This window comes from Euleptes europaea, chromosome 1 (genome assembly GCF_029931775.1).
Source record: "Euleptes europaea isolate rEulEur1 chromosome 1, rEulEur1.hap1, whole genome shotgun sequence".
Taxonomy (NCBI): domain Eukaryota; kingdom Metazoa; phylum Chordata; class Lepidosauria; order Squamata; family Sphaerodactylidae; genus Euleptes; species Euleptes europaea.
The window spans coordinates 21,362,702-21,419,410 of record NC_079312.1 but is presented as its reverse complement, the minus strand read 5'-3'; the positions used below and the strand labels follow the sequence as shown (position 1 = coordinate 21,419,410).

At 45.0% G+C, this 56,709-nt stretch overlaps 3 protein-coding genes across 3 annotated transcripts; all 3 read right to left on the bottom strand.

Moving 5' to 3' along the window:
* Window positions 1-3,281: 3,281 nt before the first annotated feature.
* Window positions 3,282-8,784, bottom strand: LOC130473406 (zinc finger protein 883-like). The gene is made up of 8 exons (XM_056844929.1): window positions 8,726-8,784; window positions 8,293-8,326; window positions 7,383-7,509; window positions 6,327-6,437; window positions 6,082-6,183; window positions 4,680-5,119; window positions 4,150-4,598; window positions 3,282-3,729 (listed from the first exon to the last, which is right to left on the bottom strand). The coding sequence occupies exons 1-8, from the start codon at window positions 8,782-8,784 to the stop codon at window positions 3,282-3,284; spliced, it is 1,770 nt and encodes a 589-aa protein (XP_056700907.1).
* Window positions 8,785-13,822: 5,038 nt separating this feature from the next.
* LOC130473395 (zinc finger protein 260-like) lies at window positions 13,823-23,125 on the bottom strand. Its single transcript, XM_056844918.1, has 7 exons — window positions 23,060-23,125; window positions 22,501-22,627; window positions 19,806-19,910; window positions 18,722-18,823; window positions 17,329-17,915; window positions 15,864-17,079; window positions 13,823-13,875 (listed from the first exon to the last, which is right to left on the bottom strand). The coding sequence occupies exons 1-7, from the start codon at window positions 23,123-23,125 to the stop codon at window positions 13,823-13,825; spliced, it is 2,256 nt and encodes a 751-aa protein (XP_056700896.1).
* A 6,940-nt stretch (window positions 23,126-30,065) lies between these two features.
* LOC130473384 (zinc finger protein 420-like) lies at window positions 30,066-31,989 on the bottom strand. Its single transcript, XM_056844907.1, has 3 exons — window positions 31,979-31,989; window positions 31,804-31,932; window positions 30,066-31,560 (listed from the first exon to the last, which is right to left on the bottom strand). The coding sequence occupies exons 1-3, from the start codon at window positions 31,987-31,989 to the stop codon at window positions 30,066-30,068; spliced, it is 1,635 nt and encodes a 544-aa protein (XP_056700885.1).
* Between the last annotated feature and the right edge of the window lie 24,720 nt (window positions 31,990-56,709).

Below are 56,709 nucleotides of genomic sequence, written 5' to 3'. Positions count from 1 at the left end.
CCCAAGGTCACCCAGCTGGCTTCGTGTGTAGGAGTGGGGTCATTTTGCTTACCTTTCACACAAATATATCTACCCTGTTTATCTATTAGAACATTCAGAACCTGAAAACCAAAATTTCTGGAGATCAAGATTGCAACCCCCCTTTTGAGCTAACTGCAGCACATATTGGAAGGGGAAAACAAGACGTCAGGTTTTTTTCTTTGACCAACACATCTGTAATTCTTCTTCTTTTTATAGGATTGTTATATCCTTCCAAGTATTAGCCACTTGATTTATAGGGCATGTATTTATTCCATTTGTTGTAATTACTCCCAGTAGGGTTGCAATGGTAATCTCCAGCTGGGAAACATACATATGTCATTGCGTCTTTTTCTTTAAACAAGATCTGTACTAAGAATAACCTGAAAAACATTAACTCGTTTTAACACACAACTTATAGGATAATTCACTTCCCTAGAGGTAAGAAGCACCAGACATGGAAATAATTTATTTCCCAAGAGGCTACAAATGGCCCCTTATCTGGAGTGGTGTACTTAATAAAGGGGGGGGGGGGAGGAGGAAATTACCAACATACTTATTATACCATACTTATCAGAAGTTTCCAGTTCTTCCTATCAAATTTGTATCTTGTACTGAAGGCTCTCTCTGAACGAATCTTCTGCTGTCTCCACTGAGCTATCATCCAGAGGCAGATTCCTGACGACTAGGACCTGTCAGGCACAATCTACCCCCCACAAGTGAGTCATTCATGTGGTTTTCTTTCCTGAGTGGATTTTCTGATGATTTCCATTCTTGGGGGAAGAGTGTTCAACCTTTGAATGATCCACTGGGCTTAAAAACAAACAAACAAGAGAAAATTAATGATGTATGTAAACCCTCCTCCTTTCCTCTGCTGCCCACGTTCAAAAGTGCAGCGTGGTGGTGGAGGTAGTGGTCAGCCTCCCTCATGGACCGACTCCCGCCACCCTTGCCTTTCCCTGGTCTTGCTGTAATGCCAAAGGACAGCTCAGCTTGGAATAAAAAAATTCTTTACAGCAGGGATACTCTCAGTTTGTGCCTCGCAAAGAGCTACATTCACAATTACCTTCAACCAAAAGTCACATGAGTACTGTAGGGCACACCAAACACACACTTACAATAATATCGTTATTACTAGTAAATATACAACTATAATTATTTAAATTCCCAGAGCAAGCTAGTATTTGGAGAAAGGGGAGTAAAACCACTACCACCACCTAACTGGGGCCAGATTGCTTTTTTCCTGGGTGGCTGCTGTGGTGGTGTTGGTGATTGCACTCTCTCTTCTCTGCAGGCAGCTTGGTCTCCTCCCAGGAGGCATCTGGTGATGGGAATGCAGAGGCCATAGAAACTGTGTGTGTGTGTGTGTAGGATACTGTCGGAGATAGGAGGCTTCTTACTTCCATCCCTGGCATGAGGCTCGCAGTTTAGTAATCCTCCATGGCTTTACCCACTTCCCTGGAACATTGGGTGGGTGCCACACTGGGGAACGATGCTCACGAGAGACACAAGCGGCATGTCAAAGCAAGCTGAAAGGAGAGGGAGAACCTTCCTCCTCGCTGTGACAATTTTCCACTTGAAAGGTTTATTTGCCTTAAAAAAATGCAAAAGAACATTCAAGGATGGAATTCCTCGCCTGCATACTGAAGTGGTGCAGTCCCATTCTATCACCTCTGGGCTCTGCCACCTTCTTCTGTATGTGTGGACCAGGCCTCAGTTGCCTAATAAGGGGGGGAGGGCCAAGCAAAAGCCTTGCTTCACTGTTCCCTGTGGGAAAAGGAGTTAGAGATCTCTTTACCTGTGTCTCACCTTGTAAGAAAATGGCTGAGGTGCACAACAGAATGTGTTTGTGGGCATCTTGGGAATCAGAAGCTATGCTTAAAGAGACAAAGGAAAGCCTTTGGGGACTTTTATTAGGCCCTGCACCTCCAGCAGATTATTCCTGACGCTTGAAAGACTGCCTCGACCTGCCCACTGGTCTCCCACAGGAACCAGCCATAATGGAAGTAAGGTTGGCTGGGACCTGGGAGTTGCTGCATCCAGAGGGTTTTCCCTCCCTCAGGAGGTGAGGTTGGCACTCTTCCTACTGACTTTTTGAGCTCAACTGAAAATGTTTCTTTTCTAGAAGCCCTTGATGGGATTTATTTATGTAGTGTTTTTTACCTTGTCTGAACTCAGGGCAGGGAATATGGTTCTTCCTCCACCATTTTATCTTCGCACTAACCCTGTGAAGTAGGTGAGAGGCAAGGACTGGCAGGTTCTATGCTCAGAACTAAATCTATGCTCAGAACTAAATCCCCAGGTGCATGGAGACTGTAACATGTGCAGAGCGAGCTTCAGCTTCCCCTGCTATTTTCCTGACTTCAAACACTCCTGGAAAGCTGCTATTTGCTTCATTGGGAAAACTTATGAGTACTGATAGCTGAATTTTGTGAATAAAACCTGTAGCACATGTCTGGTCAAAATTCTTTGTGGTGGCCACGTAGGGGTCATCAGTCAGAAAATCTTTGTAACGTGTGAACAAGTCCTGAGGTCACCAAGAAAGTTTCATGGCAAGTGAGAATTAGAATCCAGATCACCCTGATCCTACTACAGTCCTTACCACTACACTACACTGGCTCTCAAAACAAACAAACAAACAAACAAACAGGGACTGCAGGGCTGTTTACTGTAGTGCATACTGCATTTGTGTTAGATGTTTTTAATAAACCTTAATGAAATTGTTTAATTTGAATTTTCATCATAAAGTGCCTTGACCATGGGGAAAGCTGATTGAGAAATATGCTAAAGCAAGAAATAAGAAACGGAACGCCTGAGGACTCAGTGATGGAAGGTGTGGCTACATAAATAGGAGCTGGCTCAGTTCCCAAGGTTCTTTTTGGATTCTATAAACAAAGGAAATGAGCTGTAAATGAAAATGAGCTGTTTGGTCTCAACCCCCAAACACTTCAGTCACTAGAAGTAGTTAAGCCTCCACGCTTAATGTTTTCTGCAACACCTCCCTTTTATATTCACCCATGTAAATGAGTGCCTTCATGCACTGCAATGGAGGAAAATAAAACATTGTGCATGATGCCAGTACTGCATTGGTGGCAAACCTTGTTCTCCACCAACAGGGGTCAGGGTCATGGGGCGCAATGTGTTCCTGCATGCTAAGCATGTAGACATACTACCCCACCCCCTAGACTCTGTAACAAGCACACATATCTCACCTGAACGGGATCTTCGCTTTTGTTTGCCTTCCATGTGGACCTTCTGGTGAATCACAAGATGTGGGAGCTGAGAAAAACACTTTCCACACTTTCTCCTGAGTGAACCTTCTGATGTTTTACACATGCTGAACGGTAAGCATAACATTTCCCACATTCAGAGCATTCATAAGGTTTCTCCCCAGTGTGGACTTTCTTGTGTTGCTGAAGGTCTGACTGGTGAGCAAAACATTTCCCACACTCCAAGCACTTGTAAGATTTCTCTCCTGTGTGGGATCTTTGGTGTTTCACAAAATCTGAACTACGAGAATAAGATTTCCCACACTTGATGCACTCATAGGGCTTTTCCCCTGTGTGAACCCTCTGGTGTATCACTAAGTTGGATTGTTGCGTGAAACATTTGCCACACTGTGAACATTCATATGGTTTCTCCCTTGTGTGGATCCTTTGGTGTGTCACAAAGTTGGATTGCTGAGCAAATCTTTTCCCACAGTCTAAGCATGTATAAGGTTTCTCCCCTGTGTGGAGCCTGTGATGAGCCACAAGATAGGATTTGTAACCAAAACATTTCCCACATTCCAAGCATTTGTATGGTTTCTCTCCGGTGTGGACTCTTTGATGGATCATAAGATCTGGCCGGTGAGAAAAACACTTCCCACACTCGGAACATTTATAAGGTTTCTCTCCAGTGTGACTCCTCTGGTGTTTTATACAAGATGAATTATAACCAAAACATTTCCCACACACTGTGCAGGTATATGGTTTCTCTCCTGTGTGAACTCTTTGGTGAAGCACAAGGGTGGACTTGTCAGCAAAACATTTCCCACAAACTCTGCACTTATAGTTTCTCTCTCCTGTGTGAATTTTCTGATGTTTTGCAAGGTAACAATGGCGACCAAAACACTTTCCACACGCCAAACATTTATAGGGTTTCTCTCCAGTGTGGATTCTCTTATGATCCGTCAAGGCTGAGTTGTATGCAAAACATTTTCCACACTCCATGCATTTGTAGGGTTTCTCCCCAGTGTGAACTCTCTGATGCGTTGCAAAGGATGAGGAGTCAGTATAACACTTTCCACACTCCATGCATTTGTAAGGTTTCTCTCCTGTGTGAAGTCTCTGATGGTTGTTAAGATGAGCCGATTGGGAAAAACACTTTCCACACTCCAGACATTTGTAAGGTTTCTCTCCTGTGTGAACTCTCTCATGCGTCACAAGTTGATTGTGTTGGGAAAAACACTTTCCACACTCTGAGCATGTATAAGGTTTTTTCCCCGTGTGGATTCTGCGGTGACTTCGAAGTCCTGCGTCATGTGCAAAACATTTCCCACACTCCAGACATTTATAAGGTTTCTCTCCTGTGTGGATTCTCTTGTGGCTCAAAAGGTGTGATTTGCGAGCAAACTGTTTCCGACACCACAAGCACTTATATGGTTTATATCCCAGGTGGACTTGGCGGTGTCTGGTGAGATGCAGTTTCTGACAGAAACATTTTCCACACTCCAGACATTTATAGGGTTTCTCTCCAGTGTGGGTTCTCTTATGTACCAAGAGGCTTGAGCTGTATGCAAAACATCTTCCACAATCCATGCATTGGTAAGGTTTCTCTCCAGTGTGAACACTCTGATGTTGTGCAAAGGCTGAAGAGTCAGCAAAACACTTGTTACACCTCATACATTTGTAAGGTTTATCTCCTGTGTGACATCTCAGATGTCTCATAAGGTGAGCCGATTGGGAAAAGCACTTTCCACATTCCATACATTTGTAAGGTTTCTCTCCTGAGTGAACTCTCTGATGCCTCACAACTTGAATGTGTGTGGAAAAACACTTTCCACACTCTGAGCATGTATAAGGTTTTTCTCCCGTGTGGACTCTCTGGTGACTCAGACGTCCTGAGTAATGTGCAAAACATTTCCCACACTCCAGGCATTTATAGGGTTTTTCTCCTGTGTGGATTCTCTTGTGGCTCAAAAGGTGTGCTTTGTGAGCAAACCGTTTCTGACACCACAAGCACTTATATGGTTTATCTCCCAGGTGTACTCGGTGGTGTCTGGTGAGATTCAGTTTCTGACAAAAACATTTTCCACACACACGGCACTTGTTTTTCCTTTCCAAGTCATTTCCTATATAAAAGGCAAACAAATTACAGACTCTAATCCACAAAAAGGAGATTGGTGGAGGAGAAACATCTGCACAGGTGTAGATATTTATTAATTTTTCACACTTCACCCAGCTAGGACATAAAAACAGCAGAAAGCAAACACTGAGCACCCCCAAATAGTATTGCTAAAACAGTCCACAGGCCATTAGGTGACTAAAAACAGCTAAAAGTGATTCAAAATCCCTTACATAAACATACTGAGACTAAGGAGGAGAACGTCACCTCCGAAATCACTGGTTGAGTGGTGAGGGATAATTTTTAAGAAATTAGTCAATCAATTTCTCAAAAGCTTAGCATCCTACATGAAAACCTGTAAAAATGTCAAATGGAGGAACACCACCATCTAGGCAGGGGAAGACAAAGAGAGATTACTGGAGAGCCTCTGGGATGTTGCCTAGCAACAGGGGAGTGAGTGGCCTAGCGGGTTCCCTCCTGGGAGATGTGAAGGCCGGTAAGGCAGACCTTGGAAACTGTCCTGTGTGTGTGTGGGAGGGGAGGCAATAGACAGCTAGGGGGTGTAAGGGCTGCCTTTATGGAAATTACCAGTGCCAGGAGGAAAGGCTGATGGTGACATCGTCTTTGTGATGACTAGTAATGGCCCATTTTGATGACAGGGGCTGTATTACAGTTTATATTATAACAATGGCCCATAGATTTGTCATCTGCTCCCCCCCAAACCCCTGGTTCTCTCACCCGAGTTGGTGGCCACAATCATCGTTTCTTCCTGACAAACTGGCATCCACAAGGCTTCTGTTTTCAGCTGGGTAATATCCTCAGATTCTGGGACCAGGAATCCTTGGGAAAGAAGACACCATCATGAAAAAATCAGGTTTTTCAGTAGGGTTGCCCACCTCCAGGTGACACCTGGAGATCTCCAGACTACAGAGATCAGTCCCCCTGGAGAAAACCAGGATAGATCCACTTCACTACCCCTTTACCCGAGTTGGTGTGGGAACCCTTCACTTCTTCTGAACCTTCAAAGTCTGGCATCCACGGGTCATCTCCATGTTCCAGCTGGTTAATGAGCTCTGGCTTTGGTGCCAGAAATCCTGCTCAGAAAAGAAATGAACAAGGGGCTTTAGCATAAGAACATAAGAAAGGCCATGCTGGATGAGACAGAGGCCCATCAAGTCCAGCAGTCTGTTCATACATTGGCTAACCAGGTGCCTCTAGGAAGACCCCAAACAAGACAGCTGTAGCAGCACCATCTATACACTGCTATACACTGCATGGGTCTGTCTGGGCCTGGAGTATTATGTGCAGTTCTGGAGGCCTTACTTCAAAAAGGATGTGGGCAGAATTGAGTGGATGAAGAGGGCCTGGAGACCAAGGCCTATGAGGAAAGGCTGAGGGAGCTGGGAATGTTTAGTCTGGACAAGAGGCAGTTGAGAGGGGCAATGATTGCTCTCTTTAAGTAGGTGAAGGGCTGTCACTTAGAGGAGGCCAGGGAGGTGTTTCTCTTGACAGCAGAGCATAGCACTCACAATAATGGGTTTAAATTGAAGGGAAAGGTACCAGCTGGATATCAGGAACGAAATTTTTACAGTAAGAGTTGTTCAACAGTGGAATCAGCTACCTAGGTAGGTCTTTAAATGAAGGCTGGACAAACACTTGTTAGGGATGCTCTAGGTTGATCCCGCATTAAGCAGGGGGATGGACTAGAGGGCCTGTATGGCCCCTTCCAACTCTATGATTCTATATATCATGTACCCATTTCAGGTACTCAGTGATAGTACACATGGCTAGCATACAGGAAGTCCCAAGTTCAACCCCTGGCACTTTCAGGTAAAAAATCTCAGCAGGATTGGGGAATGACTTCTTAGCCTCAGATCCTGGACAGTTGCCAGTCAGAGTGGACAATACCAAGCAATATGGACTAACAGCCTCATCCAGGTCAGTGCAGCTTCATATGTTTATATCTGTAGACCACTAGATAAAGCAACGAAGAAACCTCAATAAATTTCAACTATCAAATGAAGAAGCAAGATCCTTACCCACTGAGACCACATTCTCATAATTTTCCACCATAACATCCCTATACAGGGCCCGTTGGCTCGGATCCAGCAGAGCTGCTTGCCCAGCTGTGAAATACACAGCCACATCTTCAAAGGTCACTGGGCTCTGCAAAGATAAAGAGCGCTCACTCAGTACCCGTCATCCCCAAAAACTCTCTCAATAGCTCAGCGTTGATCTAAACGTTCTTTAAAATATGGATGCACTGGACTTCTGTACCTGGCCTGTGTCACCTCATGCTGCAGGTGGGCTTACTTTTTTATTTTTATAAAGGTTTATAGTTTGAAAATTGCACAGTTTTCATTTTAAAATACATGTACAGAGAGAACCAGATGTATTTGTTCTGAAAGGTACTGTGACCCCTTTCAAATAAAGAGTTATAGAAGCACAAGCCTAATTGTAAAGACCACCAGAAATGCTGATCTCAGAGACTCAGGAAGAAGCAACTGAGATCAAAACAATGGGCTCAGGTAAGTAAAGAATGTCTTTGAATTGTACAATTTGACAAGCGGTTTTGGGAGATCTCTGCTGGAATTCTAGCACTCTATCAAGGCAGGCAACAGATGGGAGGGTCATATTTTAATGCCCCCCCCACAAAAAACCACCTGCATGTAGTTAGCTAGCCTATCAGGATGAGAATGTTTCTGTGTGCTAGATTACAATCTGCAGGGAACACTAAAAACACCCTTCCCCTGCGCTCTGAAATAGTACAGCCATAGAACGTTGCTATTCTGTCTACCTGATCATCTAGTTCTTCCCTTTGACAGATACTTTTTAAAGGGTTCAGCAAAGAGAACCAGTTGCACAGCCCTTTTGTGTTCGGTTCCTCTTCCTCACAGGTTGGACCAACACCCCCACCCTAGCCCAAAATCACCACCAGCCATCTCCTACCTGCATGGCCTCTGATACAACCGTCTCACTTCCCCTGAGAAGAGGGGGCAATCCAGATTGACAGACAGACATCATTCTGCACTCTGTGATGACCAGAAAAGCAAAAGGAGAAATCAATCGGGAGTAAAAATGCATTGTCCAGTATTGCATGGGCGTCTCAAGTACTGATCTTCGGAAGGAAAGGCCTATGGAGGAGCACAAGAGGCAATGCTGCAGAAGTATCAAACCTCTGCCAAATTCCCTGCCCCTGTTTTCTAGTCTGCCCAGATCTTAACATTTGGGAATTTCTGCAGAGTTCAAGTTTACCTGAAACCCTTGGAAGTGCCTTGCTTTTCCCTTCAGCTCAGCCACTTGAAGCCACCTGTTCTGCAGACCGTTTCCTGCTCTCTGCAGTGGGTTGTAATGTGAATTCCTTAACTGGCCCCAAGCGTACCTGGAAAACAGCAGGGTGTCGGACTGGATTGTTTTGGGACGCATTTCCACAACGCTCATCTCCCACACCGTTCTGAAGCCTACCAGGTGACACACAAGAGGAATCCAGTGCAGACTAACGTCAATCTAAGCCCATTGCAATCAGCAGGTTTAGACTGGAATAACTCTGCATTGGGTCGCATCGACAAACAAGGCTAAAATGACAACATTGCTCCTCCGGGCCAGTTTTAGCTAGTTGTACATACCATCACGAGAAACGTGGCAGCCACCCACCCCCTTTCCGACCGGGATTCCTTCCCCACTCGTGACCCCCCCCCCGCTTAGCTGTGAGTGTGCTACCCCCACCCCCACCCCAAGAAGGACAAAGGAAGCTGCAAAGCGCATCCTCCGCCTCTCCCTTCTGCAAACGGGCCGAACCAATGCAGACTCCACTAAGGCGGGACCCAGAGGCAGAAACCTCCCTCCGCCCCGCTTACCCGCGTGTGCAAGGTGGGCTTCGGCTGCTGCCCCCTCCGCGGATGCAGCCCCGCCAGCCAGCCAGCCCACTTGCAAGGGAGGGGGTCTTTGTCCCCTCTGGTCACCTACGGGCGCGCGTCACCAGGCCGAAGTAGCCAATCAGCCGCCCGGGAGACTCCCACGCCGGCCCATTCACAAGAACGGCAGGGGCGGATTTGCGCGCGCGCTGGGAAGAGGCGCGCCTGGGAACCGCAGTCCTTTGCTGGGAAAACCCACCGAGGAGCCTGGGCGTGGAGGGCCATTCACCCAGGGGAGGTTTTGCCTTGGAGCTGCCGCCCTCCAGAGGCGCATTTCCCCCACCCCAATACTCCAAGCACGAAAAACAAGCCCCCCCCTCTTTCCCCCATGCAGAGTTTTGACCGTCCGGGCGGGGAGGGCGGCCAATCCCCGGCCAAACCTCCCGTGCAGAAATGGCCGAAGTGCCCCCTTTCGCCCGCCCCCTGGTCGTCCGGACTGTCTGCGACGGAGCTTGCGGAGAAGGGGTCTCCACGCTGCACGGGCAGGATGGGCGTTGGGGAGGGTCGGGCTGTGCAGCGTCGCCTTATCTCCTCCTTCTACATTAAACGACACCAGCAAAATAAAACAGCCGTCTACTTAGTACCAGGGTTGCCAGGTCCCTCTTCGCCACCGGCGGGAGGTTTTGAGGGCGGGGTTTGGGGAGGGACTTCAATGCCATAGAGTCCAATGGCCAAAGGGGCCCTTGTCTCCAGGGGGACTGATCTCTGTTGGCTGCAGATCAGTTGTAATAGCAGGAGAGCTCCAGCTAGTACCTGGAGGCTGGTAAACTGTTTTTCTTGATAACGATCTCGGGTCTCTCTCTCCCCCCACGAACCCCCGTTTACCACATCACTAAGCAGCACGTTAGAGCTGTAACAAAATTCATTTTCTTGAGTGAGAGCTCTGGTGAAATACATTTTTAGTCTCTGAAGTACCAATGAACTCCTGTTTTCATCTACTTGAAGTTTTAATGCAGATAAGCAATTTTTTTCTGACAAAATGTTTTAATTTTTGGCCTATTTCCACCCACATGTGAAATGTAAACATGTACAAGAAATACTATTTAAGGTGTGTGTGTGTGTTAAAGTCTAGTTTGGTACCCAGGGCTGAATCTACCTTTTTTTTAATGGGTCTTCCTCTCGGTTTTAAAGAATGCATTAACTGTTGATTACATTTCTAATCCATTAAAATTGGTGGAGCTGTTAACCATTCATTCTTCTTCCAATCATTCAAATCTCCCAGATCACTTGCTTTTTGCAATAGTAAGTGACAGAAGAGGAGAAATCCTTATAAATAGATGAACAGCTCCACCTAATGGATACAATTGGTGAGATTGTTGCCACAACTAGGGGCTGGAGGGGTGATCGACAACATGAAAAACATTCCACTATCAAGGTGATGCTATCTGATGATGGAGATTAGTAAGAAAGATACCAGAATGTAATGAATTATATTTATGCTTTTCATTGCATGCTGGGCTCATCAACCACTCTTTAAAACTTGTGGCGGTGTGGCTAACTACCTTTCCGAGGGATCCATGCCTCCTGTCTGGTGGTGGGAGCTTTGATCAACTGCTGTGCCTTTCATTTTCAAAAGCCATTTGACACCAACACCCTTAGAATTCTGGAAAACTGATAACTTTGTACACTGTTTTATTGTAGATTTTAACTTTATACCACTATTTAGGATGCTTACACAGCAATCCTGAAAGTTTGCATTTAGGTTTTTGTGTAACCATGCAAGCATGCATTTTTTTCACTGTTCCAACTTAGTGTTTAGCCTTGAAGGACAACTTATGATGAAAATTGCCAGAATAAATCCCAGAACAAGCAGAACAGAGTTTGCAACACCTATTCTTTGGGATGCTCAGAAGTGTTACATAATGCCTTTAGAGGTCACAGATCAGAAGGTTTAGTAAAGTCACATTTGGCTTATGTAATTGCTTCTATATAAGCGGGACACACATCCTGTAACCCCTAAATCTGATTATGAATTCAGTGAAATCTGCGTCTCCCTTTCCTGGCAAAGCTCTGAAACTTACCTTTTATTCTTTTAAAAAACACATGATATAACTCTTTATTTTAAGTTTAGTTTATAACAACAACAACAACAAAAATAAAAATACAACAACAATGGGTTAAACATCCTTGTACAGTTGAGATATGTTCCAATACTTGGTTTCAATATATGTTCCAGTATTATACATCGGTGCTTTTCAGAAATCATACATTTTGTTGTATTCATTTAGCAGAACTTAATAAATTCAAATCATATGACAGTTCCATGGGCATTGTTTACTCCATGATGCCCCCTTCTCCACATATTCTAGAAAAGGCAGCCATCTATTTAAAAAGTTTGTAGAGTAAGATAAGTTATTTGCTACTCTGAGTTTTGAAGATATCTTATCTAAAATTAAAAGGTTCTACACCTTTTCACACAGTCCAGTAGGAGACATCTTTTTTTCCAATATGAGGCAATCAGAAATTTTGCTGCCAGTAGCAGTATTGAAATCAGTTCCCTTTTTTGGGGAGAAAATTGTTGTATATCAAATTTTTCTAGTAAGACAATTAAGGCATCATGAGGGACTTTGTATTGTGTGAATAATCTCTCGCAAGATCTTGTCCCAAAATAAACTAACTTTTGGGCATGTCCAGTGGCGTAGCGTGGGGGGTGCAGGGGGGGCCGGCCGCACCGGGCGCAACATCTGGGGGGGCGCACTCGCAGCTCTCTGCCCCTGCCTGGCTCACTCACTCACTCTCTCTCACTGCAGTGAAGACGTCTTCCAACCATTCATAAGCCGCGGTATCCAAAAAACCCTTTCAAAGCGGTGTTTTTTGTATAACATTTTCAAACTCTTGATCCAGCGCTGGGAATGCCAAGCGCGGCCACCCTTTCTCAGCAGGCCTCCAGGGGGCGGGAAAGCCGCGGCCCCGCTCCCCAACTCACGGCAGGGCCGCCTCAGGCATTAATCTCCCTCCCCCTCGCCGCTGAGGCAGGGCCGCACGGCGGAGCCCACAGCGTCGGCCTCACCCGGCCCAGCCCACCTTGGGGGTGGGACTCAGCAGCTCCTCCCTGCCGGGCCAGCGGAAGGGGGGGGGGGAGTTTCAGAGGAGGCTGGAGGGCGGCGGCCGTCTTGTTTGTGGCGAGCAGAGGCGGCGGGGAAGGAGGGGTGGGGGGCGAAGGCGAGACAAAGCTGAAGGGCGCGGGGCGGCGCTGGGCCCTGAGAGAGGCGCCGGTCCCGCGAGGGCCGTCCCACCGGCCCGGGAGCGCCGCCTGCAACAGGTTCCTGGGCACGCGAGGCCGCCGCACTCCTCCAGGCCTCGGCCGTTGGTCTCCGCCTCGGTCCCGGGTGGTGGGAGCCGGCGCCACCCGCCTCAATGCGGTTCGGGGCGAAGATGATGCCGGTAAGTGGCCTCTGGGTTGCCATAAGTCGGCTGCGACTTGACGGCACTTTACACACACACACACACATTGTTAGAGAAACCACTTGTGGATTAGAATTTGATGCTTAGTGAGAATTGCCTCCTGGACTTTTCTTTTTCAAACTCATCTTCCACTTATTACTAATTGGTGAATTTGAATTGTATACAGTTAATTTAGTTTTGCAGCATGGGCCAATTTACTATACATCTTTGCCTCCTGTGGCCAGGATGTGCACAGAGGTGTATAGCAAGCATCATATCAGTAAACAGTAAATATATGTTTTGGGCATATGAAAATGAATGGGGGGGGGGTACATGAAGTCCCAAAAGGAAGCCAGTGGCTGCTTTCCACCTAAACAACACAGGAGGAGTATGGCCCAAAGACAAGCAGGCATAAGGTTTGTATTGCATCTTCCAAACACCTCTTAAACACAAATTATTAAGTACAGAGGTATTTGCAAGTCCCACAGCTGCTTGGTATACCGAAGGCCCCAGGTTCAGTCATTTTACTTTAATTACATCAGCACAAACAATACATGTGCTTAGGGGGTAAGGGTTTCTTTAACTAATCTAGTGGAAGAGACTCGAGTGCTAAAATCCACGGGTTAGGGGGCGCAAATTACTTGCCTTGCCCCGGGTGCTGACAACCCACGCTACGCCACTGGGCATGTCCACCATCAACCAAAAAGGAGCCAAGAAATCAGAAAGAGATTGAAACTAGGAAGGGCAGCCAGGAAGGAGCTAGAAAAGATTTTGAAGTGTAAGGATGTGTCACTGGCTACCAAGACTAGATTAACACATACACACACATACCAGCAGTGCAGAAAATTATGGCCTCTTATCTGGAGTGGTGTATTTAATGGAGGAAAAATAATTACCAACATAACGCCCCCTCCCCATCGCTTTATGTATAGCTTAACTTTAAAAAGTGCATATTTAATAGCCACTATATTACATCATACTTATCAAAAGTTTCTATTTCTTCCTATCAAATTTGTATCTTGAACTGAAGGCTCTCTTTCTCTCTGAATGAATCTTCTGTTGTCTCCACTGAGGTATCCCCTGGAGGCAGATTCTCAATGACTAGGACCTGTCAGACACAATCTCCCCACCCTCCCGGGCCCCAACCAAGTCATTCATGCAGTTTTCTTTCCTGAGTGGATTTACTGACGTTTTCCATTCTTGAGGGAAGAGCGTTCAACCTTTGGATGATCCACTGGGATGAAAAAACAAACAGAAAGACTGAGAAAATTAACAACATACGTAAACCTTCCCCCTTTCCTCTGCTGCTTGTGTTCAAAAGTGCCGCGTGGTGGTCAGCCTCCCTCATGGACCAGACTCCACCCCTTTGCCATCCCTGTCCTTGCTGTAATGCCAAAGGACAGCTTGGCTTAGAAAGAAAAAACCCTTTACAGCAGGGTTACTCTCAGTTTGTAGCTTGCAAAGAGCCACATTCACAGTTACCTTCCACCAAAAGTCCCATTATTATAGGACTCACAATAATATTATTGTATTAAGACTATTAATACTAAGACTATTAATACTAAAGACTATTAATAAGACTATTAGACAATAAGACTGTTAGACAATAAGACTAATAATACTAAATATACAACCATAATCTTTTAAATTCCCATAATACCTCTGAGAAGGTAGGGTGGTCTCTTCCCACCACTGCTGAACCTTAGCCAGCCTTTGTATGTCCCTCTTGGTCTTCTGGCCCTCTCCTAACCAAGAGGCACAGCAGGCTGGGCAAGGGAGGGAGATTGCCAAGACTCACAGAAGAGAGCAAACTAGTTATGGAGAAAGGGGAGTAAAACCACTGCTACCACCTAACTGGGGCCAGTTTGCTTTTTTCCTGGGTGGCTGCTGTGGTGGTGTTGGTGATTCCACTCTCTCTTCTCTGCGGGCAGCTTGCTCTACTCCCAGGAGCCATCTGGTGGTGGGAAGAGAATGCAGAGACCATAGAAAATGAGGCTCACAGTTTATTATTCTCCATGGCTTGACCCACATTCCTGGAAGATTGGGTGGGTCCCACACTGGGGAACGATGCTCACAAGAGACAGTGATGGCATGCCTGAGTGTTACTGCTTTACAGGACTGAAAAGGAAGGAAGGAAATGCAGAGCATAGCTCCACCAAAGTATCTGCAGGTGAAGCAGCTTCCCCTTTGATACAGCTCCAAGGGGAAAAAATAACAAGCGCCATGTGAGTCATGTTCCATAGCACAATATTATCTGGATGCTCCAAAATACTCCAGAGGCATCCCGCTGCCTATTCGGAGAGGGGGGGATCACAAGCCTTACAACTATACCACATTGGCTCTCAAAACAAAACAAACAAACAAACAGGTACCGTAAGGCTGGTTATTGTATTTCACACTGCTTCTGTTTTAGATGTTTTTAATAAATCTTAAAATTGAGGAGCCCCGTGCTGCAGAGTGGTAAGCTAAAGTACTGCAGTCCAAACTCTGCTCATGACCTCAGTTCAATCCCGACGGAAACTGGTTTCAGGTAGCCGGCTCAAGGTTGACTCAGCCTTCCATCCTTCCGAGGTCGGTAAAATGAGTACCCAGTTTGCTGGAGGTGAAGGGAAGATGACTGGGGAAGGCACTGACAAACCACCTTGTAAACAGAGTCTGCCTAGTAAACACTGGGATGTGATGTCACCCCATAGGTCAGGAATGCCCAGTGCTTGCACAGGGGACCTTTACCTTTATTTAATAAATCTTAATGCAATTGTTTAATCTGAATTTTCATCATAAAGTGCCTTGACTACTTTATGGGGGAAAGATGCTGGAGAAATATGCTAAAGAAAGAAATAAGAAACGGAACAGCTGAAGACACAGTGATGGAAAGGTGGAGCTACATAAATAGGAGCTTGCTCAGTTCCCAAGGTTCTTTTTGGATTCTATAAACAAAGGAAATGAGCTGTAATCTGGAAAAAAGGTGAAAGGGGGCAAACCCCAAATGCTTAAGTCACCAGAAGTGGTTAAGCCCCCCTCTTAATGTTTTCTGCAACAGCTCCCTTTTACATTCTTCCATGTAAATGAGTGGCTGCCAGGCACTGCTAGGGGGGGGGGGAAATAAAACATTGTGCATGATGGCAGTATTACATTGGTGGCAAAACATAATACCCCGCCCCCTAGACTCTGTAAAACACACAAAACACACATACACTACCTGTTTGGTGGAACATATCTCACCTGAATGGGGTCTTTGCTTTATTTTGCCTTCCATGTGGACCTTCTGGTGAATCACAAGATGTGGGTGCTGAGAAAAACACTTTCCACACTCAGGGCATTTATAAGGTTTCTGTCCTGAGTGAACCTTCTGATGTTTGACATATGCAGAACGATAAGCATAACATTTCCCACATTCAGAACATTCATAAGGTTTCTCCCCAGTGTGGACTTTCTTGTGTTGCTGAAGGTCTGACTGGTGAGCAAAACATTTCCCACACTCCAAGCACTTGTAAGATTTCTCTCCTGTGTGAGATCTCTGGTGTTTCACAAAATCTGAACTACAAGAAAAAGATTTTCCGCACTTGATGCACTCATGCTTTCCCCCTGTGTGAACCCTCTGGTGTATCACTAAGTTGGATTGTTGTGTGAAACATTTGCCACACTGTGAACATTCATATGGTTTCTTCCTTCTGTGTATCCTTTGGTGTGTCACAAAGTTAGATCTCTGAACAAAACACTTCCCACACTCTAAACATTTATAAGGTTTCTCCCCTGTGTGCAGCCTGTGATGATCCACAAGATAGGATTGGTAACCAAAACATTTCCCACATTCCAAGCATTTGTATGGTTTCTCTCCAGTGTGGACTCTCTGATGGACCATAAGATCTGGCCCGTGAGAAAAACACTTCCCACACTCTGAACATTTATAAGGTTTCTCTCCAGTGTGATTCCTCTGGTGTTTCATACAAGCTGAACTATAACCAAAACACTTCCCACACACTTTGCATGTATATGGTTTCTCTCCTGTGTGAACTCTTCTGTGAAGCACAAGGGTAGAGTTGTCAGCAAAACATTTCCCACAAACTGTGCACTTATAGTTTCTCTCTCCTGTATGAATTTTCCGATGGTTTGCAAGGTGGGTATGGCGACCAAAGCACTTTCCACACTCCAAACATTTATAGGGTTTCTCTCCAGTGTGGATTCTTTTATGTACCAACAAGGCTGAGCTGTATGCAAAACATTTTCCACACTCCATACATTTGTAGGGTTTCTCCCCAGTGTGAACTCTCTGATGCTGTGCAAAGGATGAGGAGTCAGCAAAACACTTTCCACACTCCATGCATTTGTAAGGTTTCTCTCCTGTGTGAAGTCTCTGATGGATCTTAAGATGAGCCGATTGGGAAAAACACTTTCCACACTCCAGACATTTGTAAGGTTTCTCTCCTGTGTGAACTCTCTGATGCGTCACAAGTTGAATGTGTTGGGAAAAACACTTTCCACACTCTGAGCATGTATAAGGTTTTTTCCCCGTGTGGATTCTGCGGTGACATCGAAGTCCTGAGTCATGTGCAAAACATTTCCCACACTCCAGACATTTATAAGGTTTCTCTCCTGTGTGGATTCTCTTGTGGCTCAAAAGGTATGCTTTGCTAGCAAACAGTTTCTGACACCTCAAGCACTTATATGGTTTATATCCCAGGTGGACTTGGCGGTGTTTGGTGAGATACAGTTTCTGACAAAAACATTTCCCACACTCCAGACATTTATAGGGTTTCTCTTCTGTGTGGATTTTCTTGTGGCTCACAAGATTAGCGTGCTGGGAAAAACACTTTCCACACTCCATGCATTTGTAAGGTTTCTCTCCTGTGTGAAGTCTCTTATGATTCACAAGATGAGCGTGTTGGGAAAAACACTTTCCACATTCTGAGCATCTATAAGGTTTTTCTCCCGTGTGGATTCTCTGGTGACTCAGAAGTCCTGAGTCATGTGCAAAACATTTCCCACACTCCAGACATTTATAGGGTTTTTCTCCTGTGTGGATTCTGTTGTGGCTCAAAAGGTGAGGCTGTTGAGAAAACCGCTTCCCACATTCTAAACATTTATAGGGTTTCTCTCCTGTGTGGATTCTCTTGTGGATCAAAAGGTGTGATTTGCTAGCAAACCGTTTCTGACACCTCAAGCACTTATATTGTTTATGCCCTAGGTGGACTCGGCAGTGTCTGGCGAGATTCGATTTCTGACTAAAATATTTTCCACACACATGGCACTTGTTTTTCCTTTCCAAGTCATTTCCTAGAAAAAAGGCAAACAGGTAACAGACACTAAACCGCAAAAAGGTAGATATTGCTTCTTTTGGAGTGCTTTTTTAGGTTGCACAGTGGGGGCACCCATCACTGCTAGGTATAAAATACTTGGTAGGAAACCGTTGCTACAACAACATGTATTTGAAAAAAATTATGTAAGCACCTCTCTAGTGACCTGATTCAGGCCGATGGCAACTAACCCCCCCCCCCATTACAACAGTCATTAAAACCAAGCTAGGGCATAAAGCAACCACAGAAAAGTCTCAAATGGTATTGATAAAACAGTCCTCAGCAAGACGATGACTAAAAAACAGCTAAAAGAGATTCAAAACCCCTTAAGTAAACATACTGAGGCTATAGAGGAGAGCTTAACCTCAGGCATTACTGATTGAGCGGTGGGGGATAATTTTTAAAAATTAATAAACAAATAAATTTCTCAAAAGCCTAGCATCCTTCATGAAATCCTGTAAAAATGGCAGATGGAGGAACACCACCATTTAGGGGGAAGACAAAGAGAGATTACGAGACAGCCCCTGGGATGTTGCCTAGCAACAAGTGAGTAAGTGGCCTAGCTGGTTCCCTCCTGGGAGATGTGAAGGCCTGTAAGGAAGACATTGAGGACTGTCCTTTGGGTGGGGGAGTCAAGAGACAGTTGGCAGGAAAAGCTGATGGTGGCAACTTCTTTTTGATGACTAGTAATGGCCCATCTTGATGACAGGGGCTTTATTACCGTTTATGTAATAACGATGGCCAATGGATCTGTCAACTGCTTCCCCCAACCCCTGGTTCTCTCACCTGAGTTGGTGGCCACAGTCTTCGTTTCTTCCTGACAAACTGGCATCCACAAGGCTTCTGGTTCCAGCTGAATAATACCCTCAGGTTCAGGGAGAAGAAATCCTTTTGGGGAAAGAAGACAGCATCTTGAAAAATCTATTTTTTCAATAGGGTCCCCACCTCCAGGCACCTGGAGATCTCCCACTATTACAATTGATCTCCAGACTACACAGATCAGTTTCCTTGGAGAAAAGTGCTGCTTTGGAGGGTGGACTCTATGGTCCTCTCCTCAAACCCCACCATCCCCAGGCTCCACCTCCCAAAATCTCCACGTATTTCCCAGTCAATATCTGGCAGCCCTAATTTTCATGCATTTTACTTCTACATCTTTAAATCTGACTGCTTCACACTGACTTTACATAGTTCCCACTGCCCAAAGACTTGAGTCGTATCAAAGAGTTGAAAAACATGCTTGAAGCAAAAATATCCTTAACCCAAATTAAACACAGACAGAATGAAAACTTCAGCCTAGCGTAATATCCGAAAGGCATCCCAAATTAAAGACATTCCTTTCCTTTGATCATAAAACTCACATGACCAAAGGTCTTGAGCATGACTTTTAGAAAAATTAATTTAAAAATTAAGACATTTGAGCCTCACTGACCAGTATTTGAGAGGATCAAAATTATTTTTAACTGTTTTTGATTTGTTCTGTTTACAGATTAAAGAAATCTTACTGAAGGGAATTTACAAATCTTAATCAACCAGATAAAATCTGTACACATTTGCATATGAAAAGGGCCTGACTCCCAAGTACCTAAGGGGTATGGTTAAGTTTATTTATGTTCTGCTTTTCTTGCATGGAATTCAAGGGGGGCCGGAAGTCTACTTTCCAGGCACTGTTCACATCCAGGCTTCTTTAGCCAGAGGCAGGTAGCTGTGACAGCTGTCCTCAGATCATCACCTGGGCAACTGAAACAGTTTCACCTTGAAAGAATTAATATCTAAACGCTTCCTCAAAGACCCTGATTTTTTTTTCCAAGTTAGCTGGATGCCCTGCAAGGACACTAAAAACTAGGATAGATCCACTCCACCATTCCTTTACCCGAGTCGTTGTGGGAAACCTTCGTTTCCTCCAAGCTGTCAGGCACCCATGGGTCATCTCCGAGTTCCAGCTGTTCAATGAGCTCTGGCTTTGGAGCCAGAAATCCTGCTTGGAAAAAGAAATGAACAAGAGTCTTTAGCAGGAATTTAGTATTAGTGTTGCTTTTATTTTTATTTCTGTAATTTAATGTACTGGTGTGGTTCATACTTTTGACACCTAGGACTGGGTTCAATAACAAAAGATAGTCACACACAAATAGAACAGTCATTCTGGAACAATTCTGCAGGTCTACCATGGGCGAGACAAAGCAGGCCCACAAAGAGACATTTTTGGTGGTAAGCTGACGGTGGCAGAAGACAGCTTGGAGCCCCTTTTCAGGACCACCGTACGATGCAATTCTGGTGAAGTTCTCTTCCCAGGGACTCATTCAGGGAAGCTTTTCCAAGTGGTAAAATGGTTTCAAATACGCCTTGAGCAAATTGTGAGCAGAAAGGAACCGGCTGGATATTAGGAAAAAATTTTTACAGTAAGAGTTGTTCAACAGTAGAATCGGCTACCAAGGGAGGTCTTTAAACAGAGGCTGGGCAAACACTTGTTAGGGATGCTCTAGGCTGGTCCTGCATTAAGCACAGGGATGAGGTAAAGGGCCTGTATGTCTCCTTTCAACTCTGTGATTGTATGTATCATGTACCCATTTCAGGTATTCTGTGGTGGTACACCAGGTTAGCATACAGGATGTCCCAGGTTCAACCCCTGGTACCTTCAGGTAAAGGATCTCTGCATAATTGGGGAATGACTTTTCTTAGCCTCAGATCCTGGACAGTTGCCAGTCAGAATAGACAGCTGCCAGTCAGAGTAGACCCGTGTTGGCGAACCTATGGCACGCGTGCCATTTCCAGCACGTATTGCCCTCTCTGCCGGCACGCATGGTTCCTCCCAGCTGCTGGCCTTTCCGGCTCTGCCCCGCCCCGGATGGGGGAGGCTGTAGGCAGGCGGCCGCCCAGCTGGGCCGCGGGGGCTTTGAACTGCTCGGTTCAAAGCCCCCCCTTTCCTGGACTCCCCGCCGAATTTTTCCGCCCTGGCCTCGGTCCCAATCCCCCCCTGCCCGGAGCCGAGGGGGGGGCGGAGAACCCCCCCCACCCCGCGGCCTCCCGCACCACTCCCGAGCCTGGCCGTGGGGGGAGAAATCCCTGTGGTGGGGTGCGCGCATCGGGGCCTCCCGCTGCTCCTTCCCCGGCTGTTGAGCCAGGCCTTCTCGCCTCTTGCCGCCTGGAAGAGGGGAGCCCATCGCCGCTTCCGCTCGCTGACTCTGTCCCGCCTCCTTTGGCATCTGGCGCCCCCCTGCCCCCTCGGAGGGTGTTTCGCCCCACCACCGTTCTCACTCCCGCCGGCCAGCGGGGGCCAGCTGGCCCCCGCGGCCCTCTGGAGGGGCCCACACAGAGGAGTGGGGCGCGCACGCACACACGTGTGTCTGGGGGGGCTGGACTCCCGGCCCGCCAGAAGCCCCCCCCTCTTCGGTTGGGCCAGTTCAGGGGTGTCTGCCCTTCTTGCCTTTGGGGAACCTGCGGGGGAAAGGTAGGTTGTGGGGGTCGGCTCCTGCCTGGGGGTGGTGTCGTCGGCGCTTGACCCTCCTCCCCCTCCCGGCCAGGTGCCCGACCGCGGAGGTTTGTCATCGGGCGGAGGGAAGGATGGGTGGGAGGGGCTTTTATCCTGCCGTCCAGACCCCTTTTCTCCCCCTGCGTGTGGTGGCTAGCCCCCGCCGGTGACTGGGAAGTCCCAAGGTGGCCCGGGGAGGCCTGGGCTCGGGACAGGGGTTATTGGCCATTTGTGAATGGGAGGTTTTTGCCTTGGATTTGCCACTCAGATGCACATTTTCCCCATCCAGATTCTCAAAACTCTGCATGGGGAGTTATTGGCCATTTATGAATGGGAGATTTTGCCTTGGATTTGCCACTCAGATGCACAACTCAACAATAAGCCCCCCTGCAGAGTTTTGAGAATGCATATGGGGAAAATGTACAGTGTTTGTCAGTCATTGTCATGATTTAATTTTATGGATGCCTTACTTACTTTTTTCCCTCCTCAGAGGCCATGTCTACCCACTGGCTTTCTTGGCAGTAGACCTGGACTCTGAGGAGGGGAAAAAAGTCCCCCTTCAGAGGCCAGGTCTACCAATTGGCTTCTATGGGCCTCCGGAGGCCAGGTCTACTGCCAAGAAAGCCAATGGGTAGACCTGGCCTCCCAATGGGACTCTGGGCGGGGAAGGGGAAATGGCAGGGACTTACAATTTAATTTTTATCAATAAATAAGATCATTATTAAGTATGATATCAAGTTTTATTTAGTGTACCTACCTATATAGTTTAAGTTTAAGAAATTTGGCTCTCAAAAGAAATCTCAATCATTGTACTGTTGATATTTGGCTCTGTTGACTAATGAGTTTGCCGACCACTGGCCTAGGGCTGTGCCGTGTTGCCGTGGTGCGCATTGGCACTCAGAGATAAATAAGTGGGTTTTGGGTTGCAGTTTGGGCACTCGGTCTCTAAAAGGTTCGCCATCACTGGAGTAGACAATACCGAGCAAGATGGACTAACAGCCTCTCCTAGGTCTTATGTTTACATCTGTAGACCATTAGATAAAGCAAGAAAGAAACCTAAATAAATGTCGCCTATATAATGAAGAAGCAAGACCCTTACCCACTGAGACCATGTTCTCATAATTTTCCACCATAACATCCCTATACAAGGTTCGTTGGCTCGGATCCAGCAGAGCTGCTTGCCCAGCTGTGAAATGCACAGCCACATCTTCAAAGGTCACTGGGCTCTGAAAAGATAAAGAGCGCTCACACACTACCCGTCATCCCCAAAAACCCTCTCAATGTCACAGCGTTGATCTACACATTATACAAAAAAGGAGGCATTAGAGTTCTGTACCTGGCCTGTGTCACCTCATGCTGCAGGTGGGCCTTTGCTGGCTTTTTTTATTTTTAGAAAAGTGTATACTTTGGAAATTGCACAACGTTTTCATTTTAAAACACATGTTATTAAAGGTACTCTAGCCCCTTCCAAATAAAAAGTTACAGAAGCACAAGCCTAATTGCAAAGACCACCAGAAAGGCTGATCTCAGAGACTCAGGTAGAAAAGGCAGCAGTGGGCCCAGGTAAGTAAAAATTGTCTGTGAGTTGTACAAATTGACAAGCAATTTTGGCTGATCTCCCCCACCCTAGCCCAAACTCACCAGTTACCATCTCCTACCTGCACGGCCTCTGATGCAACCTTCTCACTTCCCCGGAGAAGAGGGGGCAATCCAGATTGACTCATTCTGCACTCCGTGATGACCAGAAAAGCAAAAGGAGAAATCAATCGGGAGTAAAAATGCATTGCCCAGTATTGCATGGGTGTCTCAAGTATCTTTGGAAGGAAAGGCACACGGAGGAGCACAAGAGGCAAAGATGCAGGAGTACCAACCTCTGCTAAATTCCCTGCCCCTGTTATCTAGTCTGGCCAGATCTCAACAGCTGGGAATTTCCTCGGAGTTCAAGTTCGTCTGAGACCCTTGGAGGCGGCTTTCCTTTCCCTGCAGCTCAGCCACTTGAAGCCACCTGTTCTGCAGACTGTTTCCTGCTCTCTCCAGTGGTTTGTGATCTGAATTCCTCGACTGGCCCCAAGCGTACCAGGAATACAGCAGGCGGGTTGGATCGGATTGTCTTGGGACGCATTTCCACAACGCTCATCTCCCACACTGTTCTGAAGCCTACCAAGCGACACACCACGGGAATCCAGGGAAGAGCGACTGAAACCTAAAGCCCGTTGTAACCGACCGGTTTAGACTGGAATAACTCTGCACAGGGTCGCGTCGACAAACAAGGCTAAAATGACAACATTGCTCCTCCGGGCCAGTTTTTCATGCCATCACGGGAAATGTGACCCCCACCCCCTTTCCGACCGGGATTCCTTCCCCACTTGTGACCCCCCCCCCCGCCTAGCTGTGCGTATGCTACTTCCACCCCCACCCCCCCAAAGGACAAAGGAAGCTGCAAAGCGCATCCTCGGCCTCTCCCTTCTGCAAACGGGCCAAACCAATGCAGACTCCACTAAGGCGAGACCCAGAGGCAGAAACCCCCGGGGCTGCCCCTCCGCCCCGCTTACCCGCGTGTGCAAGGTGGGCTTCGGCTGCTGCCCCCTCCGCGGCTGCAGCCCCGCCAGCCAGCCAGCCCACTTGCAAGGGAGGGGGTCTTTATCCCCTCTGGTCACCTACGGGCGCGCGTCACCAGGCCGAAGCAGCCAATCAGCCGCGCCTCACCAGGCCGAAGCAGCCAATCAGCCGCCCGGGAGACTCCCAGGCAGGCCCATTCACAAAAACGACAGAGGCGGATTTGTGCGCGCGCTGGGAAGAGGCGCGCCTGGGAACTGCGTTTGGGAGGGTCGGGCTGTGCAGCGTTTCCTTATCCTTTGATAAATTAATCCACAGCAGCAAAATAAAACAGCAGTCTACTAGTACCAGGGTTGCCAGGTCCCTCTTCGCCACCGGCGGGAGTTTTTTTGGGCGGAGCCTGAGGAGGGCGAGGTTTGGGGAGGGACTTCAATGCCATAGAGTCCAATGGCCAAAGGGGCCCTTTTCTCCAGGGGGACTGATCTCTGTTGGCTGCAGATCCGCTGTAATAGCAGGAGAGCTCCAGCTAGTACCTGGAGGTTGTAATCAAAGTTACAGTTGTAGTTACAAAGTTACAACTGTAACTTTGATTACAACTATAACTACACAGTTGAGATCACTTGTTTGAGTACCCGGAGGTTGGCAACTACTGAGTAGCACGTTAGAGCCGTAACAAAATTTATCCCTGCGTACGTTTTCTTGAGTCAGAGCTCTGGGGAAACACATTCTTTCAGTCTCTGAAGTACCAATGAACTGCTGTTTTAATCTTGAAGTTTTCATGCAGATAAGCAATTTTTTTCTGACAAAATATTTTAATTTTTGGTCTATTTCCACCCACATGTGAAATGTAAAAATGTACAAGAAATACTATTTAAGGTGTGTGTGTGTGTTAAAGTCTAGTTTGGTACCCAGGGCTGAATCTACCTTTTTTTTAATGGGTCTTCCTCTCAGTTTTAAAGAATGCATTAACTGTTGATTACATTTCTAATCCATTAAAATTGGTGGAGCTGTTAACTATTCATTCATTCTTCTTCCTGTCCCTCAAATCTCCCAGATCTCTTGCTTTTTGCAATAGTGACGGAAGAGGAGAAATCCTTATAAATAGATTAACACCTCCACCTAATGATACAACTGGGAAGATTATTGCCACAACTAGGGGCTGGAGGGTTAACCGACAACATAAAAAACATTCCACTATCAAGGTGATGCTGTCTGATGATGGAGATTAGTAAGAAAGGTACCAGAATGTAATGACTTATATTTATGCTTTTCGTTGCGTGCACTCTTTAAAACCTGTGGCGGTGTGGCTAACTACCCTTCCAAGGGATCCATGCCTCCTGTCTGGTGGTGGGAGTTTTGATCAACTGCTGCGCCTTTCATTTTCAAAAGCCATTTGACACCAACACCCTTAGAATTCTGGAAAACTGATAACCTTGTACACTGTTTTATTGTAGATTTTAACTTTATACCACTATTTAGGATGCTTACACAGTAGACCTGAAAGTTTGCATTTAGGTTTTTGTGTAACCATACAAGCATACATTTTTTTCACTGTTCCAACTAACTTACTGTTTAGCCTTGAAGGACAACTTATGATGAAAATTGCCAGAATAAATCCCAGAACAAGCAGAACAGAGTTGGCAACACGTATTCTTTGGGATGCTCAGAAGTGTCTCACATCATGCCTTTAAAGGTCACAGATCAGAAGGTTTAGTAAAGTCACATTTGGCTTACCGGTATGTAATTGCTTCTATATAAGCGGGACACACATCCTGTACCCCCTAAATCTGATTATGAATTCAGTGAAATCTGCGTCTCCCTTTCCTGGCAAAGTTCTGAAACTTACCTTTTATTCATTTTAAAAAAACGATATAACTCTTTATTTTAAGTGTAGTTTATAACAACTACAACAAAAATAAAAATACAACAACAATGGGTTAAACATCCTTGTACAGTCGAGATATGTTCCAATACTTGGTTTCAATATATGTTCCAGTATTATACATCGGTGCTTTTACAGAAATCATACATTTTGTTGTATTCATTTAGCAGAACTTAATAAATGCAAATCATATGACAGTTCCATCTGCATTGTTTACTCCATGATGCCTCTTTCTCCACATATTCTAGAAAAGGCAGCCATCTATTTAAAAAGTTTGTAGAGTAAGATAAGTTATTTGCTACTTTGAGTTTTGAAGATATCTTATCTAAAATTAAAAGGTTCTAAGCCTTTTCACACAGCCCAATAGGAGACATCTTTTTTTCCAGTATGAGGCAATCAGAAATTTTGCTGCCAGTAGCAGTATTGAAATCAGTTCCCTTTTTTGGGTAGAAAATCGTTGTATATCAATTTTTTCTAGTAAGACAATTAAGGCATCATGAGGGACTTTGTATTGTGTGAATAATCTCTCGCAAGATCTTGTCCCAAAATAAACTAACTTTTGGGCATGTCCACCATCAACCAAAAGGGAGCCAAGAAATCAGAAAGAGATTGAGACTAGGAAGGGCAGCCATGAAGGAGCTAGAAAAGATTTTGAAGTGTAAGGATGTGTCACTGGCTACCAAGACTAGAATAATTCATGCCATCGTATTCCCTATTACTATGTATGGGTGTGAAAGCTGGACAGTGAGGAAAGCTGATAGGAAGAAAATAGATTCCTTTGAAATGTGGTGTTGGAGGAGAGTATTACAGATACCGTGGACTGCCAAAAAAACAAATCAGTGGGTTATAGATCAAATCAAGCCTGAACTAACCCTTGAAGCTAAAATGACTAAACTAAGGCTATCGTATTTTGGTCACATCATGAGACAACAAGAGTCACTGGAAAAAACAGTCATGCTAGGAAAAGTTGAGGGCAGCAGGAAAAGAGGAAGACCCAACAAGAGATGGACTGACTCAATAAAGGAAGCCACAGCCGTCAATTTGCACGATCTGAGCAAGGCTGTTAAAGCTAGGACATTTTGGAGGACTTTCATTCATAGGGTCACCATAAGACGGAAGCGATTTGACGGCACTTAACACATACACACACACACCAGCAGTGCATAAAATTAGCGGGTTTGCCACAGCTTTTCTAGCATAGACCTTAGTGCCCTGGCATGATATGATGGCGAGAGGGGTGAGATACCATTGGCTCATGATTTTACAAGCTAGTTCTTTGTTGGTAGAAGCTGATTTAAGAGGATACATCTTCCAAATAGATGTCCAGTTGTCCTCAGAGATATTAGAATTGATTTCTCTCTGCCACTTTTTAGTATATGAAGGAGTCAAAGGAGAGCTATCTTTAAAAGTCTTGTATAAAACTGAAATACCTTTACAATAATTTTGTCTATTCAGAAGAGTTGGTTTTTATATGCCGACTTTCCTCTACCACTTAAGACTCAAACCAGCTTACAATCACCTTTCCTTCCCCTCCCCACAACAGACACCCTGTGAGGTAGGTGAGGCTGAGAGAACTCTAACAGAGCTGTAACTTGCCCAAGGTCACCCAGCTGGCTTTGTGTGTAGGAGTGGGGTCATTTTGCTTACCTTTCACACAAATATATCTACCCTGTTTATCTATTAGAACATTCGGAACCTGAAAATCAAAATTTCTGGAGATCAAGATTGCAACCCCCCTTGATTTTGAGCTAACTGCAGCACATATTGGAAGGAGAAACAGGATGATTTCAGAACAGGATAAAAAAAAATTCAGTATGTTTCTTGTAAAAATAAGACGTCAGGTTTTTTCTTTGACTAACACATTTGTAATTCTTCTTTTTATAGGATTGTTATATCCTTCCTAGTATTAGCCATTTGATTTTAAGGACATGTATTTACTCCATTTGTTGCAATTACTCCCAGTAGGGTTGCAATGGTAAGCTCCAGCTGGGGAACATACATATGTCATTGCGTTTTTTCTTTAAACAAGATCTGTACTAAGAGTAATCTCAAAAACATTAACTTGTTTTAACACACAACTTATAGGGGGAAAGGAATAACTCACCTCCTTAGAGGTAAGAAACACCAGACATGGAAATAATTTATTTCCCAAGAGGCTACAAATGGCCTCTTATCTGGAGTGGTGTATTTAATGGAGGAAAAAGAATTAGCAACATAATGTCCCCTCCCCACCGCTTTATGTATAGCTTAACTTTAAAACGTGCATATTTAATAGCCACTATATTATACCATACTTATCAGAAGTTTCTATTTCTTCCTATCAAATTTGTATCTTGAACTGAAGGCTCTCTTTCTCTCTGAATGAATCTTCTGTTGTCTCCACTGAAGTATCCTCTGGAGGCAGATTCTCAATGACTAGGACCTGTCAGACACAATCTCCCCACCCTCCCGGGCCCCAAGCAAGTCATTCATGCAGTTTTCTTTCCTGAGTAGATTTTCTGACGTTTTCCATTCTTGAGGGAAGAGCGTTCAACCTTTGGATGATCCACTGGGATGAAAAAACAAACAGAAAGACTGAGAAAATTAACGACATACATAAACCTTCCCCCTTTCCTCTGCTGCTTGTGTTCAAAAGTACAGCGTGGTGGTGGTCAGCCTCCCCCATGGACCAGACTCCACCCCTTTGCCTTTCCCTGTCCTTGCTGTAATGCCAAAGGACAGCTTGGCTTAGAAAGAAAAAACCCTTTACAGCAGGGTTACTCTCAGTTTGTGGCTCGCAAAGAGCCACATTCACAATTACCTTCCACCAAAAGTCCCATTATTATAGGACTCACAATAATACGACTATTAATACTAAATATACAACCATAATCTTTTAAATGCCCAGAGTACCTCTGAGAAGGTAGAGTGGTCTCTTCCCACCACTGCTGAACCTTAGCCAGCCCTTGTATGTCCTTCTTGGACTTCTGGCCCTCTCCTAACCAAGAGGCACTGCAGGCTGGGCAAGTGAGGGAGATTGCCAAGGCTCACAGAAGAGAGCAAACTAGTTATGGAGAAAGGGGAGTAAAACCACTGCCTAACTGGGGCCAGTTTGCTTTTTTCCTGGGTGGCTGCTGTGGTGACTGAAAAGGAAGGAAGGAAATGCAGAGCATAGCTCCACCACAGTGTCTGCAGGTGAAGCAGCTTCCCCTTTGATACAGCTACAAGGGGAAAAGACAACGAGCGCCATGTGAGTCATGTTCCATAGCACAATATTATCTGGATGCTCCAAAATACTCCAGAGGCATCCCGCTGCCTATTCGGAGGGGGTGGGGAATCACAAGCCTTACAACTATACCACATTGGCTCTCAAAACAAACAAACAAACAGGGACTGTAGGGCTGGTTATTGTATTTCACACTGCATCTGTTTTAGATGTTAATAAATCTTAAAATTGAGGAGCCCCGTGCTGCAGAGTGGTAAGCTAAAGTACTGCAGTCTAAACTCTGCTCATGACCTCAGTTCGATCCCGATGGAAACTGGTTTCAGGTAGCCGGCTCAAGGTTGACTCAGCCTTCCATCCTTCCGAGGTCGGTAAAATGAGTACCCAGCTTTCTGGAGGTGAAGGGAAGATGACTGGGGAAGGCACTGGCAAACCACCCTGTAAACAGAGTCTGCCTAGTAAACACTGGGATGTGATGTCACCCCTTAGGTCAGGAATGCCCAGTGCTTGCACAGGGGACCTTTACCTTTATTTAATAAATCTTAAGGCGTTTAATCTGAATTTTCATCATAAACTTTATGGGGAAAGATGCTGGAGAAATATGCTAAAGAAAGAAATAGGAAACGGTACACCTGAAGACACAGTGACGGAAGGGTGGAGCTACAAAATTGGAGCTGGCTCAGTTCCCAAGGTTCTTTTTGGATTCTATAAAAAAAGAAAATGAGCTGTAATCTGGAAAAAAGGTAAAAGCGGGCAAACCCCAAATGCTTAAGTCACCAGAAGTGGTTAAGCCCCCCTCTTAATGTTTTCTGCAACAGCTCCCTTTTACATTCTCCCTTGTAACTGAGTGGCTGCCAGGAACTGCTAGGGGGGAAAACAAAACATTGTGCATGATGGCAGTATTACATTGGTGGCAAAACATAATACCCCGCCCCCTGGACTCTGTAAAACACACAAAACACACACACACTACCTCTTTGGTGGAACATATCTCACCTGAACGGGGTCTTTGCTTTTGTTTTGCCTATTTCTGTTCTGAGTGAACCTTCTGATGTTTTACATATGCTGAACGGTAAGCATAGCATTTCCCACATTTGGTGCATTTATAAGGTTTTTCTCCTGTGTGGACTTTCTTGTGTTGCTGAAGGTCTGACTGGTGAGCAAAACATTTCCCACACTGTAAGCACTTGCAAGGTTTCTGTCCTGAGTGAACCTTCTGATGTTTGATATATGCAGAACGGTAAGCATAACATTTCCCACATTCGGAGCATTCATAAGGTTTCTCCCCAGTGTGGACTTTCTTGTGTTGCTGAAGGTCTGACTGGTGAGCAAAACATTCCCCACACTCCAAGCACTTGTAAGATTTCTCTCCTGTGTGAGATCTCTGGTGTTTCACAAAATCTGAACTACAAGAAAAAGATTTTCCGCACTTGATACACTCATGCTTTTCCCCTCTGTGAACCCTCTGGTGTATCACTAAGTTGGATTGCTGTGTGAAACATTTGCCACACTGTGAACATTCATATGGGTTCTTCCTTCTGTGTATCCTTTGGTGTGTCAAAAAGTTAGATCTCTGAACAAAATTCTTCCCACACTCTAAACATTTATAAGGTTTCTCCCCTGTGTGCAGTCTGTGATGATCCACAAGATAGAATTGGTAACCAAAACATTTCCCACATTCCAAGCATTTGTATGGTTTCTCTCCAGTGTGGACTCTCTGATGGACCATAAGAGCTGGCCGGTGAGAAAAACACTTCCCACACTCGGAACATTTATAAGGTTTCTCTCCAGTGTGATTCCTCTGGTGTTTCATACAAGCTGAACTATAACCAAAACATTTCCCACACACTTTGCATGTATATGGTTTCTCTCCTGTGTGAACTCTTCTGTGAAGCACAAGGGTAGAGTTGTCAGCAAAACATTTCCCACAAACTGTGCACTTATAGTTTCTCTCTCCTGTGTGAATTTTCCGATGGTTTGCAAGTTGGGAATGGCGACCAAAGCACTTTCCACACTCCAAACACTTATAGGGTTTCTCTCCAGTGTGGATTCTTTTATGTACCAACAAGGCTGAGTTGTATGCAAAACATTTTCTACACTCCATGCATTTGTAGGGTTTCTCCCCAGTGTGAACTCTCTGATGCTGTGCAAAGGATGAGGAGTCAGCAAAACACTTTCCACACTCCATACATTTGTAAGGTTTCTCTCCTGTGTGAACTCTCTGATGGATCTTAAGATGAGCTGATTGGGAAAAACACTTTCCACACTCCAGACATTTGTAAGGTTTCTCTCCTGTGTGAACTCTCTGATGCGTCACAAGTTGATTGTGTTGGGAAAAACACTTTCCACACTCTGAGCATGTATAAGGTTTTTTCCCCGTGTGGATTCTGCGGTGACGTCGAAGTCCTGAGTCATGTGCAAAACATTTCCCACACTCCAGACATTTATAAGGTTTCTCTCCTGTGTGGATTCTCTTGTGGCTCAAAAGGTATGCTTTGCTAGTAAACAGTTTCTGACACCTCAAGCACTTATATGGTTTATATCCCAGGTGGACTTGGCGGTGTTTGGTGAGATACAGTTTCTGACAAAAACATTTCCCACACTCCAGACATTTATAGGGTTTCTCTTCTGTGTGGATTTTCTTGTGGCTCACAAGATTAGCGTGTTGGGAAAAACACTTTCCACACTCCATGCATTTGTAAGGTTTCTCTCCTGTGTGAAGTCTCTTATGATTCACAAGATGCGCGTGTTGGGAAAAACACTTTCCACATTCTGAGCATGTATAAGGTTTTTCTCCCGTGTGCATTCTCTGGTGACTCAGAAGTCCTGAGTAATGTGCAAAACATTTCCCACACTCCAGACATTTATAGGGTTTTTCTCCTGTGTGGATTCTGTTGTGGCTCAAAAGGTGAGGCTGTTGAGAAAACCGCTTCCCACATTCTAAACATTTATAGGGTTTCTCTCCTGTGTGGATTCTCTTGTGGTCCAAAAGGTGTGATTTGCGAGCAAACCGTTTCGGACATTTCAAGCACTTATATGGTTTATCTCCCAGGTGTACTCGGTGGTGTTTGGTGAGATTCGATTTCTGACTAAAATATTTTCCACACACATGGCACTTGTTTTTCCTTTCCAGGTCATTTCCTAGATAAAAGGCAAACAGGTAACAGACACTAAACCTCAAAAAGGAGATTGGTGGGGGAGAAATATCTGGACATACGTAGATATTGCTACTTTTGGAGTGCTTTTTTAGGTTGCACAGTGGGGGCACCCATTTCTCAAAAGCCTAGCATCCTTCATGAAAACCTGTAAAAATGTCTGATGGAGGAACACCACCATCTAGGGGGAAGACAAAGAGAGATTACTAGACAGCCCCTGGGATGTTGCCTAGCAACAGGTGAGTGGCCTAGCTGGTTCCCTCCTGGGAGATGTGAAGGCCTGTAAGGAAGACCTTGTCAGCGAGGGCGCCCAGTCGGGTCCCGGATAGCAAGCTCCGTGTTCTTCCCCCCCTCCCGGTCTCGTGGGAAAGTCTCTTCAGTTTGGGAGGAAGGTGCGAAGGCCGGAGGCACTAATACTTCCACTTCAAAGCACGCCTTCTTATTGTAAATCAACTGTCTGTTCTCAAGGTGTCAATTCTGTCAGAAACCTGGCACCTCTAGAAGCTTGAAAGAACCCTGATGTTTTGCATTTCAAAGATTACGTGTAATCAATTCCCCAACTGTGTGTCCCCAATAAAGATGACCTGTATTTCCCCCATCTGTATTCTGACCTTAAGTTTGTATAGACCTACTGAACCCGTTTGCTTTCTTAATAAAACTTTAAATTCTCTGTAACTTCTGGAGTGAAGTTTACTATTGCTGAAATGCAACGAGGTACTGATGTCTGACAGATATTGAGGACTGTCCTTTGTGGGGGGTGGGGAGTCAAGAGACAGCTGGCAGGAAATCTGATGGTGGCAACTTCTTTTTGATTGTTAGTAATGGCCCATCTTGATGACAGGGGCTTTATTACAGTTTATGTAATAACGATGGCCAATGGATCTGTCAACTGCTTCCCCCACCCCCAACCCCTGGCTCTCTCACCTGAGTTAGTGGCCACAATCTTAGTTTCTTCCTGACAAACTGGCATCCGCAAGGCTTCTGGTTCCAGCTGGATAATACCCTCAGGTTCTGGGACAAGAAATCCTTTTGGGGAAAGAAGACAGCATCTTGAAAAATCTGTTTTTTCAATAGGGTTCCCACCTCCAGGTAGCACCTGGAGATCTCCCACTATTACAATTGATCTCCAGACTACACAGATCAGTTCCCCTGGAGAATAGGGCTGCTTTGGTGGGTGGACTCTACGGCATTATACCATCCTCTCCTCAAACCCCACCCTCCCCAAGCTCCACCTCCCAAAATCTCCACGTATTTCCCAGTCAAGATCTGGCAGCCCTAATTTTCATGCATTTTACTTCTACATCTTTAAATCTGACTGTTTCACACTGGCTTTACATAGTTCCTACTGCCCAAAGACTTGAGTCAAGTAACAAAGAGTTGAAAAACATATGCTTGAAGCAAAAATATACTTAACCCAAATTGAACACAGGCACTATGAAAACTTCAGCCTAGCGTAATATCCAAAAGGCATCCCAAATTAAAGACATTCCTTTCCTTTGATCATAAAACTCACACAACCAAAGGTCTTGAGCATGATTTTTAGAAAAATTAATTTAAAAATTAAGACATTTGAGCCTCACTGACCAGTATTTGAAAGGATCAAAATTATTTTTAACTGTTTTTGATTTGTTCTGTTTACAGATTAAAGGAATCTTACTGAAGGGAATCTACAAATCTTAATCAACCAGATAAAATCTGTACACATTTGCATATGAAAAGGGCCAGATTCCCAAGTACCTAAGGGGTATGGTTAAGTTTATTTATGTTCTGTTTTTCTTGCATGGAATTCAAGGGGGGCCGGAAGTCTACTTTCCAGGCACTGTTCATATCCAGGCTTCTTTAGCCAGAGGCAGGTAGCTGTGACAGCTGTCCTCAGATCATCACCTGGGCCATTTTAAGGGTTTCACCTTGAAAGAATTAATATCTAAATGCTTCCTCAAAGACCCTGATTCTTTTTTCCAAGTTAGCTGGATGCCCTGCAAGGACACTAAAAACTAGGATAGATCCACTCCACTATTCCTTTACCCGAGTCATTGTGGAAAACCTTCGTTTCCTCCAAGCCTTCAGGCACCCACGGCTCATCTCCGAGTTCCAGCTGTTCAATGAGCTCTGGCTTTGGAGCCAGAAATCCTGCTTGGAAAAAGAAATGAACAAGAGTCTTTAGCAGGAATTTAGCAATAGTGTTGCTTTTATTTTTATTTCTGCAATTTAATGCGCTGGTGTGGTTCATACTTTTGACCCCTAGGACTGGGTTCAATAACAAAAGATAGTCACACACAAATAGAACAGTCATTCTGGAACAATTCTGCAGGTCTACCATGGGCGAGACAAAGCAGGCCCACAAAGAGACATTTTTGGTGGTAAGCTGACGGTGGCAGAAGACAGCTTGGAGCCCCACCGTACGATGCAATTCTGGTGAAGTTCTCTTCCCAGGGACTCATTCAGGGAAGCTTTTCCAAGTGGTAAAAGGGTTTCAAATACGCCTTGAGCAAATTGTGAGCAGAAAGGAACCGGCTGGATATTAGGAACAAAATTTTTACAGTAAGAGTTGTTCAACAGTAGAATCGGCTACCTAGGGAGGTCTTTAAACAGAGGCTGGACAAACACTTGTTAGGGATGCTCTAGGCTGGTCGTGCATTAAGCACAGGGATGAGGTAAAGGGCCTGTATGTCTCCTTTCAACTCTGTGATTGTATGTATCATGTACCCATTTCAGGTATTCTGTGGTGGAACACCAGGTTAGCATACAGGATGTCCCAGGTTCAACCCCTGGTACCTTCAGGTAAAGGATCTCTGCATAATTGGGGAATGACTTTTCTTAGCCTCAGATCCTGGACAGTTGCCAGTCAGAATAGACAGCTGCCAGTCAGAGTAGACAATACCGAGCAAGATGGACTAACAGCCTCTCCTAGGTCAGTGCCGCTTCTTATGTTTATATCTGTAGACCATTAGATAAAGCAAGAAAGAAACCTAAATAAATGTCGCCTATATAATGAAGAAGCAAGACCCTTACCCACTGAGACCACGTTCTCATAATTTTCCACCATAACATCCCTATACAAGGCTCGTTGGCTCGGATCCAGCAGAGCTGCTTGCCCAGCTGTGAAATGCACAGCCACATCTTCAAAGGTCACTGGGCTCTGAAAAAATAAAGAGCGCTCACACACTACCCGTCATCCCCAAAAACTCTCTCAATGTCACAGAGTTGATCTACACATTATATAAAAAAGGAGGCATTAGAGTTCTGTACCTGGCCTGTGTCACCTCATGCTGCAGGTGGGCCTTTGTTGGCTTTTTTTATTTTTAGAAAAATGTATACTTTGGAAATTGCACAAAGTTTTCATTTTAAAACACATGTTATTAAAGGTACTCTAGCCCCTTCCAAATAAAAAGTTACAGAAGCACAAGCCTAATTGCAAAGACCACCAGAAAGGCTGATCTCAGAGACTCAGGTAGAAAAGGCAGCAGTGGGCCCAGGTAAGTAAAAATTGTCTGTGAGTTGTACAAATTGACAAGCAATTTTGGCTGATCTCCCCCACCCTAGCCCAAACTCACCAGTTACCATCTCCTACCTGCACGGCCTCTGATGCAACCTTCTCACTTCCCCGGAGAAGAGGGGGCAATCCAGATTGACTGAGCAACATCATTCTGCTCTCCGTGATGACCAGAAAAGGCAAAGGAGAAATCAATCGGGAGTAAAAATGCATTGCCCAGTATTGCATGGGTGTCTCAAGTATCTTTGGAAGGAAAGGCACACGGAGGAGCACAAGAGGCAATGCTGCAGGAGTACCAACCTCTGCTAAATTCCCTGCCCCTGTTATCTAGTCTGGCCAGATCTCAACACCTGGGAATTTCCTCGGAGTTCAAGTTCTTCTGAGACCCTTGGAGGCGGCTTTCCTTTCCCTGCAGCTCAGCCACTTGAAGCCACCTGTTCTGCAGACCGTTTCCTGCTCTCTCCAGTGGTTTGTGATCTGAATTCCTCGACTGGCCCCAAGCGTACCAGGAATACAGCAGGCGGGTTGGATCGGATTGTCTTGGGACGCATTTCCACAACGCTCATCTCCCACACTGTTCTGAAGCCTACCAAGCGACACACCACGGGAATCCAGGGAAGAGCGACTGAAACCTAAAGCCCGTTGTAATCGACCGGTTTAGACTGGAATAACTCTGCACAGGGTCGCGTCGACAAACAAGGCTAAAATGACAACATTGCTCCTCCGGGCCAGTTTTAGCCAGTTGTGCATACCATCACGGGAAATATGGCAGCCACCCACCCCCGTTCCGACCGGGATTCCTTCCCTACTCGTGACCCCCCACCCCCGCTTAGCTGTGCGTGTGCTACTTTCACCCCCCCCCCCAGGAAGGACAAAGGAAGCTGCAAAGCGCATCCTCCGCCTCTCCCTTCGCAGCCCCTTCTGCAAACGGGCCAAACCAATACAGACTCCAATACAGGCGAGACCCAGAGGCAGAAACCCCCAAGGCTGCCCCTCCGCCCCGCTTACCCGCGTGTGCAAGGTGGGCTTCGGCTGCTGCCCCCACCGCGGATGCAGCCCCGCCAGCCAGCCAGCCCACTTGCAAGGGAGGGGGTCTTTGTCCCCTCTGGTCACCTACGGGCGCGCGTCACCAGGCCGAAGTAGCCAATCAGCCGCCCGGGAGACTCCCACGCCGGCCCATTCACAAGAACGGCAGGGGCGGATTTGCGCGCGCGCTGGGAAGAGGCGCGCCTGGGAACTGCGGTCCTGTGCTGGGAAAACCCACCGAGGAGCCTGGGCGTGGAGGGCCATTCACCCAGGGGAGGTTTTGCCTTGGAGCTGCCGCCCTCCAGAGGCGCATTTCCCCCACCCCAATACTCCAAGCACAAAAAACAAGCCCCCCCCCCCTCTTTCCCCCATGCAGAGTTTTGACCGTCCGGGCGGGGAGGGCGGCCAATCCCCGGCCAAACCTCCCGTGCAGAAATGGCCGAAGTGCCCCCTTTCGCCCGTCCCCTGGTCGTCCGGCCTGTCTGCGACGGAGCTTGCGGAGAAGGGGTCTCCACGCTGCACGGGCAGGATGGGCGTTGGGGAGGGTCGGGCTGTGCAGCGTCGCCTTATCTCCTCCTTCTACATTAAACGACACCAGCAAAATAAAACAGCCGTCTACTTAGTACCAGGGTTGCCAGGTCCCTCTTCGCCACCGGCGGGAGGTTTTGAGGGCGGGGTTTGGGGAGGGACTTCAATGCCATAGAGTCCAATGGCCAAAGGGGCCCTTGTCTCCAGGGGGACTGATCTCTGTTGGCTGGAGATCCGCTGTAATAGCAGGAGAGCTCCAGCTAGTACCTGGAGGTTGGTAAACTGTTTTTCTTCATAACGATCTCGGGTGTCTCTCTCCCCCCAGGAACCCCCGTTTACCACATCACAGAGCTGTAACAAAATTTATTTTCTTGAGTCAGAGCTCTGGTGAAATACATTTTTAGTCTCTGAAGCACCAATGAACTCCTGTTTTCATCTACTTGAAGTTTTCATGCAGATAAGCAATTTTTTTCTGACAAAATGTTTTAATTTTTGGCCTATTTCCACCCACATGTGAAATTTAAAAATGTACAAGAAATACTATTTGGGATGCTCAGAAGTGTCTTACATCATGCCTTTAGAGGTTACAGATCAGAAGGTTTAGTAAAGTCACATTTGGCTTATGTAATTGCTTTTATATAAGCGGAACACACATCCTGTACCCCCTAAATCTGATTATGTGAAATCTGCGTCTCCCTTTCTTGGCAAAGCTCTGAAACTTACCCTTTTATTCTTTTAAAACACACACGATATAACACTTTATTTTAAGTGTAGTTTATAACAACAACAACAAAAATAAAAATACAACAACAATGGGTTAAACATCCTTGTACAGTCGAGATATGTTCCAATACTTGGTTTAAATATATGTTCCAGTATTATACATTGGTGCTTTTACAGAAATCATACATTTTGTTGTATTCATTTAGCAGAACTTAATAAATGCAAATCATATGACAGTTCCATGGGCATTGTTTACTTCATGATGCCTCCTTCTCCACATATTCAAAAAAGGAAGCCATCTATTTAAAAAGTTTGTAGAGTAAGATAAGTTATTTGCTACTTTGAGTTTTGAAGATATCTTATCTAAAATTAAAAGGTTCTACGCCTTTTCACACAGCCCAGTAGGATACATCTTTTTTTCCAGTATGAGGCAATCAGAAATTTTGCTGCCAGTAGCATTGAATTGAAATCAGTTCCCTTTTTTGGGTAGAAAATTGTTGTATATCAAATTTTTCTAGTAAGACAATTAAGGCATCATGAGGGACTTTGCATTGTGTGAATAATCTCTCGCAAGATCTTCTCCCAAAATAAACTAACTTTTGGGCATGTCCACCATCAACCAAAAGGAAGCCAAGAAATCAGAAGGAGATTGAGACTAGGAAGGGCAGCCATGAAGGAGCTAGAAAAGATTTTGAAGTGTGTCACTGGCCAACAAGACTAGATTAATTCATACCATCATATTTCCTATTACTATGTATGGGTGTGAAAGCTGGACAGTGAAGAAAGCTGATAGGAAGAAAATAGATTCCTTTGAAATGTGGTGTTGGAGGAGAGTGTTACAGATACCGTGGACTGCCAAAAAAACAAATCAGTGGGTTATAGATCAAATCAAGCCTGAACTCACCCTTGAAGCTAAAATGACTAAACTAAGGCTATCGTATTTTGGTCACATCATGAGACTACAAGAGTCACTGGAAAAGACAGTCATGCTAGGAAAAGTTGAGGGCAGCAGGAAAAGAGGAAGACCCAACAAGAGATGGACTGACTCAATAAAGGAAGCCACAGCCCTCAATTTGCACGATCTGAGCAAGGCTGTTAAAGATAGGACATTTTGGAGGACTTTCATTCATAGGGTCACCATAAGTCGGAAGCGATTTGACGGCACTTAACACATACACACACACACCAGCAGTGCAGAAAATTAGCGGGGTTGCCACAGCTTTTCTAGCATAGACTTTAGTGCCCAGGTATGATAAGATGGCGAGAGGGGTGAGATACCATTGGCTCATGATTTTACAAGCTAGTTCTTTGTTGATAGAAGCTGATTTAAGAGGATACATCTTCCAAATAGATGTCCAGTTGTCCTCAGAGATATTAAAATTGATTTCTCTCTGCCACTTTTTAGTATATGAAGGAGTCAAAGGAGAGCTATCTTTAAAAGTCTTGTATAAAACTGAAATACCTTTACAATAATTTTGTCTATTCAGAAGAGTTGGTTTTTATATGCCGACTTTTCTCTACCACTTAAGACTCAAACCAGCTTACAATCACCTTTCCTTCCCCTCCCCACAACAGACACCCTGTGAGGTAGGTGAGGCTGAGAGAACTCTAACAGAGCTGTAACTTGCCCAAGGTCACCCAGCTGGCTTTGTGTGTAGGAGTGGGGTCATTTTGCTTACCTTTCACACAAATATATCTACCCTGTTTATCTATTAGAACATTCGGAACCTGAAAATCAAAATTTCTGGAGATCAAGATTGCAACCCCCCTTGATTTTGAGCTAACTCCACCTATTGGAAGGAGAAAAAGGATGATTTCAGAACAGGATAAAAAAAATTTCAGTATGTTTCTTGTAAAAATAAGACGTCAGGTTTTTTCTTTGACTAACACATTTGTAATTCTTCTTCTTTTTATAGGATTGTTATATCCTTTCTAGTATTAGCCATTTGATTTTAAGGACATGTATTTACTCCATTTGTTGTAATTACTCCCAGTAGGGTTGCAATGGTAAGCTCCAGCTGGGGAACATACATATGACATTGCGTCTTTTTCTTTAAACAAGAGCTGTACTAAGAATAACCTCAAAAACATTAACTTGTTTTAACACACAACTTATAGGGGGAAAGGAATAACTCACCTCCTTAGAGGTAAGAAACACCAGACATGGAAATAATTTATTTCCCAAGAGGCTACAAATGGCTTCTTATCTGGAGTGGTGTATTTAATGGAGGAAAATGAATTACCAACATAACGCCCCCTCCCCACCGCTTTATGTATAGTCTAACTTTAAAACGTGCATATTTAATAGCCACCTTATTATACCATACTTATCAGAAGTTTCTATTTCTTCCTATCAAATTTGTATCTTGAACAGAAGGCTCTCTTTCTCTCTGAAAGAATCTTCTGTTGTCTCCACTGAGGTATCCTCTGGAGGCGGATTCTCAATTACTAGGACCTGTCAGACACAATCTCCCCACCCTCCCGGGCCCCAAGCAAGTCATTCATGCAGTTTTCTTTCCTGAGTAGATTTTCTGACGTTTTCCATTGTTGAGGGAAGAGCGTTCAACCTTTGGATGATCCACTGGGATGAAAAAACAAACAGAAAGACTGAGAAAATTAACGACATACGTAAACCTTCTCCCTTTCCTCTGCTGCTTGTGTTCAAAAGTGCCGCGTGGTGGTGGTCAGCCTCCCCCATGGACCAGACTCCACCCCTTTGCCTTTCCCTGTCCTTGCTGTAATGCCAAAGGACAGCTTGGCTTAGAAAGAAAAAACCCTTTACAGCAGGGTTACTCTCAGTTTGTGGCTCGCAAAGAGCCACATTCACAATTACCTTCCACCAAAAGTCCCATTATTATAGGACTCACAATAATACGACTATTAATACTAAATATACAACCATAATCTTTTAAATGCTTAGAGTACCTCTGAGAAGGTAGGGTGGTCTCTTCCCACCACTGCTGAACCTTAGCCATCCCTTGTATGTCCCTCTTGGACATCTGGCCCTCTCCTAACCAAGAGGCACTGCAGGCTGGGCAAGTGAGGGAGATTGCCAAGGCTCACAGAAGAGAGCAAACTAGTTATGGACAAAGGGGAGTAAAACCACTGCCACCACCTAACTGGGCCAGTTTGCTCTTTTCCTGGGTGGCTGCTGTGGTGGTGTTGGTGATTCCACTCTCTCTTCTCTGCAGGCAGCTTGCTCTACTCCCAGAAGCCATCTGGTGGTGGGAAGAGAATGCAGAGACCATAGAAAACAGTGTGTGTGTGTGTGTGTGTGCGCGCGCACAGGTGTGTAGGATATTGTTGGAGAGGGTGGGCTCTTTACTTTCATCCTTGGCATGAGGCTCACAGTTTATTAATTCTCCATGGCTTGACCCACATTCCTGGAACATTGGGTGGGTCCCACACAGGGGAACAATGCTCACAAGAGACAGTGATGGCATGTCTGAGTGTTACTGCTTTACAGGACTGAAAAGGAAGGAAGGAAATGCAGAGCATAGCTCCACCATCGTGTCTGCAGGTGAAGCAGCTTCCCCCCCTCCCCATAGCACAATATTATCTGGATGCTCCAAAATACTCCAGAGGCATCCCGCTGCCTATTCGGAGAGGGGGGGAATCACAAGCCTTACAACTATACCACATTGGCTCTCAAATCAAACAGGACTGTAGGGCTGTTTATTGTATTTCACACTGCATCTTTTTTAGATGTTTTTAATAAATCTTAAAATTGAGGAGCCCCGTGCTGCAGAGTGGTAAGCTAAAGTTCTGCAGTCCAAACTCTGCTCATGACCTCAGTTCGATCCCGACGGAAACTGGTTTCAGGTAGCCGGCTCAAGGTTGACTCAGCCTTCCATCCTTCCGAGGTCGGAAAGATGAGTACCCAGCTTGCTGGAGGTGAAGGGAAGATGACTGGGGAAGGCACTGACAAACCACCCTGTAAACAGAGTCAGCCTAGTAAACACTGGAATGCCCAGTGCTTGCACAGGGGATCTTTACCTTTATTTAATAAATCTTAATGCAATTGTGTAATCTGAATTTTCATCATAAAGTGCCTTGACTACTTTATGGGGAAAAATGCTGGAGAAATATGCTAAAGAAAGAAATAAGAAACGGAACACCTGAAGACACAGTGATGGAAGGGTGAAGCTACATAAATAGGAGCTGGATCAGTTCCCAAGGTTCTTTTTGGATTCTATAAACAAAGGAAATGAGCTGTAATCGGGGGGAAAAGGTGAAAGGGGGCAAACCCCAAATGCTTAGGTCACCAGAAGTGGTTAAGCCCCCCTCTTAATGTTTTCTGCAACAGCTCCCTTTTACATTCTCCCATGTAAAAGAGTGGCTGCCAGGCACTGCTAGGGGGGGAAATAAAACATTGTGCATGATGGAAGTATTACATTGGTGGCAAAACATAATACCCCGGCCCCTGGACTCTGTAAAACACACAAAACACACACACACACACTACCTGTTTGGTGGAACATATCTCACCTGAACGGTGTCTTTGCTTTTGTTTGCCTTCCATGTGGACCTTCTGGTGAATCACAAGATGTGGGTGCTGAGAAAAACACTTTCCACACTTAGGGCATTTATAAGGTTTCTGTCCTGAGTGAACCTTCTGATGTTTTACATATGCTGAACGGTAAGCATAACATTTTCCACATTCAGAGCATTCATAAGGTTTCTCCCCAGTGTGGACTTTCTTGTGTTGCTGAAGGTCTGACTGATGAGCAAAACATTTCCCACACTCCAAGCACTTGCAAGGTTTCACTGCTGAGTGAACCTTCTGATGTTTGACATATGCAGAACGGTAAGCATAACATTTCCCACATTCGGAGCATTCATGAGGTTTCTCCCCAGTGTGTACTTTCTTGTGTTGCTGAAGGTCTGACTGGTGAGCAAAACATTTCCCACACTCCAAGCACTTGTAAGATTTCTCTCCTGTGTGAGATCTCTGGTGTTTCACAAAATCTGAACTACAAGAAAAAGATTTTCCGCACTTGATGCACTCATGCTTTTTCCCTCTGTGAACCCTCTGGTGTATCACTAAGTTGGATTGTTGTGTGAAACATTTGCCACACTGTGAACATTCATATGGTTTCTCCCTTCTGTGGATCCTTTGGTGTGTCACAAAGTTAGATCTCTGAACAAAACACTTCCCACACTCTAAACATTTATAAGGTTTCTCCCCTGTGTGCAGCCTGTGATGATCCACAAGATAGGATTGGTAACCAAAACATTTCCCACATTCCAAGCATTTGTATGGTTTCTCTCCAGTGTGGACTCTCTGATGGACCACAAGATCTGGCCGGTGAGAAAAACACTTCCCACACTCGGAACATTTATAAGGTTTCTCTCCAGTGTGATTCCTCTGGTGTTTCATACAAGCTGAACTATAACCAAAACATTTCCCACACACTTTGCATGTATATGGTTTCTCTCCTGTGTGAACTCTTCTGTGAAGCACAAGGGTAGAGTTGTCAGCAAAACATTTCCCACAAATTGTGCACTTATAGTTTCTCTCTCCTGTGTGAATTTTCCGATGGTTTGCAAGGTGGGAATGGCGACCAAAGCACTTTCCACACTCCAAACACTTATAGGGTTTCTCTCCAGTGTGGATTCTTTTATGTACCAACAAGGCTGAGCTGTATGCAAAACATTTTCCACACTCCATGCATTTGTAGGGTTTCTCCCCAGTGTGAACTCTCTGATGCTGTGCAAAGGATGAGGAGTCAGCAAAACACTTTCCACACTCCATACATTTGTAAGGTTTCTCTCCTGTGTGAACTCTCTGATGGCTCTTAAGATGAGCCGATTGGGAAAAACACTTTCCACACTCCAGACATTTGTAAGGTTTCTCTCCTGTGTGAACTCTCTCATGCGTCACAAGTTGAATGTGTCGGGAAAAACACTTTCCACACTCTGAGCATGTATAAGGTTTTTCCCCCGTGTGGATTCTGCAGTGACTCAGAAGTCCTGAGCCATGTGCAAAACATTTCCCACACTCCAGACATTTATAAGGTTTCTCTCCTGTGTGGATTCTCTTGTGGCTCAAAAGGTGTGCTTTGCGAGCAAACTGTTTCCGACACCACAAGCACTTATATGGTTTATATCCCAGGTGGACTTGGCGGTGTCTGGTGAGTTGCAGTTTCTGACGAAAACATTTTCCACACTCCAGACATTTATAGGGAAAATCTGTGTGGATTTTCTTGTGGCTCACAAGACTAGTGTGTTGGGAAAAACACTTTCCACACTCCATGCATTTGTAAGGTTTCTCTCCTGTGTGAAGTCTCTTATGATTCACAAGATGCGCGTGTTGGGAAAAACACTTTCCACATTCTGAGCATGTATAAGGTTTTTCTCCCCTGTGGATTCTCTGGTGCCTCAGAAGTCCTGAGTCATGTCCAAAACATTTCCCACACTCCAGACATTTATAGGGTTTTTCTCCTGTGTGGATTCTGTTGTGGCTCAAAAGGTGAGGCTGTTGAGAAAACCGCTTCCCACATTCTAAACATTTATAGGGTTTCTCTCCTGTGTGGATTCTCTTGTGGATCAAAAGGTGTGATTTGGTAGCAAACCGTTTCTGACACCTCAAGCACTTATATTGTTTATGCCCTAGGTGGACTCGGCAGTGTCTGGCGAGATTCGATTTCTTGTTTTTCCTTTCCAAGCAATTTCCTAGATAAAAGGCAAACAGGTAACAGACACTAAACCTCAAAAAGGAGATTGGTGGGGGAGAAATATTTGGACATACGTAGATATTGCTATTTTTGGAGTGCTTTTTTAGGTTGCACAGTGGGAGCACCCATCACTGCTAGGTATAAAATACTTGGTAGGAAACTGTTGCTACAACAACATTTATTTGAAAAAATTATGTAAGCACCTCTCTAGTGACCTGATTCAGGCCGCTGGCAACTAATCCCCCCGCCCCGCCCCAATTACAACAGTCATTAAAACCAAGCTAGGGCACAAAGCAACCACAGAACAGTCTCAAATGGTATTGATAAAACAGTCCACAGCAAGAAGATGACTAAAAAACAGCTAAAAGAGATTCAAAACTTCTTAAGTAAACATACTGAGGCTAAAGAGGAGAGCTTCACCTCAGGCATTACTGGTTGAGAGGTGGGGAATAATTTTTAAAAATTAATAAACAAATAAATTTCTGAAAAGCCTAGCATCCTTCATGAAATCCTGTAAAAATGCCAGATGGAGGAACACCACCATTTAGCAGGAAGACAAAGAGAGATTACTAGACAGTCCCTGGGATGTTTCCTAGCCACAAGTGAGTAAGTGGCCTAGCCGGTTCCCTCCTGGGAGATGTGAAGGCCTGTAAGGAAGACCTTGAGGACTGTCCTTTGGGTGGGGGAGTCAAGAGACAGTTGGCAGGAAAAGCTGATGGTGGCAACTTCTTTTTGATGACTAGTAATGGCCCATCTTGATGACAGGGGCTTTAGTACAGTTTATGCAATAACGATGGCCAATGGATCTGTCAACTGCTTCCCCCAACCCCAACCCCTGGTTCTCTCACCTGAGTTGATGGCAACTTCTTTTTGATGACTAGTAATGGCCCATCTTGATGAGAGGGGCTTTATTACAGTTTATGTAATAACGATGGCCAATGGATCTGTCAACTGCTTCCCCCACCCCCAACCCCTGGCACTCTCACCTGAGTTAGTGGCCACAATCTTAGTTTCTTCCTGACAAACTGGCATCCGCAAAGCTTCTGGTTCCAGCTGGATAATACCCTCAGGTTCTGGGACAAGAAATCCTTTTGGGGAAAGAAGACAGCATCTTGAAAAATCTGTTTTTTCAATAGGGTTCCCACCTCCAGGTGGCTCCTGGAGATCTCCCACTATTACAATTGATCTCCAGACTACACAGATCAGTTCCCCTGGAGAAAAGGGATGCTTTGGAGGGTGGACTCTATGGCATTATACCATCCTCTCCTCAAACCCCACCCTCCCCAGGCTCCACCTCCCAAAATCTCCACATATTTCCCAGTCAAGATCTGGTAGCCCTAATTTTCATGCATTTTACTTCTACATCTTTAAATCTGACTGTTTCACACTGGCTTTACATAGTTCCCACTGCCCAAAGACTTGAGTCAAGTAACAAAGAGTTGAAAAACATATGCTTGAAGCAAAAATATACTTAACCCAAATTGAACACAGGCACTATGAAAACTTCAGCCTAGCGTAATATCCAAAAGGCATTACAAATTAAAGACATTCTTTTCCTTTGATCATAAAACTCACATGACCAAAGGTCTTGAGCATGATTTTTAGAAAAATTAATTTAAAAATTAAGACATTTGAGCCTCACTGACCAGTATTTGAAAGGATCAAAATTATTTTCAACTGTTTTTGATTTGTTCTGTTTACAGATTAAATAAATCTTACTGAAGGGAATCTACAAATCTTAATCAACCAGATAAAATCTGTACACATTTGCATATGAAAAGGGCCTGATTCCCAAGTACCTAAGGGGTATGGTTAAGTTTATTTATGTTCTGTTTTTCTTGCATGGAATTCAAGGGGGGCCGGAAGTCTACTTTCCAGGCACTGTTCACATCCAGGCTTCTTTAGCCAGAGGCAGGTAGCTGTGACACCTGTCCTCAGATCATCACCTAGGCAATTGGAACAGTTTCACCTTGAAATAATTAATATCTAAACACTTCCTCAAAGACCCTGATTCTTTTTTCCAAGTTAGCTGGATGCCCTGCAAGGACACTAAAAACTAGGATAGATCCACTCCACTATTCCTTTACCCGAGTCATTGTGGAAAACCTTCGTTTCCTCCAAGCCTTCAGGCACCCACGGCTCATCTCCGAGTTCCAGCTGTTCAATGAGCTCTGGCTTTGGAGCCAGAAATCCTGCTTGGAAAAAGAAATGAACAAGAGTCTTTAGCAGGAATTTAGCAATAGTGTTGCTTTTATTTTTATTTCTGCAATTTAATGCGCTGGTGTGGTTCATACTTTTGACCCCTAGGACTGGGTTCAATAACAAAAGATAGTCACACACAAATAGAACAGTCATTCTGGAACAATTCTGCAGGTCTACCATGGGCGAGACAAAGCAGGCCCACAAAGAGACATTTTTGGTGGTAAGCTGACGGTGGCAGAAGACAGCTTGGAGCCCCACCGTACGATGCAATTCTGGTGAAGTTCTCTTCCCAGGGACTCATTCAGGGAAGCTTTTCCAAGTGGTAAAAGGGTTTCAAATACGCCTTGAGCAAATTGTGAGCAGAAAGGAACCGGCTGGATATTAGGAACAAAATTTTTACAGTAAGAGTTGTTCAACAGTAGAATCGGCTACCTAGGGAGGTCTTTAAACAGAGGCTGGACAAACACTTGTTAGGGATGCTCTAGGCTGGTCGTGCATTAAGCACAGGGATGAGGTAAAGGGCCTGTATGTCTCCTTTCAACTCTGTGATTGTATGTATCATGTACCCATTTCAGGTATTCTGTGGTGGAACACCAGGTTAGCATACAGGATGTCCCAGGTTCAACCCCTGGTACCTTCAGGTAAAGGATCTCTGCATAATTGGGGAATGACTTTTCTTAGCCTCAGATCCTGGACAGTTGCCAGTCAGAATAGACAGCTGCCAGTCAGAGTAGACAATACCGAGCAAGATGGACTAACAGCCTCTCCTAGGTCAGTGCCGCTTCTTATGTTTATATCTGTAGACCATTAGATAAAGCAAGAAAGAAACCTAAATAAATGTCGCCTATATAATGAAGAAGCAAGACCCTTACCCACTGAGACCACGTTCTCATAATTTTCCACCATAACATCCCTATACAAGGCTCGTTGGCTCGGATCCAGCAGAGCTGCTTGCCCAGCTGTGAAATGCACAGCCACATCTTCAAAGGTCACTGGGCTCTGAAAAGATAAAGAGCGCTCACACACTACCCATCATCCCCAAAAACTCTCTCAATGTCACAGCGTTGATCTACACATTATATTAAAAAGGAGGCATTAGAGTTCTGTACCTGGCCTGTGTCACCTCATGCTGCAGGTGGGCCTTTGCTGGCTTTTTTAATTTTTAGAAAATTGTATACTTTGGAAATTGCACAAAGTTTTCATTTTAAAACACATGTTATTAAAGGTACTCTAGCCCCTTCCAAATAAAAAGTTACAGAAGCACAAGCCTAATTGCAAAGACCACCAGAAAGGCTGATCTCAGAGACTCAGGTAGAAAAGGCAGCAGTGGGCCCAGGTAAGTAAAAATTATCTGTGAGTTGTACAAATTGACAAGCAATTTTGGCTGATCTCCCCCACCCTAGCCCAAACTCACCAGTTACCATCTCCTACCTGCACGGCCTCTGATGCAACCTTCTCACTTCCCCGGAGAAGAGGGGGCAATCCAGATTGACTCATTCTGCACTCCGTGATGACCAGAAAAGCAAAAGGAGAAATCAATCGGGAGTAAAAATGCATTGCCCAGTATTGCATGGGTGTCTTAAGTACTGATCTTTGGAAGGAAAGGCACACGGAGGAGCACAGGAGGCAATGCTGCAGGAGTACCAACCTCTGCTAAATTCCCTGCCCCTGTTATCTAGTCTGGCCAGATCTCAACAGCTGGGAATTTCCTCGGAGTTCAAGTTCGTCTGAGACCCTTGGAGGCGGCTTTCCTTTCCCTGCAGCTCAGCCACTTGAAGCCACCTGTTGTGCAGACCGTTTCCTGCTCTCTCCAGTGGTTTGTGATCTGAATTCCTCGACTGGCCCCAAGCGTACCAGGAATACAGCAGGCGGGTTGGATCGGATTGTTTTGGGACGCATTTCCACAACGCTCATCTCCCACACTGTTCTGAAGCCTACCAAGCGACACACCACGGGAATCCAGGGAAGAGCAACTGAAACCTAAAGCCCGTTGTAATCGACCGGTTTAGACTGGAATAACTCTGCACAGGGTCGCGTCGACAAACAAGGCTAAAATGACAACATTGCTCCTCCGGGCCAGTTTTTCATGCCATCACGGGAAATATGACCCCCACCCCCTTTCCGACCGGGATTCCTTCCCCACTCGTGACCCCCCCCTAGCTGTGCGTGTGCTACTTCCACCCCCTCCCCACAAAGGAAGCTGCAAAGCGCATCCTCGGCCTCTCCCTTCTGCAAACGGGCCAAACCACTGCAGACTCCACTAAGGCGAGACCCAGAGGCAGAAACCCCCGGGGCTGCCCCTCCGCCCCGCTTACCCGCGTGTGCAAGGTGGGCTTCGGCCGCTGCCCCCTCCGCGGATGCAGCCTCGCCAGCCAGCCAGCCCACTTGCAAGGGAGGGGGTCTTTGTCCCCTCTGGTCACCTACGGGCGCGCGTCACCAGGCCGAAGCAGCCAATCAGCCGCCCGGGAGACTCCCAGGCCGGCCCATTCACAAGAACGTCAGGGGCGGATTTGTGCGCGCGCTGGGAAGAGGCGCGCCTGGGAACTGCAGTCCTTTGCAGAGGAGCCTGGGCGTGGAAGTTTCCCCTTCAGCACATCCCCTCGTCCTCTGGACTGCAAAGGGGCTTTCTGAGCACGTGTGAACGCAGCACAGATATGATGGGCGTTTGGGAGTGTTGAGCTGTGCAGCGTTGCCTTATCTACTTATATATAATAAATAAATATCGGTTCTTGTAGGTTATCCGGGCTGTGTGACCGTGGTCTTGGTATTTTCTTTCCTGATGTCTCGCCAGCAGCTGTGGCCGGCCTCTTCAGAGGAGTAACACTGAAGGACAGTGGTCTCTCAGGGTCAAGTGTGTAGGAAGAGTAATATATAGTCAGAAAGGGGGTTGGGTTTGAGCTGAGTCATTGTCCTGCAAAAAGTATCAAAGGTAATGTGCTAATCATTGTCCTGTGAGTATCAAGATAATGTGCTAATGAGGGTGTGGTATGCGAATGAGGAACCAATGTATCCTGAAGTGATGTCTTAACATGTGGAATCCAAAGCTAATCTGCATGGCTATTGTGGACTGTAGTCTTTGTTAGTCTGGAGTTTTTCAGGACAGAGGGTGTTACTCCTCTGAAGATGCCGGCCACAGCTGCTGGCGAAACGTCAGGAAAGAAAATACCAAGACCACGGTCACACAGCCCGGATAACCTACACCGGATAACCGATGAGCTCTGACCATGAAAGCCTTCGACAATATAATAAATAAATAATTTTTTTTATTTGCTGCTAATATGCCAGATAAAACAGAAACTGACCATACAGTGAATATAAATTAATCTATATCAGTAAAATAAATCATAAGTTCAGTAGCATGTTAGTTTGGTACCCAGGGCCAGATCTACATTTTTTGAAGGGTGGCAAAAGTAAACAATGGCTCTCCCTTCTAATATATACATATGCTTTCTTTATATATACATATATAACACATTTTTATAATAGACATGTATAATCAGCAGAATGAACAACAGAATAAATTGTGTTGATTTCTATGAATTGTTAATAATTACACTTACATGATCTTATCCATCGATTAGCAATTAATTCCTCCTAGAATTCCTTTTGATGACGGGAGCCAAGGGAGTTCATAGCTAGACATGTATGTTAAATGTTAGGAAGACACACTTAAATGAGCTTGGAGGTACAACGAGGGACATTCCTTGGCAAGAATGCTGGAAGGGAGAGGAGCAAGTGAAGGGTGGGCTCTCTTGAAATAAGAGCTCTTGCAAGCTCGAGCTGTTAGTATTCCTGTAAGACAGAAATGTGGTAGAGAATTCAGTATGATGGGGAAAATTTAAACTCCAATGAAGGGAGCCCACTACCCAAATCAAGAAAATAGATTCCAAGTCTGATGGGCAGTAGATTCAGGATGGACAGTAGGAAATGCTTCTTTGCACAGTGAGTGACTAAAATGTGGAATTCGCGGCCAGAGGATGTAGTGATTGCCACAGGCATAGACAAAGTTCTCAAAGAGACGGGACATGGTGGTCATGGGAGATTTTAATTACCCGGATATCTGTTGGAAGTCCAACGCTGCTAAAAATGCCAGATCCAATCAATTCCTGTCTTGTCTTGCTGACAACTTCCTATTCCAGAAGGTGGACAGGGAAACAAGGGGGTCTGCTATCTTAGACATGATTCTCACCAACAGGGAAGCTTTAAAAGGAGATTGGATAGATTCATGGAGGAGAAGTCTATCAGTGGCTACTAGCTCTGGTGATCAAAGGAAACCTCCATGTTTGGAGGTAGTCAACCTCTGAGTCCTAGTGCCAGGAGGCAACATCATAGGAAGGCCTCAGTCTGTATGCTGTTATTCGACCTCCAGAGGAAATGTTTGGCCACTGTGTGAGGCAGGATGCTAGACGACACGGACCACTTGCCTGATCCAGCAGGGCTGTTACGTTCTTATTTCTTACGTCAATAAAAGTGGCATGTTGACTCAGCTTTTTCTCCATTTCCTAACTGTCTTCCAGAATAGTGTAGTGGCAGACTACTTGGCTTGGATCTGGAAAGCCCAGGTTCAAATCCCAGCTCTGCCATGGAAGCTTGCCAGGTGACCTTGAGCGAGTCACATATTCTCAGCCAAACTTACCTCACAGGATAAACAGAGAAGGGACAAATGAAGGATTCCACCCTGAGTTCCCTGGAGGAAGGGTAGTATTGTAAAAGTACTATATTGATAAATAAATTACAAGGTGCTTCATCTCTAGGCTGGTGCTTATAACAAACAATTCCAGTTTTAGCACCAAGATCACAGATAAAACAATTCCATTCCTACAGCTTAACTATTATTTAGACAGGATGATGAACCAGGGATAGTGTGGAGAAAATACGTCCCATCTTGCAAAAGTGTTCATGTCTTATCGTTCTGCTGAAGGTTTGAAGGCTGAAAAAAGAAAGGCTTCTACGGGATCTGCTTGAATAATGAACCCCTTTCTCGTGCTCACACAAGAATGCCTCCAATTTCCAGTTTGTAGCTGGGGTGCCCGGGGCAGATATCAAGGTGCATGAATAAATCACACCTATTCTTACCCCGATCCTCCTTCCTCACTCAGACTCCATGGCAAAGCTGTGATAAAACCCTAGTAGGCGGGATCTTCGGACAAGTTTACTTCTGAAATACCCTCTCACTGGAAAAGACAATAACGCTAGGAAAAGTGGAAGGCAACAAAGAGGAAGACCCAACATTAAATGTATTGACTCAATCCAGGAAGCCACAATCCTCAGTTTGCAAATCCTGAGCAAGGCTGTTAACCACAGGACGTTTTGTAGGCTATTCATTCATACGGTTGCCATAAGTTGAAAGTGACTTGACCGCATATAATGCACACACACACACACCGCCCTAGGCTTGCCTCTTTTCTTCCCCTACCCCATCAGGCTCACCTCTCTTTCCCTTACCTGCATCAGGTTTGCCTCTCTTCCTCATTCCCTCTCGCCCCAGGCTTGCTTCCCCCCTAGGCTTGCCTCCTCCCTCAGCCACCATCTGACCCACAGCCTGTCCTAAGAAGGGACTGTTACTGCGGCCACCAGAGGTGGCAAGGCTGGAGTGACAACATGGTCTTTTGCTTACCATTGCAGGCCAGAGCGCGAAGGTGGCCCTGGGCTCAGACGGCCTGGTGGCGGGGGATGCCTCACCTTGGTGCACTGGGGCCTGTCTGGGGCAGAGCTGGGTGATGTACTTGTGTGTGCTCATGCCCGCTCTCCGACTCAGCCTCCTTGCTGCCTGGCTCTCCCGGCAGCAGCTTCACAGGCCAAGGAGGAAGGGCGGAGTCACAAGCTCTGCATGCAGCGTGCACAACAGCTGTGCCCCCCTGCCCAGTGCCCAGGGCAGCCGCCCCTTCTTGCCTCCCTAGAGCCAGCCCAGTTGGTACCAAAGCAGCAGTTCTTAGATATAAAGAATGCTTTAGCTATTGATTGCATTTCTGATCCATTAAAATTGCCTTCTCGTAGGCAGGGCTGTTATCTGTTCATTCATTCTTCCTCCTATCATGCAAATCTCCCAGATCTCTTGCTTTTTGCAATATTAAGTGAGGGAAGAGGAGAAATCCTTATAAATGGATGAACAGCTCCACCTAATGGATACAATTGGTGAGGTTATTGCCACAGCTAGGGGCTGGCGGGGTGATTGAGAACATAAACAATCCACAATCAAGGTGATGCCATCCGATGATGGAGATTAGCAAGAAAGGTACCAGAATGTAATAAATTATATTTATGCTCTTCTTTGCATTCTGGGCTCACCAACCCCCCCAAAAAAGGAAAAAAGGAAAACCTGTGGCGGTGTGGCTAACTATGCTTCCGAGGGATCCATGTCTCCTGCCTGGTGGTAGGAATTTTGATCAACTGCTGGGCCGTATATTTTCAAAAGCCATTTGACACCAATATCCTTAGAATTCTGGAAAACTGATAACCTTGTATACTGTTTTACTGCAGGTTTTAACTTTATATCACTATTTAGGATGCTCACACAATAGTCCTGAAAGTTTGCATTTAGTTTTTCGTGTAACTATGCAAGCATGCATTTTTTTCACTGATCCAGCTAACTTAGGCCATTAATGCATGGCTCGTTCTTCATTTGTTTGTCCCTGTTTAGTTGCATGCCTTTTGATCTTGACTCCAAAAAATTAAAACGCATGGTTATGAAGGAGGGGCCAGGGGGGAGCTGCCACCACTCTGCGCCTCCTCCATTCCATCCCCCAGGTGGAGGTGAGGGGAAGCTGGTGGCGGGTGGAGGCGTGGGAGTGGGGGGAGAGTGAGGGAGCAGGGTCTGGGGGGCAGAAAGGTGCTGCCGCTGCTGATGGGCCAGCTGCTGAAATGCTCCGGCAAGCTCTTGCGGTTGCTGCAAGCCTTCAGTTAATGTCACGACAAACCAAGAATTGGAAGACCCCGGGAATTTCCGAAAGTGGGTGGGTTGATCACGCAGTCCGGAGATGGCCATGCAGGTTGATCTGGGAAATTCACTGGAAAAAATGGCCATTCATTCTGGGCCTTAGTTTTTAATCTTGAAGGACCCCTTATGATGAAAAATGCCAGAATAAATCCCAGGACAAGCAGAACAGAGTTTGCAACAAGTCTCCTTTGGGACGCTCAGAGGTGTCTTACCTCATGCCTTTAGAGGGCACAGATCAGAAGGTTTAGTAAAGTCATGTTTTGGCTTATGTCAGGGGTGGGGATCGTCAGGCCCAGGGGCCGTATAAGGCCCTCGAAATCATTTGGTCTGGCCCTTTATGGGTCCTCGTAGATCTCTTGCTCAGAAGGATGCTGCCCTGGCTGAATCTCTTGGGCCCAGCTGGGGACAGCAGAGCTCAAAAGCGAGTCGCTCTATGTGGCAGACACTCGGAGCCGTCTCTGGTCGTGCCTCTTGGCTAAACGTTTGACCAAATATAGCAGGCTAATTTTTAAGATGATAATTTTGTATGGCCCCCGAATGATGTTATAAATATCCAAATGGCCCTTGGCAGAAAAAAGGTTCCCCACCCCTGGCTTATGTAATCACTTCTACATAAGTGGGGCGCACATCCTGTAACACCTAGATCTTATTATGAATTTAGTGAAATCTGCTTCTCCCTTTCCTGGCAAAGGTCTGAAAATTACCCTTTCTTTTTTTGTATATACAACTCTTTATTTTAAGTTTAGTTTATAATAACAACAACGACAAAAATAAAAATACAACAGCAGTAGGTTAAACATCCTTGTCCAGTTCCAATACTTGGTTTCAATATACGTCCCAATATTATACATTGTTCTAATATATGTTCCAATATTATACATTGGTGCTTTTTACAGAAATCATGCCATTTGTTGTATTCACATGGCAGAACTTAATAAATGCAAATCATACGATAGTTTTGTGAGCATCGTTTACTTCGTGATGCACCCTTCCTCAAATTTTCTAGAAAAGGCAGCCATCTATTTTAAAAGTTTGTAGAGTAAGATAAGTTATGTGCTGCTTTGAGTTGTGAAGATATCTCATCTAAAATTAAAAGATTCCACACGTTCTCATACCACTGCCCAGTAGGAGGCATCTTTGCTTTTTTCCAGTATGTATGAGGCAATCAGAAATTTTGCTACTAGTAGCAGTAATGAAATCAGTTCCCTTTTTTGGTAAAGAGTTGTTGCATATCCAGTTTTTCTAGTAAGACAATTAAGGCATCATGAGCGACTTTGTATTGCATGATTAATTCTCTTTCGCAAGATGTTGTCCCAAAATAAACTAATTTTGGGGCATGTCCACCAGCAGTGCAGAAAATTAGCTGGTTTGCCACAGCCTTTCTAGCATAGACCTTAGTGCGCTGGCATGATATGATGAAGGCGAGAGGGGTGAAATACCCCTGGCTCATGATTTTGCACGCTAGTTATTTAATGTTGGTAGCTGATATAAGAGGATACATCTTCCAAATAGATGTCCAGTCATTCGCAGAGATATTACAGATATTATGCAATATTATTAGATTAGAGCTATTAAGGAATAATCGCAAATATTGAAACTAATAAATTTTGTTGGTTCTTGTGGGTTATCCGGGCTGTGTAACCATGGTCTTGGTATTTTTTACTAAATTTTTACTAAATTTTACTTTCACTCATGATGTCTTTTAGTAATAACTTACTTTTTAATGAACCTTTTTAGGACAAGTCTTTTAATCTATAGATGTTAATTTTTTTCCAAGTGTTATACAGGCCTATGTCCTGTCCAGGTGGTAAAAAGGTTTGGACATTTGCTGTAGAAGCCAGTGAAATTTCTGGAGCCAAGACTTTCACTTCTATTATCTCATTTTTGCATTGTAGTTGTAAGAAAGGGGTTCTGCTTTATTCCTTTTGGTCTTACTGAGTTTTTATGCCACATCAAGTCTTCTAGGGGGCTTTGGAGCTATAGCTCTGTTCTATCTGAAGCCATGGTGAACTACAGCTAGGTCCTAAATAATGTAGTACATTATGTATTTGGGCTACCTCATAATAAAGAGATGAGGTACATTTAGCCCTCTTTTGTTTGCTGGCAGTATGAGAATATGAGAAGGGATTCTAACTTTCTTATTATTCCAAATAAATCTATGTAACAACTGTTGCCATATTTTCAACTGTTTTCTAGAAATAAATGAAGAGAGTGTTTGAAATAGAAAGAAGAGTTTAGGAAATATTATCATTTTAATTAGATGAATTCACACCATCCATTTTAGATTAACTTTTGTCCGTTCAATCATTGTTTGTTTAAGTTTTTTTAATGAGAATATCATAGTTTATCTGGATGAGACAGTGCAAGTTTGGGGAAATATTAATCCCTAGAAATTTCTAGGATATGAGATTCCATTTAAATCAGTATTTTGCATTAACAAAATCTTCAGTTTTCTGTGCTACCTTCAGTGGTATTAGTTTTGATTTGGCATAATTTATCGGGAAGCCTTATAATTCCCTGTATGGTTGTAAAATGTTCATTATAATTGGAATAGCAGATGTACAATGGGCTATGTAAAGGATTGTATCATATACAAATTGACTAATTTTGTGGTGTAATCCATTGATTTTTATGCTAGTAGTATCTGCATTTGAACGTCATTGCGTCTTTTTCTTTAAACACGATCTGTACTAAGAATAACCTCAAAAACATTAACTCGTTTTAACACACATCTTATAGGAGGAAAGGAATAACTCACCTCCTTAGAGCAGTGGTCGGCAAACTCATTAGTCAACAGAGCCAAATATCAACAGTACAACGATTGAGATTTCTTTTGAGAGCCAAATTTCTTAAACTTAAACTATATAGGTAGGTACACTGTTTATTAACTTAATAAACTTTAATTAAAGTTTTAAGTCTTAATTAAA

Coding starts and splice junctions, on each gene's coding strand:
- LOC130473395 (XM_056844918.1), bottom strand. CDS start 23,125: ATGAGTCAATCTGGATTGCCCCCTCTTCTCCGGGGAAGTGAGAAGGTT. Junction 19,911..22,500: donor TGAGAACATGGTCTCAGTGG/GTAAGGGTCTTG, acceptor TTTTCCAAGCAG/GATTTCTGGCTCCAAAGCCA. Junction 18,824..19,805: donor GGTTTCCCACAACGACTCGG/GTAAAGGAATGG, acceptor TTTCCCCAAAAG/GATTTCTTCTCCCTGAACCT.
- LOC130473384 (XM_056844907.1), bottom strand. Junction 31,561..31,803: donor ACATGCTCAGAATGTGGAAA/GTGTTTTTCCCA, acceptor TAAGTGCTTGAG/GTGTCAGAAACTGTTTACTA.
- LOC130473406 (XM_056844929.1), bottom strand. CDS start 8,784: ATGAGCGTTGTGGAAATGCGTCCCAAAACAATCCAGTCCGACACCCTG. Junction 8,327..8,725: donor GACACCCTGCTGTTTTCCAG/GTACGCTTGGGG, acceptor CCCTCTTCTCAG/GGGAAGTGAGACGGTTGTAT. Junction 6,184..6,326: donor GGGTTCCCACACCAACTCGG/GTAAAGGGGTAG, acceptor TTCTTTCCCAAG/GATTCCTGGTCCCAGAATCT.